This window comes from Netta rufina (assembly GCF_964035555.1).
Source record: "Netta rufina genome assembly, chromosome: 20".
NCBI classification, from domain to species: domain Eukaryota; kingdom Metazoa; phylum Chordata; class Aves; order Anseriformes; family Anatidae; genus Netta; species Netta rufina.
In genome coordinates, this window is record NC_140144.1 from 8,741,596 (window position 1) to 8,808,947 (window position 67,352).

At 59.9% G+C, this 67,352-nt stretch overlaps 4 protein-coding genes across 6 annotated transcripts; 2 read left to right on the top strand and 2 right to left on the bottom strand.

Moving 5' to 3' along the window:
- Positions 1 to 7,730: 7,730 nt before the first annotated feature.
- Positions 7,731 to 12,091, top strand: PTGES (prostaglandin E synthase; the record flags this gene model as incomplete). Its single annotated transcript, XM_084299244.1, has 3 exons — positions 7,731 to 7,873; positions 9,692 to 9,774; positions 11,842 to 12,091. Exons 1-3 carry the CDS (start codon positions 7,766 to 7,768, stop codon positions 12,089 to 12,091), a joined length of 441 nt encoding a protein of 146 aa, XP_084155370.1. The 5' UTR covers positions 7,731 to 7,765.
- Positions 12,092 to 21,249: 9,158 nt separating this feature from the next.
- Positions 21,250 to 38,765, bottom strand: PRRX2 (paired related homeobox 2; the record flags this gene model as incomplete). Its single annotated transcript, XM_084298781.1, has 4 exons — positions 21,250 to 21,385; positions 21,897 to 22,075; positions 22,209 to 22,393; positions 38,522 to 38,765. 4 exons carry the CDS (start codon positions 38,763 to 38,765, stop codon positions 21,250 to 21,252), a joined length of 744 nt encoding a protein of 247 aa, XP_084154907.1.
- A 5,340-nt stretch (positions 38,766 to 44,105) lies between these two features.
- On the top strand, positions 44,106 to 48,712 carry ASB6 (ankyrin repeat and SOCS box containing 6). The gene is made up of 7 exons (XM_084298987.1): positions 44,106 to 44,122; positions 44,523 to 44,738; positions 45,004 to 45,185; positions 45,266 to 45,372; positions 45,671 to 45,779; positions 45,891 to 45,977; positions 46,486 to 48,712. The coding sequence occupies exons 2-7, from the start codon at positions 44,626 to 44,628 to the stop codon at positions 47,163 to 47,165; spliced, it is 1,278 nt and encodes a 425-aa protein (XP_084155113.1). The 5' UTR covers positions 44,106 to 44,122; positions 44,523 to 44,625; the 3' UTR covers positions 47,166 to 48,712.
- Positions 48,713 to 49,122: 410 nt separating this feature from the next.
- Positions 49,123 to 52,045, bottom strand: NTMT1 (N-terminal Xaa-Pro-Lys N-methyltransferase 1). Of its 3 annotated transcripts, none has more exons than XM_084298939.1 (5): positions 52,010 to 52,045; positions 51,289 to 51,336; positions 50,349 to 50,531; positions 49,977 to 50,229; positions 49,124 to 49,649 (listed from the first exon to the last, which is right to left on the bottom strand). In XM_084298939.1, the coding sequence occupies exons 3-5, from the start codon at positions 50,508 to 50,510 to the stop codon at positions 49,393 to 49,395; spliced, it is 672 nt and encodes a 223-aa protein (XP_084155065.1). In that variant the 5' UTR covers positions 50,511 to 50,531; positions 51,289 to 51,336; positions 52,010 to 52,045; the 3' UTR covers positions 49,124 to 49,392. The 3 variants fall into 3 exon arrangements, with proteins under 3 accessions (XP_084155066.1, XP_084155065.1, XP_084155064.1); XM_084298938.1 differs by having other exon boundaries at positions 51,989 to 52,027; XM_084298940.1 differs by lacking the exon at positions 52,010 to 52,045 and having other exon boundaries at positions 49,123 to 49,649; positions 50,349 to 50,536.
- Positions 52,046 to 67,352: the final 15,307 nt, after the last annotated feature.

Consider the following 67,352-nt stretch of genomic DNA (forward strand, 5'->3'; position numbering starts at 1 on the left):
TGCTGGTTAGTCTCTGTTTTGACTCGTAAGCTCCCGGTGCAGACATCACATCATCTGTGGTTCAGTGACCAGGTCTGGGGACTGCACTGCCACCCCAAGGGTCTGGCCACGGAGGTGTCACCCCGTGCAGAAGTCACCTTAGCTGCTCGGTGAGCTCCTCATCGGTGGGGTGGCGAAGCTGTGAGGCTGGGTTTTGCCCGTCTCACTCCCATATTTATTTTTTTTTTCAATTGAGATCAGAATCTGAAACTGGAGACTCTTGTGGGGTTCCAGTCTGGAGCTGGGACCTGCTTTCTGGTTTTGTTCTCCAGGCTGGCTTGGAAGCAGCTGGAGCGGAGTGGTTCTCGTCCGAGCCCGTTTGTGTAGCAATAGTTCTCACCGAGAGAGCAAGAAATAATAGGGAAACTCTACCCTGTGTTTCCTTCTCTCTTAAAACTTGATTTCTATTGCAAAAAATAATAACTTGGGGATGAAAACTGTGTGAAAGGATGAAACCTGAACCTGACTAAGTAAGAAAACACTGCACTCAATGTGGCGGGGGAGGATTGCTACGGGAAGAGGATTATAGGGCGTAAGTAACCAGTGCCCTCCGGTCATGGGCTCTCTGATGTGGCGAGTGGCTTGTATCTCATCCAATGTACATAAGGTGGTGGAGCTATTAACCAGGAATCATCGTCCAGCACTCCGGGACCCTTAGGTGAAAGAGGGTTTGAAAGTGTTCAGGAGGCTTTGGGCTGGACTTGAATCACAGGCTGCGTTTGCCTCGGGGTTTGCAAAGCTAAACACCCTGCTCCTTCGCCCATCTCCTGTGGAAGAGCAGTAAGTACAGGCCACCAAATTTAGTCCTGCCAAGCAGCTATTCCAACTGGCGCCTCTCTTTTTCCTGCTCCTCTGGTTCATGCTTGGGTAAAGACCTCTGCCTCGTTTTAACCTGGCTTTGAGGGACACGTAGATCCACCAGGAGGTAGCCATGTGCTGCTGTAATTGTTCCCCAATTTGTTCTGACAGGCAGAGCCTGGCTGCCCTTGGAGGTTTCCGAGCTGGGCTGGTGCTTGCTGGCTGCTCACAAGGCACGAGGAGGCTGGTTGCCAGCATCAGGGAGGGATCTGAAAAGGTTCGGTTCTCTTTCCAGGAGAAATGTGGTCTAACAGGGAGGAGAACGGACTCTGCTATGAATAGCCGATGGCACGCAGGGCTTCGGTTTCCAGCTATTGTTAAAATGCGTGTGAGAGCTGGGAACCCTGTGGCTGGCAGTGAGCTGGAGCGAGATGAAAACAGCACGGACACGCTCGACAAAGAACAGTGTTTGGGCTATGCTAGCAGCAGAGGAGATTGTGCTGGGGGATACAGAAACACCCTGGAAAAACAGAGATGAGAAGGCAGATCTGCTGCCGGATGGCTGCGGGGTGAGTGTCCCGGGCTTGTCTCCTGCCAGAACATAGCTGGAATTCCTTCAGTTTGGAAGTAGCCCCTCCAGAGAACTAAACAACTTGGTGCGGAGTCATCCTAGCCCCCCTCAGTGAGGACTGGTGGCATTTAAAAGACAAACGAGCTCTTAGGAGGCCGGAGGACGGTCGGAGCGTAGTGAGCTGGGAGTCATGTGCTGGTCATCTGCTTGCTTCAGCGTTGGAGGGAAATAAGAAAGTATGACTGGGATAATCAAAAGCACGGAGGAATCTCCTTTGAAGAGAGATGAAAGTGAACGGGACTGTGATAAAGCTGAGTAAGAGGTGGTTTCACAGATATGTATCAAAGGAGGAGTACGCTAGACAAAGCTGAGCAAGAACTGCCGTTCTTCCTAACCCCCGGCGTGCCTCTGTGACACGAACAAGAGGGGAGGCAGATCCTATAAAAAGATTATTATCATCATCTTAACATAAACTGTGTTTTATTACAGAACTCACTGTCTGTAGCGAGTTCACTGTCCATTGTCAGCCAGGCAATTTAATTTTAGCAGTTTGGGAAAGTGACTCGAGACGTGTAATTATCAAGCATTACCGTCAGCTATGACAACAACAACTTGGGAAAGAGAATTAAACCTCATGATTCAGAGCTTAAATTAATCCCCAACCTTTGAAGGTCAGCAGGGTGTGTACGGGGCCAGCGAGCCCTAGTCCTTTGCTTTTTTACCCCCGGTAGGTGATGGAAATGGTGGTGGACCTGAGGCATGGCTGGGCAGCTCCCTGCTCCCTTCCACCAGCAAGCGTCCCACAAAACCCTTTTAATCACCCGAGTCCCCTTTTGGGGCAGCTCCAGCCCTGATAACGTGGCCTTGGCATCCTGCAGCCCCCATCTCTTCCCACCTGGTCCAGCTTCTCCCTTGTTAATGGGTGAGCTTGTTCAGTTTTGGCCAAGCCGGTGGCACTGTCCACAGAAACGTGCCGTGCTAGGCAGATGCCTTCTGCAGCGGTGTAAATATTTGTACATGAGAACCTCTCTCCTCGTGGAGGGCTGTGTAAAGCAGTCGTGGTTGCATAAACACAGCGTGGAGCAGATTTCTGGAGCGCACGTCATGGACACGGGAATACGGCCGGCGAGTCAGGAGAGCCATCGAGGCACCGGGCCCGTCAGGTTGCTGGAGGCCTGCTGGTGGGTCGCTCATTGAAGCTGTAGGACGGTTTATCTCCGTTTATGATGCGGCCCATGATGTCACTTGGACATTCCCTCTGGGAGGTTAGCTGGTCCTACAACCCCTTCTTCGTTGTGGGTTTAGAAAACCCGCTAAGGAGCCACCAAAGCAGCCTGATTTCACCTCAGGCGAGGTAACCGAGCTCCTGGGTGGGGGGAGGAGAGGAGGGCAGGGAGAGGAAGTGCAGTTTTTTGGTTGATTTAAGCTCTTCACGGTGGCTGCCACATCATTCTCGGTGACTAAGCTCGGAAAGCATGGCTGAGGTGAGGTGAGGAGCTCGGGGCGGTTCGCGGAGGCCTGCTGGGGAAGGAGGACAAGTGCCTCGCCCCGAGCAGTGCGAGCCTCCAGGAGATCGGCGTGTGTGATAAAGGGGTTTAGAAAACATGACCTATGAGGAGGGGAGGGAGGAATTAGCCCTGTTTAGTCTAGGGGCGACGGAGGGGACGGAGAGGACTCGGGGGTTTTGAAAAGAAGCGCCGTGTTTTGGAAAGGTTTGCGGTGGGTGAAGCTCTGTGGCAGGCTGTGGAGGGAGGCTCTCCGTGGAGCTGCTCTCGCCAGGACGGTGTCACTGATCGCTGGTTTTGGGAGAAGTGAGGACATGCTGCCCCTTCCCTTCCCCTTGTGCTACCTTTGTGTCGCTGCAGCAGCCTGAAAACGCCTTTTTAAGACCCATTTTCAACAGAAAGCTTCAAAATGGGTGAGTTCTGCTGTTCATCCCAGGTCTCAAGGCAGGGTCAGTGAGGAGCTGAGAGGTTCCCACCTGCCCCAAATAGGTCCCTGCCATTGAGGTGGGCACCCCACTGTGTTCCTGAGGGCGATCAGAGCCCTGTGGGGCAGCCCAGCAGGTCACAGTGTGCTCAGTCCCTGGAGAAAAGCCTCCTTCAGTTGTTTTCTCCTTCAAGCTCCTCTTCAACGTCAGGCCTCTGCACGGCTGAAACGTGGCCCCACATCTGCGCTCTGTCCCGGCCGTGTTAGGCAGAGCTCTCACAGCTGTAAAACGTGCCCCGAAACACGGCGTGTGAGGGCAGGACCGTGCAGCATCACCTACCTTCACTCTTGCTCAAGAGCATCCCAGCAGGGCATCTGTAATTGTTTTGTACGTTTGCAAATGCTTGCTTCAAGTCTCAGAAACGCTTCCTGATTTTGGAATTTTTGGCAGCGGGATTTATTTCTCTTCTCTCCCCAGCCTGGCTGGGAAACCCCCTCGTTTTGGCCAATAACTTAAGTGTTTTTTTTTTTTTTTTTTTTTTGCATGCTGTTTACAGCTGGTAGGATCTGGTTCTGGGGAAAAGAAACACATCGTGAGTTGATGCAGTGTGAAGCAAGAGAAGCTGGCTTCATGTGCCCCGTCCCCCGTCGCCCACCCTCACCCCATGGCAGCAGTGGCAGGTGCAGCTCTGCAAGGAGCCAGCCTTTGGGCCAGCTGGGTAAAAAGGAGAAAAAAAAAAGCAGGGGAGAGGAGAGGAGCTTCCCTCCCAGCTGGGCCGCATCCTTGTGTGCGCTGCAGCCCAGCCAAGGAATTCTTTCCTCTAAGAGAAAGCTCAGGCGTGAATCCATGGGAAGCTCAGACCAAGAAAAAATAATCTGCCTCCCACATGCTCGCAGCCTGATGGCCTCACCTCCTTGGGGCTACAGCGGGGCTGGGAGCAGGGCAGCAGCCCCGTGGGGTTTGGGAGCAGATGGAGCCCTGAGGGAGAAGCGGGGAGGACGTGCCACTGCCTCGTGCACTTGGCCTTGGTGAGGAGGAACAGCAGCTGCCTCCGCTCCTCTGCCGTGCTAGGGACCCTGAGCCACTGCACCCCTTCCCCAGGCCCCTCTGCTGCTGCCAGCATCTGGTCTTCCCCAGCACGAAGCACAATTTGGGAGAGTCCCATCGCACATTCCTTGTGCCTGAGGCCTCCGAGGCAGCTCCTGCCAGTACAGCTGCGGGGAAGAGTGCTTTACAAAGCGACAGACAAAATCTCCGAGAGTTTGCAGGAAGGCTGAAGCAGCTTCGGGAGATGCTCACGCTGCTGGTTTCACTGCTGAGTTACTTTGCGGTGTCTCCTCCTGTCCCGCAGACCCCCAGGGGACAGGGAGCTGCGCGTGGGGCAAGGGCATTTCACTGCCAGCTGGGGCAGGGCCCAACTGCGTCACCCTGGCTTCATGCAGGCTGAGCAGGGAGCGCAGGTGGAGCGCATTTCTGGTTGATAAATAGCTGAAACGACTCATGCCTTTACTTGAAAACGTGGCTGTGTTTGAGCTGGAGCAGCGCTGCCTGCTCTGGGTCGCTGGGTTCCCCAGGGCTGGCACCCGTCTGCCTGCTCCCAGGCTTGGTGCTGGGAGAAGTGGGGCAGGAGGCACCTGCGCTGGCAGCAGCCTCGGATCAAGTTGGGAATGTGGCTGAAAATCCCAGCTGTGCTCGGGGAAGGGCTCTGCACCCTGGCCAGCAGCAGGCAGGAGCACCCTGGGGCCATGCAGCAAAACCCTCTTCCTTTCCCCACAGCTCCTGGGGTCACTCTCACCCAGCGACTAAGCCTTCAACCCTTTCAGAGCCTGGCCCTGATTCTTACTAATTGTTTCTCCAAAGAATGCTGTGTTTTTTGCTAGCAGGGTTGGTTTAGGGTGGTTTTTTTTTTTTTTTTTCCTGAGCTGAGACCTTGTGCCCTAAAGGCTTTAGGGCAGGGCTTGTGTTGTGAAGCCATACTGCCCTTAGGACACGGTTTATGTTCAAGCAGTGGCTCTGTCCCAGCAGGATGCGATCCGTGTAGGAGGATCAGCACGCTGACAGTAACAGCCTGCTTCCTCCTGACCCCGTGGGGGGGCTGAACTTGCTCCTGGCAGCCGGCATTGCCCCGTGCCAGGAAGGTGCCGCCCTGCAGAGGCCGTGTCCTGCAGTGTGAGGACCCCAAAAGGTGAGGCTGGGATCCCAGGGGCATCCCCTCTGCCTTCAAAGGTGGCTTCTGCCCCTCGTCCCCATCCACAGGGGTGCTGTGCCCTCAGCACCAGGATTCAGCCCCGTGGGAAAGGGGCTGAAATGCAGAAACCCACAGCAGAAGGCCCTTTCTGTGCCTGCTGCAGGTTTAAACACCCTGGATCCCACCCCACACATCCAGCGTGTGTGTCTGGGTCTGCTCCAGGGGCTTGCACCTAAAACTGTGTTTCCTGATCACTTCGTGTAATTGATATTGATGTAATTGGCCAGGACATCCTGCCAGTGCTTGAATAACACCGCAGAGGAAGTCTGTCCGTCCGTCCATCCGTCTCCAGCTGCCAGGAGAAGTCCTGGCTTGCCTGCAGGAGGTACCGAGCTCGTGCCATCCTGCTGCTCAGCGGGGCGTGCTGCACAAGACGAAGGCACTGCGGGATGCCTGTGGGCTCGGCTGGCAAACCCAGAGCAGGGTGTGAGGGGTCGGAGAGGGGCCCGGCTGCCTGCCCCGGCTCCAGGCTCCCAGAGGAACCCTCGCTCCTGTGGCAGGGCTGGTCTGTGCCTCGCATCACCCAGCCCTTGGGCACCGAGGTCCTTCTTGCCAAGAGCATCCCTCGCCCATCAAAGCGCTCATTTTCCTGCTCACAACATCGTGGGGCTGAGCCGGTGCACAGCGGGGGGCTGGCACAGCACCTTGGGGTCCATGGCATCACCGCAGAGGAGATCATCACGGCGAGGGAGATCCAGAGGTGGATGCAAAGAGGTGGCAGAGCTCTGCGCCAGGAGAGGGGGGCTCCTGCTCTCCGTCCTGCCCCGAGCCCCCCCAGAGAGGGGGCTGCGAGCTGCTGGGGTTAAATCTGTCCTCGTGGAGCAGGGAGGGGCTGTGGCTGGCACCTGAGCTTGGTCCTGGCTCCTCTTGGAGCAAAGCTTGCTCAGTGGGTAGTTAAAAGGTTAAAAAGCACAAAAGAGCAGGAGCAGACCCAGAAGCAGCAGTGCTTCGGGAGATTCTTTCGACAGATACCGCCCATCCTACCCTGCTCATTGGTTTTCTGGGCTTTTTTTCTGTGGCTGGAAACAACTTTTTCTAGTCTAAAACAACAGCTAATGAAAAAACCGCTGACATCCTCAAGGCACTCATTTTCCGCTCGATCTCTGGGAGTTTCCATGTGCCCGACACACGTCTTGGTGTGCGTTTAAAGGAACCCAGCCCCAGATCCAGGCTGGGGGAGCCCCTCTGTGCCCCTCGCTGCGGGCTGGGGAAGGAGGAGTTAAAGGCTCACAGCAGAGCTGCGACCCCTCCATGCAGGCTTAAATCCTGCTCTTTTTTTTCTTTTCTTTTTTTTTTTTTTTAGCTGGCTGAGGAAAGGCAGCTCCAAATTTAGGTGCCGCTTTTCCAGACCTGGAATCACGTCGTACCTGGCTCCCCTGCTTCACCTTGCTGGAGAAATCCCAAGCCTCGCTGTCCCCGGGACGGGAGACTCGGTGAGTTTTCCTTCTGCTGCTTGGGGCTTTGGGGTTTTGTTGGTGCTTGGGGGCTTCGGGAGCACCCCTGTGCCCTTTTGGGACAAGAGAGGGCTCTGCTGTCCCCTGTCCCTTGGCAGGTGGCAGCGGAGGGGAGAGCTGCCTGCCTCTGCTCAGCCCATGCTGGGCGGGACTGGGAGCACTGGGAGCTCTGCCACGGTGGGGGTGGCTGTGGGATCGGAGGGGTGGCTGCGGGATCCAGGACAGAGGGAGCACAGCAGCACGGGCTGGGTGCAGCCGAGGTAGGTGCCCTCCTTCTCCCCACCTCCTCCTCCCTCCCACCCATCACTGATGGGTGAGGGATGCTCTTGGCAGCTCCAGACACAACCGGGAGCAGAGCTGGGTCTGGGGGGCTGTGGCGGGGGGTTTTAGGGCTGGGTGGTACTTGCTGCGCCCCCAAAGCAGCCGAGGGAGCCGTGTCCCAGCTTGGGACATCCCGGGGAGGGGTACGAGAAGCACGGCGCAGGGCGAGCGGCTCGCTCTGCTGCCCACCCTTGGTTTTCACTCGTTGTTTGCTTCTGCCCAGCTCCGAGAGGCTGTGGGCTTGCACCGAGAGAGCAACCGTGCCGAAACACCCCTGCTCCTGCCTGCAGCCCCGCTGACACGCCGCTGTCCCTGCCCCTGCAGAGCCCTCGCAGCCCAGGCAGGAGCTCCGGGGGCTGGAAGCGCTGCAGACGGCCCCGGGTGGCTCTGAGCCTCCCCCCAAGATGATGGAGAACAAAGTGTTCCTGTCGTTTGCGTTCTACAGCACGGTCCTGATTGTGAAAATGTACGTCGTCGCCATCATTACGGGGCAAGTGAGACTCAGAAACAAGGTACGCTCCGTTTTCCTTTCCCTTCCTCACCCATTTCTGCTTTTTCGCCTGGGTTTCTGTTTGGGTTTTCTGCGAGCCCTTTCTTCTTTTAATCCTGGAAAGGCCGCCACAAAGTTTTGCAGAAGCAAGGCGGGTTTCCTTTGACTTGAGTTGAAAGCAAAACATGTTTTATAGCTGTGGCAGATAAATATCTCGCTTCTCTTTGGCTCTTTTTGTTTGTTTCTACCATCTGTAGCTTGATGTTTATCGTTTCTGAATCCTAATCTAAATAGCAATTTCAGATTTAAAATGCCATGCAGGTGAGCTGCTTCTGGAAGGAGGCTCTGTTTACAGTTAATTTGCTGTGTCTGGAAGAACAGGAGAAAAAAATAAAAAGAAAGGTTTGAGCACAGATCGTTGAAATGCCAGAAGAAACGATTGGGATGGAGCAGAAAGCTCTCGTGTGCTTTCAGAGGCCGAATCGCTTCGTGGGCGCTCCAGGAGAGCGAAAAGTCGTGGCGAACAAAAACAATAGCGGGAGGAAATGGGTCTTGGACACAGAGAGAAAAGGAGCAGGAGCTTGACTGCCTGCAGCCCAGTGGGAGCTGGTGGCAAAACTCCGCTGTCTGTAAAAATAACTTGAAAACCATTCGAGACATTTCCTGCGGCATCAGGGGAGTGCGAGGGAGAAATTTCTGTTCTCAGGCAAAATGCAAAGATGGACACTCCTGTGCTGCGGCATCATCGTAGCTAACAATTTGGCTTCTTCCTCAGTTTGTGAGAGATGCTGCAGCCCTGGCACAGCCTGGGCTTGTAACACGACTGAAGGAAGTGCCAGGGTCCCTTGCAGGCTGCAGAGCGAAGCTGTCGCGTGTAAACAGGTCCCTGCCGAGCAGCTTCTGAGCATAGGTGGGGAGCTTGCATTAATCATTTCAATTTGTGAGCCTATTGATGACGAATCCAACTCCCCTGGGGCCTGTTTCAGTCCCAGAGCATCGGTGCCCAAAAGCCAGCCAGGGAATTTTCTGTGTCGGTAGGGCAAACCGATCTGTCATTCCCTGTTATCTTTTGGATGCTTCTTTCACCGTCTGCAAGCGCCGTGCCAGGAGTGATCTCATTCGGGGGTTGGCAAAGGCTCTTCCAAAAGGGTTTCACGGAGAGAAGTGGGCTGGGGCCAGGCCAGCACGGGACCCCCGGGAGCTTGGAGCCCAAATTTCTGATCTGCTTGGGGGGCAGTGGGGTTTTCAGGGGAAACCCATTGGGACGAGCAGGGCTTAACCTCCAGGGTGGTGCATGTGGAGGTGCGTTTGCCCTTGTGTTCGTGAAGGGTGGTGAGAAACGGGCTCAGAGAGCTCCTTGGTCTCGAGGGCCAGGGGCAAAAAGCCCACCTGTAGAGTTCCAGGAAGCGTTGTAAGCTCTCCGAAAAGGGATGGGGACATTGGGGTGGAAACTCCCAGCTCCGGCTGGGACCTCCTGCAATAAATGTGGCAGATCAACCACATCTCCTTGGTGTCCAGGCAAGATGTTGACCCTTCTTCAGCCCTGCCTGCTGCCCAGGGTGGGCTGGGGGTCCTGTTGTGAGCTGAGGATGGGAGCCTGGCAGGGATCTGCACCACCAAGAGCACCCAAATGATCTCCAGCACGCCCCGAGGTGCAGCACAAGAGGCCCTGAGCGAGCACTGACTGTGCTCCTCCCATCCGGCTGAGCGGATTTAACGATTTTTTTTAACCTCCCCATTTAAGATTTGCACGGAAATCCACACAAAACCCCTAAATGAAGCTCCCACATTGGAGACGTGTCCCCTGACAGCCCCCCCTTGGGGGATTTTTCTCTTGCAGGCCTTCGCCAACCCCGAGGACGCGCTGCGCAACGGGGGGCTGCAGTACTACCGCCAGGACCCCGACGTGGAGCGCTGCCGCAGGCGAGTACCGGGGCCACCGTGGAAAGCTAAAAGGGTCATTAATTAAGTAATTACCCAGATGGGTGGAATGCCTGCAGGTCCGAGGCAGGCCCCTGTACACCAGGGCAGCCTAATGTTTAACGGGAGCCTGGTGTGTGCTAGAGCGAGGAGAAGTGGAAGGACGCGGGTTTGGGGCCAGCAGACACCACAAAACCCCGATGCTCAGAGCCCTGCTGGTCCTTGGGGGCTTGTCCCATGACACGACCCCAATTTCAGCGTGGCTGCTCCCAGCGCTGGGTGGGCTTTGCAAAACCTCCCGTATCACCCAGTCCCCGGGCTGCCAGGGGTTAGGAGGAGGAGGCAGTGAGCTGTTCGCTTGCTAGGGGAAAGAAAATAATAGAAGCAATGTTAATCATAACCCTTTTGTTGGTTACTCAGAAGAAAAACAGGCTGCCATAAAAAATTAATAACCGGAGCTGGAGGAGCAGCCTGGGGAAGTCTGGGGCTTGAACTGTGCGGTGAGCACAGGCCAGGTCTGACCTTACAAATCCTTTTGCAGCCCTGGGGGAGCCAAATTAAACCCGAGGCCTCTGTCCCCATTAGGGTGCAGCAGGGTGCTCGGCCCTGGTGCTGTGCTGGGGGCTGTGGAGGCTGCGTGGAGCAAGTGAGGTTTCCCCCTCGCCTTGCCTGGAGGCCCCTGGCTGAGCGTCAGCCCTGGAAGGACAATTAGCTTTTTTTTTAACAAAACAAAACAAAACAAAACAAAACAAAACAAAACAAAACAAAACACTTTTCTCCTCCCTGTTTTTCACTGGTCCTTCCAGCCCCACCACAGCTCTGCCGGGCTGGGTTGCTGGGTTGCTGGGGACTGGTTTGGATGTGGCAGGGACGAGCAGCCACGAGCTGAAACCCGTGCACAGCACCCACAGCAGCACGGTGGGGCTGAGGGACTCATTTCAGTGCCTCCTCCAGGCCAGTTCCTCCCTCCTGTCCCAAAACCACGCAGAGAGCTGCTGCAATGGGCTGTCCAGCGGGCTCCTTGCCACGTCCATCCCTCCTCGCTGGGGGACAGGGCCCTGAGGCCGGGCTCTGCCCCTCCTGGAGGTGGATGTAGTGGGCAGAGCCCTCGTGCTGCTGCTGCCTGCGGGGCTCACGGGGTGCTGGAAGCCCTGGATGAAGCTTTCCTGGGCATCACCCTCACACTGCAGCAAAGCCAGGGCTGGAAGCAACTCAGGTTTTGGCAGACGTTGTCCTGAGGAGCTTGGTGTTTTTAGGGTGCAGCAGCCAGGGCAGACACCAGGACATCTCCCCTGCTATGAGCCGCCTCCAGGGGCAGGAGAGGGGCTTTATAACACAGCCCCTCTTCTGTTTGCAAAGCCAGCCTCCAGCCAGGCTCCTCGCAGCCATGTCTGCACTAATGAGCTGGGACTGAGCAGCCTAAAACCTCACGGCCACTTCTCAGCTTGCACAGAGTAGCAGAAACATCTTGGCTTTTGCTTCAGAGAAGAAATTATCGCAGATTTTCTCTAGGCTTTGTGGACATTTGAACGTGCTGGGGCACAGGAGTTAGGGAGCGGGCAGGGTTTGGCCCCGTGGCCATCCATGGGTCACCCTTTGGGCCACGGCTGTCAGCACAGCCCCAACACACCTCGGTTCCACGGGCAGGGGGCAAGGGGCGAACACGCCACGAGTCCTCCCATCCCAGGGACACATCTGCCTGCAAACCACCCGCTTGTTGAGCAACTCGGCCGCATTTGGGGCCGTGCCGCGCTGGCCCCTCGCCAGCTCGCAGCGTTTCGCAGCTCCGCGCAGGGTCTTTGTTTGGCTTTGTTTGGCTTTGTTTGTTTATAACTCCAGCCCTGGAGCTGTCAGCCACCGCGCCAAAGGCGTCCCAGGCATGGAGGGCAGCTCGCCGCCGGTTTTGGGAGCACAGCATCCCCTCCAGAGGGATGCCAGGTGCAAAATCCCGCTGCGTGCATGCGTAGGGCGGCGGATCGGAGCCCTTTGGGGGCTGCATCCACCCCTTCGGTGGGCTGGGAGACAGCGGGGAACCCCGCTGGGAACGAGCAACCTTCTCTCCCTTTCCAGGGCGCACCGCAACGACATGGAGAACATCTTCCCCTTCCTCTTCCTCGGAGCCATCTACTCCCTGCTGGAGCCCAGCCCCGCGGTGGCCAGGCTCCACTTCTTCGTCTTCTGCGCGGGGCGCGTGGTGCACACCCTGGCTTACCTCCTGCGGCTCAGGGCGCCCACGCGCTCCGTGGCCTACAGCGTGGCGCAGCTGCCCTGCTTCTCCATGGCCCTGCAGATCCTCCTCGCCGCCGCCCCGTATTGGTAACGCCCAACAAGACCGGCCACCCAAAACCCTCCTCGTCCTGCTCTCTGCAGCTGCGTCGGCACCAGGATGGCCCCGGCTGGAGCGGGTTGGGGCGTGGGGGTGCTGCTGGCGCTGCGGGGATTTGTGACGTGGCCGCTGTGAGGTCCCCGTGTCGGCAGTGGAAAATAGGCAGGGGAGACCCCAGGGGGAAGGGAGGGGATGCTGAGCAGGTTTCCCTCGCTCCTGCACGCGTCCTGTCCTCGAGGAAGGGGTTTCACCGAAGGAAAACGGGTTTTCTGGCTAACTGACCCAGCCTGGGGTGGGGAAGATGTGTCCTTTCTCCTCAGTCACTGACACCCCATGCATCAGGGAGAAAAAAGCCAACAGCAGTCCCACGGCCCAACAGAAGCCCTCGTTTGGCAGACGTGGGTGCTGGCAGAGGGACAAAAGCAAATATCCTCCTGGTGCCAGGAGCGCCGCAAAGCCAGCGCAGCGGGGGCGAGCGCAGCCCCCTGCAGCCCCTCTTATGATCAGGGGCAGCTGCTCCAGGCTTTGGGTCTCGGCCCCATCACGGGATGCACCAGGGCCGTGCCCAAAACAGGCGGCAGGAACTGCCTGCCCTGCAGGGAGCTGCGCCCTCGCCCGCATCTGCATCCGCACGCTGATGCTTGGAAAGGCTCCTGGGGCTGCGGGGTAAATCTCTTCTCTTCCACTCGCAGCCTTTCCCTGGCTGCGGGGCAGCCCGTTGCTATTTGGGGAACGTGCCGTGGCTGCTTTGGGGTTGTTTTCTTTCAGCTGTCCCCCTGCTGTCCGCCGCTGCCGCGATCAGCTGGTGCTGGCAGGGAGCTCTGGAAACGAGCGGAGCCGCTTTGAACGCGCGCCCAAAAATGTGCCCCTGCGGGAGGAGGGTGCTGCTGCTGCTCCGTGGTGCTGCGTGAAGGGCTGGTGGTGGAGCAGAGGGGTTGGGACCGGAGCCCTGCAGGAGGACAAGCACTGCAGGAGGACAAGCACTGCAGGACAAGCCCTCTGCTGCCATGCAGCTGTCCCCCAGCACTGAGCGGCAGCAGGCGATGGGGCGCCCCTTTGAAGGGCAGGGCAGGAGGGAGGAAGCCTCTGCTGCTCAGGGCCTCCTCTGAGGGCAACGCAGGGCTTGCTAAGATCACAGGGAGATGGCAGGATGAGCAGAAAATAGACTCCCTTTCCAGCTGTCCTGAGCACAAAAGCTCTTCCCTTTGCTACACTCTCCTCTTGGGTGCTCTTACCGAGAGCGCACGGGGGGCAAAGGCAGCTCAGGCTCTGAACCCACACCCAATTTGGGGAGCAGCCCCCATCCAGAGCCCCCAGCAGAGACGTGGCCTCAGGCTGAGCAGTTCGGGGAGGGCTCAGCAGATTGTCCCTGGCCTCATCTCGCTGGCACAGCCCCGGCTCAGCAGATGGCCGGGGGGTTCCCCTCGTCACGAGCCTTCGCTGGCTCACGCGGCGCACGAGGTCTCAAGCCCCCTGCGCGCTCCTCTGCTGCCGCACATGCATCCTGGTGGCAGGAAGCAAATATTCCCAATAAAAACAAATCATTATGCTCTGATACATCCTTCCTTCGGGAGCAGCCGATGCAGCTGGCCAGCAGCTGGGCCCAGCCCTAGCAGTGCCCCCGGGGCTCCTGGAGACACGAGGACCCCCTCCTCCAGGCCCACCTGCCCTGGAGAGGAATTTTTTTTTCCAGGTGGGCATCGTTTGTGCTGATCCTTTAAATTTAGCAGAGCTGGGGCTCGCAAAGCAGCTGTGTTTGGCTGTCCTGTCAGAGCAGCAGGCTGCTGTAAGGTTTGGTGTGCCCCCAGCCCCTCTCCATGCCTGTTCCCAAGGGGAGATGCTTTTTCCAAGCAAGTTTTCTCCCTGCACTCCTTCCTCGTGGAGCCAAGCTGGTGCTTAAATCCCAGAGGGCTGGAGATGTGCAGGTAAGCTGTAGTTGTTTTCCATGCTGTCCTTGTGGTTTATGTAGGAGCCACCTGTGTTTTCTGAGCTCAGCAGCCCCCTCCTTTTGCTGGAACTGGCTAGGAAGCAAAGCCCTCACCTCCCCGATTCCCTCCTGTTTCCTTAAGCTGTCGGTGGTCGGGAGGTGCTGCCTGCCCTGTGCCTGCACGAGGTGGCTGGGGTGGACAAAATGGTTCCCCTGGCAGGCGCTCCTTTCCCTCTGCTTTTTGTTTTCAAGCAAGGGAGGCGGTGGCTTTGTGGGATGGCCTCCATCCAGTACACGTTGCTGTGTGTTGGGATGGAGCTGGACTGAGGCTCGGGATGGGAAGGAAGAAGCGGGGCTGCAGGAACCCCAACCCCCAGAGCTGCGAATCCTTCCAGCCTCCTCCCAGCTGCTGGTTTGGTGCCTGGGGCTGGTGCCCTGCTCGGGGAAGCCAAGGTTATGTGCAGAGCTCTGCTTGCTTTTTTTTTGTTGTTTTTTTTTATTAAAAAAATAATAAACCCTGCTGCACTGGCTGTAGGGAAAAAAAGCTTGGGAACGTGAACTCTCCTGGCTCCAAGAAAACAAACAGAGAAAGCCCACAAGGCAGACTTCAGAGAGGCCCAGCCATCACGTTTGTTTTGAAACCCTGGAGGGAGGTGGGTGGGGGACCGGACAGAGCCCGGCTGGGCCCTGCATGGCCGGGACTGGGACCAGCACCGTGTCACTGGGAGCTGCTGGCTGCGCGTGGGGGAGCGGGGAGCCTGGGTGGGCACCCAGCAGGCTTGGTGGGGAGCCAGGGTGTTGCAGGGTGGTTTTTTGGGGGGGAGAGGTGGGTGATGGAGCCAGATATCCTCCCTCTTGCCCTGAGGAGCTCGGGGCTGCTCACCATTAGTGCCAAGGTGCTGTCCCCTGGGGCAGGAGGGTGCAGAGCAGTGAGGAGCTCCCTGCCTGCACCCTGCGGGCAGCACCTTCACCCAGCGCTGCTCCCCGTGCTGAGCCTTTCCACCTCCGTCTGGCTTTGGGCATCTGGCTCAAACGTTATCCTGAAGCTCCAAATTTTCTGCTCTGGCCTCGGTGCAGTGGGAAGGGATCCCCGGTGTCCCCTGCAGCTCCTGGAGGGGCTGTGGCTGCAGCTACCAGTCCCTGGGTTAGTGTGCGTGTGTGCCAAGGGCTTGTTTTCCACACCTGGCTCAGACACGAAGCGCTCACCCTGCACACCCCACCTGGGACCAAACATCTGCAGCATTTGGTGCCGAGGGATTTGAATATGAGTCACTCTGCCAGCACACCCTGAGCCCTGGGACCCTGGAGGTGGGGGAAAAAAGCAAGCGGGGACCCAGCGGGGAGCCCCTTCCCCTGCTGCAGCCAGCTCAGGATCCCTCGCTCCCCCGGGCTCTGTGCTTGCCCCTTCCCACCCCGCTCCGTCCTGACCTTCCCCTGGGCTTTGGGGCATCTCCACGTGTGCCCAGCCTGCTCTGCCCTCACCCCAAATCCCATTTCCTCTAGCAAGCGTGTTTTGTTTGTCCCCTTTGTGGGGTTTTTGCCATGCAAATCCTGTTATTTTCCGTGAGGATTCCGTGTTCCTGTGACTCACAGGGACAGCGGGGAGCCAGCTCTACAGGTACAGGCATCCAGCAGGCTTGGCCTTTAGGGAAATGATGAGTGTTCCCCTCCTGGTCCCTGGCATTTACAGGGCTCAAGGTAGCCTGTGGAAAGCTTTATTTTGGAGGATTTTTGCTATTGAGCCGTGGGATGTGCCCTGGGGACACCCAGGAAGAGGGAGCTGGGCAGGGGTGGGTGCGGAGAGGGCAGAGCGGTGCGGTGGGGGGCTGTGGCTTTTGGGGCAAGTAGGATGAGGCTGGGGGGTCCCCCCGCTTTGTGAGATGAGGGGAGATATTTCCAACCCCTGCTGGAAAAGCCGGTGGGAAGGAGCTGCGGGGCCGGGCTGTGTCCCCAGGGCCACCCGGCGCTGCGCTGCGTGGTGCTGCAGCACCCTCGTGTGGCAGCGGGCCGGGGGGGCACCCCAAAGCCACCCTCAGCCCCGGGGACAAGGAGGGGACCCCCCCCAGGAGTCGGGGTGCTGGGGAGGGCTGAGGGTCCTGGGCAGGACAAGGAGAGGGGGTTGGAGCTGGGGGACCCCCTCCTCTGTGCCCAAAGTCGAGCCCGTCTGTCCCCTGCTGAGGGTTTGGTGACTTTGCTCCTTGGGGTTGTCATCGGGGAGGGTTTGGGGGGGGTCCTGGGGCAGCTGCTTGGGGAAGGGGCGGCACGGGGGGCTCCCAGCAGCAAGCCTGCCGTGTGGCTTTATGACACCGGCTGCAAAGCGGGTCTCGCTTCCCAAATTGTCCCAAATTTAAGGGGCAGCCCCTTAAAGCCCCGCATCCACCTCGGGCTGCGTCCTCTGGGGGCTTGGGGAAGGCGCAGCGAGGAGCAAAGCGCCCGCTGCAGCGCGGGGGGGGTGCTCCCTCTGAACAGCTCGGGTTTGGGGGGGGATTGTCGCATCCCCTGGGCCAGGAGGGGACTCTGTGGGTGCCCTGCGGCGGGGATTTGGTGGCTGGGGGGGGGGGCCCTGCGCCTTCCCCTTGCCACCAGAGGGCTCAGCGCAGCCGGAGGGGAGGGTGCTGTGCCGCTAGGTGCTGGCCGGGGATAACGGGGCTGGACAGGGATAACGGGGCTGGCATCCCTGCGAGCTGGAAAATGTGAGCTCTGTTTTGTCTTGCTGCCGTGGCAGCCGGTGCTGATGACAACACCAAAAAAAAAAAAATTAAAAAATTGCGTTAAAACATCGCCGGGGCAGACTTCAGGTTCCCATCGGGCGGAAAGCCCCGTGCGGGCATCGGGCTGTGGGGTCGGGGACGAGGAGAGGGGTGCGGGATGGTCCTCCCATCATCCGAGACCTCTCGCTTGGGACTCGGCTGGCTGAAAACCAGCTGCTTCAGGGAAGGAAACGGCCCTGAAAACCACGGCCCTGCAACCCTCCCAGCCTCCAGCCCGAGCTAGGGCGTGGGGATGGAGACCAGAAGCTGGTTCTGGTGCTGGATGTGGCCGTGACGGACCGCTGCCGAGGAGGAGAAGCCCCCTGTGCTGGGAGACGAGGAGGCAGCACAGTGCCTTGGAGCTCCCCATCCCTGGCAGATCCCTTCCCCGGTGATGTGTGGACCCTGCCTGGCTCCTGGCTTGCAGCCCACCAGCTCCTGGAGCCAGCGGGACATCGGCTGGGACCTCCTGCTCGAGCTGGGGGCAGCAGAGGCAGGAAATAAGTGACATATTTCCAGCAGCTAACGGGAATGAGTCACTGGAGCAATCTGCCCTGGGATCTGCGAGGTCTTCGCTTCCAAGGGTCTCTTGACTCGGGGCTGGATGCCCTCCAAGGGGATGTTCTGCACTGGCCACATGCTGAGGATGTGAGGATGCTGCCTGGGTGATGTCCTCTGCCTGGGGCCAGGCGGGACAAATGGCCATAAAGCTCTGCGAGTCCCTTCCTGAAGGGGTAAATAAGTGGATATGGAGCAGCAGTGAAGCAGCACGGATCCCATGGGGGGGTCAAGCTGCTGCTGAGTGGGACCATGGCTAGCGGAGGGGTTGGTGTCACTGTCGGTGATGCCAGCTGGCTCAGGGGGACCGAGGCAGGTGGTAGAAAGCAGCAAACAGGAGGTGTCCTCCCCACTGAGCCCTTCTGCTGTGTGCATGGCTCCATCTGGGCCACGTCTCGCTGCCGCAGATCCACCCGCCGTTGGCTTTCTGACCCTCTCCGAATCCACTTCACCCCTTTTCGTCTCCTGCTCCACCCAAGCAGCGCTGGACGGGGCTGCTCGGTGGCACCTCCGCTGTCCTCCTGCGTTTTGGAGCCCTGTGCTGTGAGCTGTGCCTTGTTCCTGCCCTTCTGATCTTCACGTTCGCCAGCTGTGGGTGCTGGGTCTGATGTGCCAGGTCAGTGCCTGCCTTGGTGTGCAGGGTTTGGTGCTGCCTCCTGCTCCTGGTGATGCTCAGCCCCTACCGAGTCGGTGCCCTTGGGATCAGCACGGGGCTGCGATGAGAGCACAGGCGGCCGCCTCCTTAGCTCGGGTTCTTCTCCAGGCAGATCCAGATCTTTCTGCCTGTCCTTTTGGCTCCCAAATTTGTGTGCTTTTCTGGTCTCTGCTGTGCCTGCAGACAAGTGCTCATCCTGGGAGGACAGGCCTTCTGTAGCAGATGCTCTCCCCTGACATCTGTGGAGCATCAATTAGTGGTCGGAGGCTCCCACCCCCATTTGTGATGCTGGATTTGACCTGACAACATAGCAGTGAGGGGCTCTGCTGGCTGCTGCTGGCCTCGTCCCATCTCAGCCCCTTGCCCTGCTGCAGGGGGATGTGTGGGTGCTGCTTTGGGGGGGTCTGCAGGCTGCTGGGGGCAGGTCCCTGTCGTTCTGCTGCTCCCAGCATGGATCTAAAGGGGAAAAGTGAGCTGAGCCCACCTTGTGGGTGCTCCCTTCCCTCTGTAATGAACTGAGATGGAGCTGGCAAGGTGCTGCAGTTTGAGCATCCCCAGCCTGAGGACAGGGCTTGGCTGCGGGACCGAGGTCCCCTGCCCCGTCCTGGCTCCGTGGGGCCCCCCAGCACGCTCCCCCCCTGCCCCTCTTCCAGGGTGCAGGGACCAATTGGGACCCCAGGATGCAATTTGGATCCTAACGGGGGCAGGTGTGAAGGCAGATGGAGTTTCTCCCCATCCTTCAAAACCTCCCAGGGGACCTGCAGCAGCTCCTGGCGTGAGCAGCAACAACCCTGGGCAGAGCAAATCCCTCAGCAGCCCGGGGGGGGCTGCGAGGTGCCGCTTGGCCAGGGCAGGTAGGGGAGCCGACAAGTCTCTACTCAGTAAAATATTTATTCCTCCATTATTTCACAAGAGTTGTTTTTACAGAAACCTTACAAAAAAATTCCAAAAAAACACAGACATGCAAAAAAAAAAAAAAAAAAAATTAAAAATCCACCGTGGATCTTGTTACAAGTAATTGAAATGTACAAATAGAAAGGGAGAGAGCAAGCTCAGGTTACACTAATCCCTCCGTCCTGATACCCCTCCGTGGGTGCAATTTGCGTCTCGTCTCGGTGAGGCTTCGACGCTGACTGACAATCCGTGATAAGCTGCCAAGAGCGTGGCGAAGGAGGGGCCCGAAGATTAGGAACGAATGTTTTCAAATATATATATACATATAGATATTTAGTGAAGAAATATTTATTCCCTGCTTTTTTTAGGTTTACAGAAATGGCATCTGCAAACTATTAGATGGGTTTATTTTCATTAATGCTCGCAAAGAGGCAGCGACATTTATATCCCTGTGGTTTCAGCTCGTACGGCTGGAAAAAGAGCCCCGTGTGCTTTCCATGGGAATGGGACCCCCTCGCCCCCTGCCCCAGCGCTGTTCCTGGGGGGGTTGCTCTGTGGGGAAGCTGCCCCCACCCCGGCAGCTCTTTGAGGTCCCTGCGGTGTCTCACTGTGGCTATCCATGGAGCTGCGTCCTTCCCACCCAGCAAAGAGGGGGAGAAGATAGAGCTGAGGACTCAGGTTGGGCTTTTGGGGTGAGCGCATCCCCCTTGGGGTGCCTGTACCCCTGTGAGGGGTGGGTGGTGTTGGCTGTGCCCCTTCCCTGGCTGCAGAGCATGGGGCAGGGAGGTTGGAGCAGGGTAGGGGCCAGGCTTATCCCAGCTCGGCTGCTGTGGGGGCTCTGGGTGCTGGGTGAAGCCCCCGGGCAGGCACCACCTGGGGTGTCCCCGAGGTCCTGGTGTCACCGCTGGGAGCTGCACAGGGCTATGGCCAGAGCCCTGGGGGGGTGGAGAGGGGCAGGATGCTCTCGGGTGGGCACGCGAGGGGTTTGGGTGCTTTTGGCCTTGGTTTGTGCACCGGTGGGTGCTCATCTTGGTGTTCCCTGCCTTTGTGCTCAGCTCTGCTGCTGCATTTCAATGATCTCTCAAGGTCCCTTGACAATTCTGTGATTTTTCCACTCTGTATTCGCTCCACCAGCCCGTCTGGGTGAAGCCCTTCTGCAGAGGCAGGGCCGGTGCCTTCTCCACCCGTCCAACCTGGCACTGGGCTGCTGCTCCTTGCCTTGGGTGCCGCGGCCTCCCGAGGACGTTTTCCCCGGGCTCCAACCTCCACCACCCCAGCACCAGCTCGTCCCGCGTCGCTGCGATACCAGAGCTGGAGCCCTGGGGCGAGGCCGCCTCCCCCGTGCCCATTTTACAAAAAGGAGCCCCCTGGTTCGGCTGCGTGCTGGGGTGGGGCGAGGGGGAAACCATTTCCTTTGGGCACGAACACAAAAATGCCCCATGGAGCCTCCGGCCGCGGGCTCCGCGGCACATCTGCGGAGCTGCCGCCGGGGAGGCTGTGCCTCCGGAAGACGAAGCCGGCTCTGCCGTTGGCACGAAGCGCCGGGAGCCGCCTACTCAGCTGAAACCAACAGCTTTTTCCAATTTTCTCTTTCCCTGGGACGGTTCAATGACCTGGGGCTCTGCAGGATTGCTGGCAAAGCCCCGGCCAACCGTGGGGCGGCGGTGCCTGGCCGGGGCGCGGTGCTGTCCCCCCCACAGCTCGAGGGCTCCCGGTGAGGGTTTTGGGATGCTCCAAACCCCGCTCAGTCTTCTGGGGAGGGGCAGAGCCCGGTGGGACAGGCGCTGGGAAAGAGCCTTTGGCTTGAAAAAGTCTCTGCCGAGCCCCACGGCTGGCGATGAGCGAGGAGTTGAAGGCACGGGTCGGCTTCGGCCGCACGGGCGAGCACCGTGGGTCGCAGCCCGGCACAAAGTGGGGGGGGCCCTAAAAATGGGCCTCGTGCAGCTTCGTGATCCTCCCGGCGCTGCGTGCCGGCCCTGCGGGAGGAGAAGACCCAATAACTCTTTGGCTCTCTGGGCAAGATACCCAAATTGGTCAAATCCAAAAGTCCAAGATCCTTCCATGTTTGGAAGCAAATTCTTGTTCGCTTGGCAAGTCTGTTTGTCCTCGAAGAGCGTGCGGGGGGTATGTGTGTGTATATATAGCCTTTATTATAAGGGTGTGCGGAAAAGCAAGTTTCTAACCAAGTTTGCTCCATATGTGGCTATAATTATGTGCCACTTCGGACTGGGACTTGACTCTACCTTCGAAAGGGAAGAGGAGAGGAGAGGAGAGGTGCTGAGCCGTCGGGTGGGCAGCGGGGTCGTGCCGGCCGGTGCAGGACCCCGCTCTGCGTCCTGGATGAGGCCACGGGGGGGGTCTCCCCCGGTCAGTTCACGGTCGGCACCTGGTTCTGATGGAGGCTGAACTCTTTGGCTTTGAGGCGCAGGCTGGCGATGCTGTTGGCCATGTTCACCCCTTGGGTGGGCGTCGCGGTCCCGCTGGAGCTGTAGGACGGCACAGTGCTGCGGGGGGAGCGGGGAGGAATGAGGCTCGGCCCAGGAGCCCCCGCGCCCCGCCGGCTTCCCAGCCCTCATCGGCTGCTCCCTCTTAGGGCATCTCCCACAAGAGCAGTCAAGGCTCTTCGGCATTTTTATGTGGCTGGACGCATGTGGGAACCCCTCGAAGTATGTGCCAGGAGGCCCTGCCGCTGGCTTTTGGAGAGCTGGGAACCGAAGGGACCCGCTCCACCTCCTGCACCGAGATGTGGGAAGGGTCAGCACGAGGCCAGGAGGGCCCCTTGTGGGGACCAGCCCCTCCCCGGCCCCAAAACGCATGGAGGCTGCTCTGCAGGGGGCAGAGGATGTGCAGCCAGGGCTGGTGTGGATTCCCCAAAACAAACCCGTGTGCGCTCCTGCCCCTAGCTCCTTTGACCCCCAGGAAGCTCCCCGTGTCCTCAGCAGTGGCACGGGGCTGCTGCGGAGCTGGGGACGGTCCCTGCCCCGGTGCCCTGTCCCTGTCGGTGCCTGCACCCACCTGTACGGGGAGGTGCTGGTCCAGGAGAGGTACTCGGGGCTGAGCGCCGTGGGCCGCGGTGCCATGGGCTGCTCGATGGCGGCTTCTTGGCTGTAGGACTTGAGGAGCGACGCCGACCTGTTGGCCAGCATCGCCCTCTCGTTACGGCGGAATTTGGCCCTCCGGTTCTGAAACCAGACCTGCACGGGGAAGGGGAGGCGTTAGCGGGGTCCCGGGGACCTCCCTGGTGTCCCTCCCATCACCCAGACCCCGGTGGCGTGCGGGGGAGGAAGGCAGAGGGGTCCTTCTTCTGCCTCACAAACCTGCGCTCACCTGGACCCTCGCCTCGCTGAGGTTCACCCTCCTGGCCAGCTCCTCCCGCACAAAGGCGTCGGGGTAGTGCGTCCTCTCGAAGACTCTCTCCAGAGCCTGGAGCTGGCTGCTGTTGAACGTGGTGCGGTTCCTCCGCTGCTTCTTCTTCCTCTTGGCCGCCCCGCGGCTCGGGCTCAGGCTCTCGCCTAGGGGGGAGATCCCAGAAGAGGCCCCGTGAGATCCCACAGACCCCACCAGGCTCGGGACCAGCCCCGCTCCCCTGAGCATGCGTGTTGGCCACACACGCACAACCCTGCAGCATCCACAAGAATCCAAACCTATTTCAGGACCTGCTGGAGTTTGGGGTTAAACCCAGCACCTTTGGTGTCCTCACACCTGGCTAAATCCCTCCGGGATCTGATTTCTGCTGCCAGCCTCCAGAGACTCCCGTGGGGCAACTCTCATCCCAAACCCAGACCTCAGAGGTGCCCTGGGCTCAGCCCTTCCTAAACCTTCCTAACCCAAGGTTCAGCACCGACACCCCTGAGATCTGGGGCTCAGCTCCCACCTCCAGCAGCCTCCGGAGCTCTGTCGGAACAACACCATCCCACAGCCAAAACCCCAATGCTCCCCAAACCCCATCCACGCAGCCAGGGAGAGACACGACCGCGTCCCTTGGGGCTCAGCTCCCCCCGGGTTTGTTTCAGCCTCCGTTGGCTCGTGGCAGCACGGAGCGCAGGGTGTAGCTTCATTTCTCCCTATTGATCCTGGGCTTTCTGCCAGGCTGGGATTAATCTGCTCTTTGTCACTAGATCCTCAGGTTTAGGCAAGTTTGTGAAGAATTTTATTTTTTTTTTTTCTGATACCCGGCCTGCTGCCTGCGAAGGCTTCATGGGAAAGGCATCGCGCTGCTGATCTTCCTCATGGAGGTACTGGGTAATTATTTTTTCCGTTAATAAAGCATCTGGATCCAATCTGTACCTACTGGTGGGAAAGTATTTGGGAATTATTTGAAATGTTAATAGTTTTATGGCATCGCTCTGATTCATAGCAGGGTTATATTCGGGTTTTCTGTTCTGTATCAGTGCAGAGGCCACTATGGCAGGAATTACTGCTCCCTGTCTGTGCTGAAGAAACAAATACTTGCTAATAAGCTATCCTGATACTTATTAAATAGATGTGCAGGGTTCTCAGACGATACGAGAGCAACAAAATCTACTGGAAAAGATCTTAACTCCCCTGCTTCAAGACACCAAGAGATGTCGAGCAGGAGGAAACAACATGTTCCAAGATCTTAAGGCCAAAAAACCCTTCTTGGCCCTTAATTCCGAATAACTCAAGCTGTGAAACCTCTGCCAGCAAGCTCTCCACCAAGCCCCTTGGGTCCCTTTGTGCATCACGCTCCGGGGCAGCCCGCCCCGAAACACGAATGGCTCGGGGGGTGCAGCAAGAGCAGGAGGGGCTGCAGGTCGGTTCTCTCCATCGCTGGCCATGATTTGGAAGGAGCAGGTCAATTTTCCAGGGCTTGGCCACACGAGGACCAGAGGCAGGGTCTGGGAGCTCCGGGTGCCTCCAGCACCGTGACCCACGGGGGGACCGAGCAGGAGGCGCAGGGACGCGGCACCGTCCCCGGTCCCCGGGCGCACGCAGGGATGCTGCAACATTTTGGTCATGATGGGGCCAAGCTGCTGGGACCGTGGGGGAGAAAAACTGTCCTGGGGCTGGAGGGGATGGCCAGGAGGACAAGCAGCTCCATCCAACCCCGTGGCATTGCTTCAGCCACCGTCTCTTATGGTGCTCTGGGTGCCTTTGGACCTTGGTTGGCCGTGCGCTGGGCTGGGAGCTGCCCGTGCTGCTGTAGGTGGGATGTGGGCTTCTCGGTAGGGTGAAGATGTTGTGGTCGGTGTCGTGCTGGTGATACGTGTGGGTTTGGGGCCCTTCTCCTGCCTGGGAGAATGCAGGCTGCCCCTCGCTGCGGTTGGCGTAAAGGCTCACAAATAAAATTCCCCGGATTCCCTCCAAGCCCTTGTTTCTGCCGCTTCAAATGTTCTGCCAGTCTCCGCTTTCCAGTTGCCCCTTTTAGTTAAACTCCTTTTTTGGTCCTGTTTTCCTTCAGCGAGCTAACGAGCCGCTGGATTAAAATACATGGAGGCCGGCCGTGGTTGTCCCTGAGCTTTTTGGGAGCCAGGGACCGAATCGGGGCCACGGGTTGGGAGGGACGTGCGGGACGGAGCGGGTGAGCGGTGCCTGCTCCTGGGCTGTGCTCACTTTGGAGGCTCCTGGAGAAGCGTGGGACCTGGTTTTGGGTCAGAAAGTGCTGTCCCCCACGGCCCCCACCCAGCTGGCTCCGAGCGATGGTTTCAACAGACCCCTATTAAATGTATAAATAAAATGTATGGACCCTGTTTGATTTCCTCCCGGTTAAAATTCTGGCTATAGGACTTGTCCGTAAGCGATGGCTGCTCTCGCCCATCCTGAATTGGAAAAAAAAAATAGGAAAAGAAAAAGGAGGAGAAGAGCTTGCTTAACTTGACTCTCAAAGCACCCAGGGAGCGGGGATGGGGACAGGTTGGGTCCCATCCCCGTGTCACTGCCACCACGGAGCCCAAAGACCTGCTGCCACCTCGCTGCCAGCCGGAGGGAATCAGATTTAACCAAATTCACTGAAACCTTCACGGAAGAATCAGAAAACCTTTCCGCACCCTGATGGCTTTCCAAGAAGAAGAGTTGCAATTGCCCGAAGTCAAAAACAGCTCGATGCTGAATTTCTTTTGCCCCCAAAGCCTCACCTGGGGAGGCTGGGGGGAGGTTTTGGTGAAAGCTGAGCCCCCAAGTTTGTCACTTGTAACCTGGGGGGGCTGCCAGCGGCGTGGCTGGGGCTTTGGTTGATTGTCCAAGCCGGAGGTCAGAGGGGACGTCTGAGCAACCCCCCCTTGCCTCGGCGTATTTACCTTCCACTGATTACAATTTCCTCCAAAGGGAAAAAAAAAAAAAAAAAAAAAAAAGGAAAAAAAAAAAAAAAAGGAAAAAAAGGAAAAAAAAAGAAAAAAAAAGCATGGGGAAGGGGGCAAAACGGGGATACCATTACTGCCCAGCAAAGGATGGCAGTGGGGAGGGCAGAGGGAGCTCAGCATCTCGCACAGCCCCATGGCTCACGGCACGACACGTCCCGATGGGGCCGAGCACCAGGGCTGCCACCACGGGCATCCCCCAAATCACTTCGGGACCCCCAGCCGTGCCCCCAAATTGTGCTGACGAGGGCAGGAGCCCCGCCAGGACCGCGTGCTGCTGGAGAACGGCCCCGCAGCAGGGGCAGGGGCAGGGGGGGAGCGCGCGGTCGTGGCCCATTTGCAGGAGCAGTGGCCCCAGCGCTGCTGGGTCAGAGCCGTGTTGGTTTAGCTGAGCGCGGAGCGAGCCCGCTTTTCCGCCTCTTGCCCTTTTCCTCCCCGTTTTGACTCGTTTTCCGCAGGAACGACGCGCCGGGCTGTCAATTGGTGATCCGTGCTGGATTTCCACCCGGGCTCCGGCTTGGATTTAGGACCGTGGGGCCGTGCCCAGCTCCAGCGCTGGCCTCGTGGGGATGCTCGCGGGATCCTCCCCACCCTCCAGATGGATTTTGGTGCTCCTTCTCCTCCCGTGCTTTCCATTTTCCATCGCAGCGCCGACCCCGAGCCCTGGCCCGGCCGCAGTTGTCTGCCATTAAATTATTTCACACGTTCCATTTATTTGCAAGCCCTTTGCCAAGGCCCTTTTAAGCCTTAAATTCCACCCCCCCCCCCAGCCAGATGATCAAATCTGCTGTACCATTTACTTTCCTGCTCCTCCTGGAACAGCATTTTTTTTTTCTTTCTTTCTTTCTTTCTTCTTCTTGGGTATAATTTAAGGGTTGAAATAGCCTGGAGGGAATTAGCTGTAAATTCTTCCTAAGACAAATAAATTCAGCCCTCTAAGTTTCTACGTTTCTCAAACTGTTGAGAGACGTTTTAGGTTTGTTTTACTTGAAATAATGATCGCGGCATATCTGACCCTCAGGCTGCAGCCGGCTCTAACCAAATAAATAGCTTTTATTAATTAAGGTTTATCCTTAACAAATAAAACCCCAATTTGATCTCGGCCGGCTGAATTAGCAAAAATAAACAACTGGTTCTCCGGGCACTTGATGTGGATTTAACAAATTAACGCTGGGCCTTCATCAGGGAAGCCGCAGGGTGGTGGAGGCCTTTTACAGCCAAGAAATCCTTTGGAAAAACAATGTCTTTCGTTTCTCCCATGGTCTCTCTCTCTCGGTAAACATGTGGACTGCCTTCATCCCGTTATATACTCGGGGGAAGCGAGGAGGCTCCAGCGATGACGTCCGTGCGCGGCCGGTTAACTTGTTCCTCGCGGCCCCGTAATCGGGGAGGAAGCGCTGCCCTCGGGGTCGTGCCGGGCTCCCTGCTCCGGGAATTTCTCCCTCTGGGGGTTTCCCCCCTGCCCTGCTCCGGATCCTTTTTTTTTTTTCCCGTAACTTGCGGCCGAGCTGCCCGAAGCAGCAGCTGGGGGCATTGGGGCTGTGCTCTGGATGGAGCCGGGTGAAGGATGGGGACGTGGAGAGGGGTCTGCTGGGCACAGGGCTGGTGGCAGAAATGATGCTGGGAACCACCCCACCTCTGATCTCCCCAAATCATCTCCGAAAGCCCAGGGAAGGTGAGGAGCAGCTGGAAGCTCCCGCAGAGAAACCCTTGGGGCCACCAGCCCCGGGGTGCCGGCGCCCAGCTTTGCTCAGGATGATGCCGCATCGCCCAAACCCACCCCAGGACCACCCCATGGGCATGGGGACGGGGTGTCCCGGGGCTGCCAGCCCCACTCTGGGCTCTCCTGCTGTCGACACAGGGCTCCAGCCCCTGCCCCATCCCACCACCGCTCCCTGCGCCTCCAGGGCAGCCCCAGCTCCCCCAAAACCCCAGCAAAGCCCCAGCCTCAGCGGGGGGCTGGAGAGACCCTGGGGGGGGGGGGGGTCCAAATGTGCTGAGTCCGAAGGAAACTTTCCCGGCTCAAGTGGCCTACATGAAAAATTTAAGAGAGGGGCAAGTCTCAGCTACCGGAGAAACATTACAGCGAAATGTTTCCGAGGATGTTTCACCTCATTAATTGTGAAAAAACTGAAACGCTGACACGTTTTTACAGGCTGCCAGTTTTGCTGGGGGAAAAGTGTCTCCGTTAAAAAGGAGCAGCGAAAGCCTGTACCAAGAAAGAGGCCAAGGCTGTCCCGGGAGGGTCTTAGCCTCCGCTCACTGACAGGCAGCAGCCGACTGTTTTATGGTTATGGAGCCGCCGCCGCACCAGCCAGCAGCCACCCAGCGCCGTGGACACCCACATTTCGGCAGGGTCCTGCCCTCGGGGAACCCGGGGAAGGTTCTGGGGAAAGGGCAGCAGGACCTCGTCCCGCATCCCCGCGGGGATGTGCCCAGCCTGGGCTCCGAACCCTCCGTCGGCTGCTAAGTGGCACCAAAGCCATGGTCGCCCATCCCTATAGACGGCGCGGTGGGACCGTGGGGGTTTTATGGGGTCTGGGGGCCAGAACGAAGCTGGAAAAGAGCAGCCCGGTCCCATGGGATGCTGCATCTCGTAGGGACGGTCTGAGCCCCGCAGCAGCCACTCTCACAGCCCAGAGCCAGCCCTCCAGAAAAGGCAGTGATTTTTCTGCTGCAAACCCAAGCGCCCCGGAGGAACGAGATCGGGATCTGTCACAGCGAGGAGGGGACAAGGAGCCGGGCAGGGGAGCAGCCAGGAGATGACCGGGATGCTGTGGTTTGGGGAGGACACCCTGGAAGACGAAGCCTGCGCTTTCATCCAGCTCTCCTCCAGCGCAACCCCTGGCTGCTCGTTGGATTGATTCGGGGACAAGGGCCTGGTCCTGCCCTTCCCTTCCCCAGAAAAACCCCAGTGGGGACACAAAACTCCCCGGTGACACTCCGGGTGTGCCTCGCTCGCACAACTCGCCCAAGCTGCTGGCTGCTACCAGGACACAGCACCCGGTGAATAAATGAGCACTCGTCCTGCACCCCGCTTTCCCTGGCGGCACGGGGAGAGCTCAGCAACTCGGGGGGGGGGGATCCAGGCTCCTGGGGGCACACGGAGCCCTAAAAAACTCCCCAGTGCCAGTCCCGCTGTGGGATGCCCCTCGAAAATGCCCCAGATTTGGGCAAAAGGTCGATACGGAGGCTATCAGGACGCGGTGCGTGTGGCGGGGCTGTGCCCGAGGATGCTCGCAGAGCGCACAGCGGACGGGGGGCTCCTCGGGGAGGGGGGGGGGGACGCTCGTGGCCGGAGCTGCACCGCAGCGGGTTGGTGGTGCTGAGCCAGGCCGAGCTCCGAGCGGCACAGAAGCGACGGGGGACCGGGAATTTTTAATTTTCTCCTCCCGAAAAAAAAAAAACTGCCAGCCCCCACGGCGGGGGCCCGCGGGCCAACAAAAGGCGCTGGCTCTGCCCCAGCCGCCGGTGGGGAGCCTCCCCGGCCAGGAGGCATTTTTTTTGGGGGGGGGGGAATTTTGCCTTCATCTGCCGGCCAGGAGAGCTTTAGTGGTGGGAAGAGCTCAGCACAGGGTCTGTGCTGAGCCCCAGGGCTGCTGCATTGCCCTGCCAAGGGGCCCCCAGGCACCCACCCGGGGCGCAGCCTCTCGGTTTCACCAGCACCACCGGTGCCGTGCAGGAAAAGAGCCGAGAGCGGGGCCTGGCAGCGCCCTGATGGCTAACAGATGTGGGAACGGGCTGCTGCGGGGAGCCAGGAATCGGGGAGAGGGGCAGGAGAAAGCTGCAGACATGGAGAGGTTTGGGGCAGCCCCGGGGGACTCCGGGGTCGGTGGCGGGGTGGGGAGAGGGGATGGGAACTGTGGGGTGGGGTGGGGTGGGGTGGGATGGGATGGGATGGGATGGGATGGGATGGGATGGGATGGGATGGGGACGGGGACGAAGATGGGATGGGATGGGGATGGGGATGGGGATGGGGATGGGGATGGGGATGGGGATGGGGATGGGGATGGGATGGGGATGGGGATGGGGATGGGGATGGAGTGATGAATGGTGCTGGGACTGATGATACTGGGACAGACAATACTGGGATGGAAGATAATGGGATGGATGATACTGGGATGGACGATACTGGGACAGACCCCACCATCCTGCACCCAGGCCGATGGGGCCAGATGCTGCTTCCCTCCCACCCCACAGGCACAACCACTTTCAGACCCACTTGGTGCACCCAGAGCCGTGACCCCACAGCTCCCCGGTCACAGCCACGGAGGTGCTAACACCGCTCACCTGCCCTACCAGCAGGGCACTGGGCATGTGCAGCTAATTAACGCTAACGAGACTCGTGCAGCACCCACCTGCGATCGCAAAAAACCTGCTGAAAACTCCTCTCCGACTACAAAGTGGATTTACCCGGGGATGGGGGGTGGGTGCCCTGCGTGGATAGCGCCCGGGGAGTTTTGCAGGGTGCTTCGAAAATCAAAATGCTCGGGGATGGCCGCGCAGCAGGAACGCCGTGTAGGGGGCTGGCCCCCAGCCAGAGCCCCCTGGCATGGCAATCGCAGCCTTCATCTCCACCCCCGGCAAAAAAAAAAAAAAAAAAAAAAAAAGTAAAAAAAAAAAAAAAAAAAAAGTGGTTTCTTGAAATTTAATAAGCAAAAGCCCGTAGCGAGCCAGCCCCAATGGCATCTGGCACTGAAACCCAACACCAGCCCTCCAGGTTAGAGCGCAGCCCTAATTGCATTAGGGTCATTGCCAAGACGGGGGGAAGAGGGCGTGCAGGGACCGGGGGGGACGGCGCAAACCCCGTGGGACCCCCCCTCAGGCCAGCTCTGGGCACCGGGACCAGCCCCTGGCACCCGTCTGCCTTTCTTCTCCTTCCTGAGCCCAGCTGGGGGCTGAGATGCCACCGAGCGCCCGTGTCACCAGCAGGCACTGACACCAGCACCTGCCAAAAACCCACCCTGAAGCCCATGGCCATGGGTCAGAGTGCCAGGACGGGGCCATCGGCAAGTTTGGGTGGGCGAGGGCCGGGCACGAGGTGCCTGCAGGGACCCCGTCCCCCCCCTCCTGCTCCAAGGAGCACCCCGTGGGCGCCTGCACACGCATTCATCCTGGAAACCCTCGCCAGCCAGCAGAATTGCTGTCCTTCGGTCTGGTTTTCATTTGAGGTCGGTGGCCTCTCGCCAAATTTATTGTAAAACATTCATTTTAATAAGTGGCTCGTATCTTTTTTCTTTTTCTTTTTCTTTTTTTTTTTTTTTTCTCAACCCAGCCCATTTAACCGTTTCCAGGTTAAGGCGCAGGGTCCTGGATCGGGATCCCCGGGGGCAGGTGCTGGCTGCGGGAGGATGCTGGGGGGGGGGTGCTCGGAGGTGCTGGGGTTGGGGGGCTGCTTCGGGGTCCTGCTCTGGAAAGGGTGGCAGAGTCAAGAGCCTCGCGTTCATCACACCAGCACCGTCCCCTCTGGTTCCTTGGGGAGACAAGCGCCTTCTTGCCATGCTTGGGACCCCAAAACCCATCCAGGAGCGCAGTGGGGGACACATTGGGGCTGCTTTTTGGGGTTCTGGGGCACCATTCAGCAACCTCTGGGTTCTTTTCTATGAAACTCGTTAAAATGCACGACCTGATGGGTACCCTGGTGGTGCCGGAGCCAACGCACACACCGAGGGGACAGTGCCTGGTAGTTCAGTTCTGACATTTGTTTTAGGTTTCACAAACCCCTAATACTAATAGAAATGCTGCAGTGTCTTTTAATTTAAACGAAAACAGTTATTTTTTTAATTTAGGAATCCCCCGGAGGTATTTACAACCCCCAAATTACAGCCATGTGGCCGGCCGAGGATGAGAAAGTGAAATCGGGGAGGAGGCAGCGTCCCACGGCCACGGCCGTGCGGGGCTCGGGGCGCGATGCGGGGCTCCCCCATCACCGATCCCCCCCGATTTGGGGTGCGGTGGGATCCACCCGCCTCGAAACTCCTCAATCCCACGCACCAAGGGGCTGTGCTGCGATGCTCCTGCCCCTCTTGCAGCGCCTGCACGGCTCGGGGTTCAGTGCCACTCCCCCACGGTGGCCCTGCAACATCCCTGCTGGATTTGGGGTACGGCTTGGGGTGCGCTGCAGCTCCCCACCACCACCACCACTGCAATGCCCTGCGCAGCTCAGGGAGCGAGGGAACCCCCCCCCAAAAAAAAATCTCCTGCAACGGCTCGGGGGGCAGTGCAAGCCGCTCGCAAACTCTGCCATGCTCTGTATGGCTTGGGGTGGTGATGCCACCCCCAAAAAATGCTGTGGTCTGTACAGCTTGAGGAGTGATGCCACCCCCCAAAAAATGCCGTGGTTCTGTATAGCTCAGGGTGCGGTGCCACCCCCCCAAAACCCCCCCGTGCTCTGTAGATCTCCGGGTGCAATGCATCTCCCCAAACAGCCGTGCCCTGAGCACCTCAGGGTGCGACGCCAACCCCCCAAAACCCCCAAGCTCTGCACATCTCCTGGTGCAATTCCCCCCCCCCATAACACCGCCATGCCCTGCACACCTCAGGCTGCCATCCCACCCCCCGGTAGCACCCCGCAGACCCCGGGGAGCAGCCCGCACCTCGTGGAGCCACCACCACGGCCACGCTGCCCCCTCTCCGGGTGCTCCCCCCCCAGGAGGGGGGGACGCCGGGCTCTGCCCCCTCCCCTGCGCTGCCATGTGCTCCCCGGCGCTCCCCCGGCTCCCCTGCCATGTGCACTCCAGTTTCCTTGCGTGTGAAGCCTGCAGCCTCTCAGATTCAGTGGCTGGAAAGGATGGCGCCTCCACACATCTGGTTCAATGCGAGAGCCTGGCGCCTGGCTTAGCCACAGTCTCCATTCAGAGACACACAGACTTTAATAGACTCATACAATTCTTCCTGATCTATCGCTGCAGCCGCAGCTGAAAAGCTGCTTTATTATACCCGCTCCAAAAGGGGGAAGAGGAGGGAAGGAGGAGGGGGCCAGCGGCTGGCGCTGCCGCTCTCTGAAGGCTCCGGAGCCCCCCGGAGGTTTCGCTCCCGCTCCCCCAGCCCGCCCGCTGTCCCCCCAACCCCGGGGGCAAGGAGCAGCACGGCGGCCTCGTTAGGTCCTCTGCTTAATTAGCGCCTGCCCGGGGAGCTGCTGTTTGCAGCCCGGTGCCAGGCACAGCTCGGTTCCCGATGGGGACCCCGCTTGTGCTCCTGGTGTCCCCAGCGGTGTGCCCTGCCCCGAGGTGGGACAATCTCACCAGATCCTCCAGAGCCAGCGGCCCCTTTACCCCCTGCCCCACTCGGGGGCACGCAGGAGGGTCCTGTCCCCGCAGCATCCCCCGTTCCCTGTGCCGAGGGGGGGGTCCCTGGGGCAGGGAGGGATGCTGCTGGTTTCGCTGCGCCGTGGGAAGGTCGCCCGCAGCCACGCGTCCCTTGGGGTTGGGAACGCCTCGAGGGTGAGGGTGTTTTGTTTTTTTTTTTTTTTTAACAAATTCTCAGAAATTTGGGGGTGTCCAGAGAAAATAAAAACAAAACACAAAAAAAATCCTTTTCTGCAGCACGGTGGGAAGCGGGTGATAGATCTCGCCCTGAAAGCCCGAGGCAGCCCCTTCCCAGCAGGAGGGCTGGCTGGCACCATCCTCCCTGGCCACCGCCAGCCCCACGCAGGGGATGGTTCCTCGTGGCCACCGGTGCCCGGAGCTTCTTCCCTCTTCCCCGCTGCTTTTTCCAGCCGGGATAAAACCCAGCCGTGTTGGCCCTGAGCTAAACCCTTCCCCGTTCCCAGCTCAGCCCCCGACCCTGGTGTTTTACAGGATGCTCCGGGCTTCCCCCATGGCACGGGGATGCTGTCCCAGCCTCGCCACCCCCCGCGGGATAAATCCTTCCAGCTGCTGCTCCCGCCGAGCGCGCCGCAGGCAGGGACACGGTGCCAGCCCGGGGGACGCCCAGGCTCTGCCAGCCCCGAGCCGCCGGGGGCTTAAACCGCAGCAAAGCACCCGGGCCCCATCCTGCCTCCAACCCCATCCCTTCGGCTCAATCATTTCACAGCCCCCCCGGGGGGGTAAAAAATTGCCTGTTGCCAGAGGAAAGCAGCCCTGGGAAAGGGGGCGATCGCCCCGCTCCCTGGGAGAGGGGAAGGGTTTCTAACGAGGCAGCCTCAAAGCCCTAAATCATTTCATCAGCCTCCCAGCTACAGACACACGCCCAGGCTCTCTTAAAATGCTGATTCGTTGAAATTCGCCCATCTTGGCCGTGCGGAGCCGAAAATTTCATATTTTTCCTGTGAATCAGCCCCGTTCCCTGAAATAACAGCCCAAAAGGAGAGGGGAAATAGTCTCGCACTGAGCTGTTCCTGGTCATGCTAGACATAACAGCCCGGGGGGGCAGGCAAGGTGTCCCCATGTCCGGGCTCCCCCAGGGCTGGGCACGGTGGCACCGGGCACCCGGAGCTGTTGGGGGGGCTCTTGATGGAGCAGGGCAAAGCCCCATGTCCCCAAGGCACACAGGACCCCTCTGTCCCCTCCGGACCCCACCAAGAAAAGGTTTCCACACCCGTTCCTTGCTGGAAAGGAGGGGGGAAGGAGCATCCCCTGCGGTGCTGCCACAAAAACCCAGCTTGCTGGGGGCGCAGAGGGGAGAAAAATCACAACGATAATGGGGAAAGGGGGATTTCCACGTGCTTGGTTTAGGATTTTTTTGTCTTTTCCCCATGGCAATGGCTTGCTTTACCCCGCCACAGATGCGAGCAGCCCCGCAGAGCCGTGCAAACGCTGCAGGACACGTGCTGGTAGTTCTTTGCTGGGAAGGGCTCTGAGCGCACAGCACCGCTGCCAGGGGCTGCAGGTCCCCGAGCTGCGAGGTGTTCACACCGGGAGGGGGGTCCCGGAGTCCAGGTGGGGGCGTTCGGCCCATTTGTGGGCAAATCCAACCCAAATTGGAGCCCAGGTGCCACCGGTCTGCAAGGGCTTGAAAGCAGCCCGGGGCTGGGAGCATCCTCCCAGGGCATGGAGCAGAGGGCGATGGCACCCTTGGGGGCTGGAGGAGGATGGGGAGCAGTGGTTCTGGGGTGCCCACGCCCGAAACCCCATTTGTAGCTGGGGTATCTCCGTGCCTGGCAGTGGTTTGTGCTGTTTTGGGGTGGTTTGCAGGGTTTGGGGATGCGCAAGACCCGGGGACCTGTCCCACTGCACCTGGGGGACCACCAGGTAGGATGGGGGGTCCTGCAGCAGGAGTGTGGGGTGACCGTGGTGGGGGGGTCCCCATTTGGGGAGGGGGTGTCTGGCCGTAGGGTCTGTGCTGCAGACTGGGGGGTTAGGGCCAAGATGGGTCCCTCCCTGTTATTTTTTTGACTGGGATGCTCTCAGATCCTGCCCGTGAAGCTGGCCAGGGTTAATTAATTGGCAATTAATCAACCTGCACGATGGATGCTGCACCTCTGGGGGAGTGCTGGGCTCCGACACCCAGCCTGGTGGTGCTGTGTCCCCCCCCCCAGCTCCACGGGCAGCACCCCTGTGCGGACACAACCCCTCGCCTTGGGGTTTGCATCCTTCCCTGCAGGGCAGGAGATGTCCCCACACCCTGGGGACAGCGACGGTGGCACGCAGCCCCTGGACACCACGGCCACGTGAGTTCTGCTCCTGTCCCAGCCCCGTGTGCCACCCGTGCTGGCTGTGCTGGCCTTACAAGGACCGAGGCAGCTCGCCTCCCCCGGCCCCCCCAGCAGGGGAGGCACAGGGGAAATTCCTGCAGATTTAGGGCTGCGATGTGCCGGTCCCCACGGGCCTGTACTCCCCTGGGCCAGGCGCAGGGGTTGGCCATGAGTTAACGCTGCTGTCCCTAATTGCAGCCCAGTGCACAAATACCCCAAGGAAGGAGCCCCCAGGGCCTCAAAGGCACAAACCGACTCTTTTCCAGCAGCCGAGGTGTCCCCGAGCTGTGCCCCTGCCCGGTGGGGACACGCAGCATTTGGGAAGGCAGGAAAGGCACGGCACAAATGCGTTTTGTGACCTAGGACCCCGGGAAATTTTGGGACTGCTTGGGACAACCGGCCAGCCCCTGACCCCAAAAGCGAGTCCCTTGCTGTCACCAAGCCCCTGCTTCACCTCTCCTTTTTCCATCTGCCCTTGTTTGTGTAATTAAAAGGGATTTGCTGTAACATCCATCACCTCATCCCCCTCTGCCCCTTTGGGTGCAGCCTCTCGCTTCACCCCAGGACCAAGGGCGATTCGTCCACCCCACATCCTGGCGAGGGGACGGGGAGAGGAAGGGTCTGGACCTGCTGGTGGGGTGCCCGGGGCTTCCACCCAGCCCCATCCCATCGCCCGCTCCCATCTGGGACCAGCCAAAATCTCCCGGTGTGCAGGCGATGGACACTTTCTCCCCCACCCCACCCCATCCCTGGGGATGCTCCCATGGGGTCGCAGCCCTTCCCCGAGCCCACGACAACCTCGGCTCACGCCAAGCTCCCAGCCAGCCCCCAAAGCATCCCCTGGAGCCAGCGCCCGACCCTCTCCCATCGGCAGGCAGCACCAAAAGGCCGCTCATTGTTTGAAAAGCCATCAGTCAGGGCCTGCTGGCTAAAATTACCCTCCTGCTTTATCATCTTGAGAACATTAAGGGCTGTTGTTAACAGATGTTTCGCGTTACACATTATTTGTTAGTCTAATGAAAGGAGGTGAACAAGCTTTCAAGACCTCAGAAGTTGTGCGGAAGGTTTTCGCCGGGAGGCTGCCGCGCCGCTCCGGGGGAGGACGGGGATGGGGACGGGGATGGGGACGAGCCCTCGCTGCCCCCGTGGCATTTCCCATTTCCTCTGCCGCTGTCCTGCCTGGCTTGTGGGGTTTCTGCCTCTTATCTTTGGGGAGAAATGTGTCGCAGAGCTGTTATCCGTGCCCAGCCCTCGGCAAGGATGCGCTGGGTGCCCTCGGGGCTGGGTTGGGGCAGGGGCTGGGCAGCCCAGGACCTCAAATACAGGGCTGTGGGACTTGGGGTGCTGAGGAAGGGCCTGGATCCTCCTCAGGAAAGCATAAAACCCTCCCTTTTCCAGCATGGTGAGCCCTGCACAGAGGATGGGGTGCCTGCAGCAGGTCTGGGGCCACCCTTCCTCAGCCCAGCAGCTCAATGACCCCAATAACCACTGCCCAGCCGGACACCGAGCTGCACCCTGCGGAGAGACATCGGATACAGGGCTCGTTTGCTCTGATAATTAACCTGCTGCCACCAACCCGTGGGGCTCCAGACCTGCACCCGGCAGGAGGAAAAAAAGCGAGGGTGGAGAGGAAGAAGAGAGAAGACGCCAGGAGCCCGTTTTGCTTTAGGGCGACGACAAAAGCTAGCGCTACCAGAAAAAGCTCTTCCGCTGTCATCACGCTGATGCATGGTGAGATCTGAAGGGCAAGGGCAGGGCTTTCGCCTGGTATTTGGTGTTTTCCCCATCCCGACTTCGGAAAGTGCATCCCAGCCCCGGCGGTGCCGGTGGTAGCAGCCCCACAGGTCAGCGTGTTCACGCACTGGGGTTTTCTCGCTCCGTTTCCTTGCTCGTCTTCCTGCTGCTTTCAGCTCCCATCCCTCAGGTATTTCCTTCCCTCTCCAGGTGGGATCGTGGGGAGAAAGGTTTCCATTCCTGCACGCGCTGCTGGCGCATCCCAGGTGCCGATGGTGTCTTCATCCCCGTGCCTTCGCAGAAGCAGGTGCCAACGGGAAGCATCCCCCTCCTCCAGCGGTGCCAGGATCAGCGTGCCAAAACCCACGGGGCTCTGCCCCGAGAAGAAAGGGCTTTCAGGGTAAAAAAATGGGCTGGTGAGGATCAGCCGGCCCCCTCGGCTCTCTCTCTGGTACTTGCAGCACTCCTGGTCCCCGCTGAGCCCCTTTGGGGAGTGCTGGGATTTCAGCAGTGCGGTGATTTCTCTGCCCTTCTGCAAATAGCCCCGCGAGACGAGCTGTAGGATGGGATGGGGGTCCGAAAGCTGTGCCCGCCCCGTGCTGCCTGCAGCCCCCCCTGTATGGTCCCATCCGTGGGCGAAAACTTCCCCCGTGGTCCCAAAGGCAACGTGAGAAACGCAAACAAACCCCAAGAGAAGGGGAAGGAGGATGGAAAACACCACCAAAAGTACCCGAAACCACCCCAGAAAGCAGCCCCCAGCCCTCAGCACCCCGAGGAGGATGGGGGGCTCTCCCTGCGGGGGAAGGAGGTTGTGCAGGGAATAAGTTGGGGGCAAAAAGGGTGCTTCAGCCCCAAGGTGCACACGAGGAGGGGGCACGGGGAGCACCCTGCTCCCATCAGGACCCCTCACTGCAGCTCCGGGGGGGCTGAGCCCCCTGCCCCTGCCCAGGCACGGGTCAGGCCCTGGCCAGGGCATGAAACAAGCCGGGGGTACCCGAGCCCAGCGCGGCAGCAGGTTTGGGGTCTGCACCTCCACCCCGAGCTCCCCAGCCCCTTCTCCCTTCCAGCACCCCGGGGGGGCTTCCAGGTACCCCAGGAGCGGGGCCGTGCAGCGGGGACGGGGCCAATCCTGCTCGCTCCGGAGCCGGGATGTGCCCGGGCGGAGCGGGTTTGTCCCGGTACAAGTGCTCGTCCCGCTCGGACCGGACGAGAACCGGGGTACCGGGACCTTCCCCGGCCCCAGCCCCATCCCCATCCCCAGCCCCCCGGGGCAGGATGAGACCCGCTCCGGGGGCTGCGCTCCGGGGGCTGCACCGGCTCCCACCTCTGGTCCGGGGGGGAGCGCACGGACAAAGGCCGGTCCCGGGGCCGGTCCCCCCGCTCCCCCCGGGGTCGCCTCCGCTCCCGAGGCGCAGAAACCGACCCGGGGAGCCCCGGTATGGGGGGGGGGGGCGCAGCCTCGCAGCCCCGGCACGCACCGGGAGGGAGCTCGGCACCGGCACGCCCGGTGGCGGCGGTGTCCCCAAGCCCCCGGCGCGGTGTCCCCGGCCGGTGCCGTGCCCGTGTCCCCCCTCCTCGACCTCCGGTGCCTCCCCCCCAGGCGCGGTGTCCCCCTGTTCCCGCTGTCCCCCTGTCCCCGGTGTCCCTGTCCCCCTGTCCCAGCTGTCGGGGGCTTTCGGGGCGGCGGCGGCTCCTTTCCCACCGGCATCCCGGAGCCCCCCTCCGGTCGCCCACCTCTCCGACGGCCCCCCCTCAGCCTCCCCCCGCCACATCCTCACCCCCCATCCCGCCTCCCCCCCCATCGGGGTACCCCGAGCCCTTTTGTCCCCCCTGCTCAGCGCTGCCCACGGGCCGTAACCTGGCCGGGGGGGGGGGCAAAGGGGTGCAGGGGGGTCACCCCAACCCCAAGGCTACCGGGACCGGGGGGGGGGACATCCCGGGGCGGCGGCACTCACCGTCCTGGGGCGCTGCTTCGCTGCCGCTGCTGCCTCCCGACGGCTCCGGCATCGCCTTGCCGCCCCCGGCGGGTGGGGGGCCGGCGGGGGGGGTCCCGTTCATGCCGGCCGCCACCTCCTCCAGGTCGAGGAGGTGGCTGACGCTGAAGTTTTTCCTGCCTTGGGGGTTTTCGGGAGGCTCCGGAGCGCGCACGGTGCCGGGGGCGAACGGCTTGTCCATGGCGAAGGCTGGCGCCGAGTCCATGGCTCCCACCCCCAGCCCACCCCGAGGTGCCGGGCCGCTCCCCGGCCCCTTCCCCTTCTCCACCCTCCCCCCCCCCCACACACCCTCCTCCAAGTAAATAATAATAATGATAATAATAAAAAAAATAAAATAATAATAATTAAAAAGGCAAAAATAAATAAAATAAATCCCGGCTGCCCTGCGAGTCCGGCTCCCTCCCCAGCCCCTGTTCCGCCTTGTGCTGACGTCTGGGGAAAAAAACCACGCTCCCAGCCCAAACTTTTTTCCCCTGCTCTTTGCTCTGGAGCTGTTCAAACAAACGCCCCTGCTCCGAGCCGAGCGGGGCGGCCCCTCGCCCCTCGCCCCTCGCCCCTCGCCCCTCGCCCCTCGCCCCCCGGGCCGGCGACCTGCCCCCTGCCAGGGGCCGAGCACCGGCGGCAGCGGAGCCCGGGGGGGGGTTAGGGGGAAGGTTTATGGGGAGGGGGGGGGGCAGAGCCCCGCTATCCCTTCTTTGCCCCCCCCGCGAGCCCCCCCAGCCCTTCTCCAAGTGCTTCTATCAACAAGTGGAAGCGGCCGCGCTCCGCAGGGGGGGGGGGGGCTGCGCCACCCCGACCCCAAATGGGGCTGGAGGGGGAGAGGTGACCCGCGGGTGACAGGGGGACACGGCCCCCCCCCTACCCCCTCTTTTTCCACCTCTACCCCCCTCCTCTAAGCCCCAGCAACCCCGGAGCAAGGTCACCTCTCCTGGGAAAAGCCTGGCTCTCTCGCCTTAATGAGATAATTACGTCCTGCACCACAGTTAAAAACTCATAGGCTGCTTCCCTTGGGGCTGCGAAAGAAACCTCCCTAATGAAAACCAGCCGCCGGGAGAGGAAAAAGGAGTTTTTCCCCCCTTCTTTTAAAATCCAGTCCCGCTAGGGGTATACGTGTGTGTGTGTGTGTAGATGGAGGAGGCGATGGGAGAGAAGGGGGCAGAGCTGGGGGGGGTTTGGGGCTGGGGGGCGATGGGGCTGCGGGCGCACGCGGATGGTGCAGGGTGCACGGGGGTTTCGAGGTGAAGCCGTGCAAGTTTGGGTGCTGGAGCCCGGCTCTGAGCTCCCAAAAAGCCCCGTCCCGGGGAGGCGAGCCCCCGGCTGAGTTATTTTAACATTTGTCGCAAGCTTTTTCCTTGCGCTCCCTCTCCCCTTCAAGTCGGAGGCGTGCGGATTTCGAAGCGAGCCAGCGTTGCCAAATCTGATCTCCCTGACGGGGGAAGCAGCTTCCCAGAGCTCGGCAGATTGGAAGGGGTGTAGCTGAAGGCAAGATTTTGGCTCTCCGAGTCCGCGGGGGGGCTCCCGCAGCGTGCAAAAAAAAAAACAAAACAAAAAAAAAAACGAGCCAGCCCGGCCTCCCAACCCCCCTCCTGCTTTTTTTGGGGGCTGTTTTACTGCCCCTCCTGGCCCGATCTGCTGGCCCCGGGGTTGAATACAGGCCGGAATCAGCTCCAGATCCCCATCCTCCCCTTGCCCGTGTAAACCTGGAGGTGGTGTCACTCCAGTTTTGCCGTGCCACCCAGCATGGCACGGGGCACACGGGTGGCACACGTCGCCGCCAGCCCTCCAGGCAGCTTTGGGGGGCGACGTGCCACGTGCTGGAGCTGTGTGAGGAGCCAGCACATCCCCTCCTTGGCCCAATATCCACATTATTCCACTTTTTTTCCCCGCGGTGGCTTCCAGGACATGCTGTCCCCAGGATGGGGGGGACACCGGGTGCTGCACAAACAGCTCCAGGGACAGCCTGGCCCCTGCGGATGGTGGTGACCCCTTGGAGCTTGGTGTCCTGGTGGCGATGCGCCCAGCTCCGTCGGGGTTTTGGGGGTTATCTGGGGGGCTGGGGGGCTTGGGGGTTGTTGGGGTGGGAGGGGGCAGCCCCGGGCACTGCCCCCCTGCCTCCTCGCTCAGGGCCAGAGCTCGTTCTGGAAGCGTTTGGCTCTTCCAGAGGAGAGGCCTTTCACTCAGCCCTTGGCATTAAATAATTAAACAGGGGGGAATAATCGTCGGCGAAACCCCCTCGGGTTCGCACTTCCTCGGGCCCTGTGATTGCCGATATTTTTTTGGGTGAAATATGACCTTTTTTATGATCAAAGGGGATCGGAGTTCCAAAGGAAAGTGAAAAAAAAAAAAAAAAGAGAGAGAGAGAGAGAGAGAAAAAAAAAAAAAGAGGGCAAGCATTTTCTTTTTCCCAATCCTAGCGGTCTGGTAAAGTTTCTTTAGACATGCAAAGATTTACACACCTTTCTGCAGGGTGCCTTAAATTACCCTCCGACTCTTTACACATTTCCATGAGCAGAGCAAGAACAGTAAGTCATTGAGAAATTAACTGGCCTTTCAGTAATATCCCCTGTCGGCCTTTCAGAAGGAGAATGTCTAATGACTTTTTTGAAGTAGAGGTCAGGGTTTGCTTTTTTTAAATAAAACAATCTGTATTAATGCAATTTCCTTTTTAGCTCTAGGATTTGCCTTTTTTTTTTTTTTAAGCATCATTTTTTTTTTTAACTCCGCCAGCCACACAAGGCATCTGAAGCTAGACCCATTTGTCTGAAACCCGCTCTCCTGTCGTTCCCCAAGCCTCTCGTGTGAGATCTTCTCCTTTTTTTTTTTTTTTTTTCCTGAAAAATGCATTTTAAGCGATCAAAACTGGACCTTCGGAGCTGGCAAGGTGGCTCTCAGCCGTGCTGAGCAAAGCATGTTTGGTGAAAACGCAGCCAAGCACGTTTGCTGTGCCTAAACCCGAGAGGGGCGAGCGCTCCGACACCGCCGAGAGGGGCTGGGGGACCAAAGCTCAGCTCCCTGAGGGTGCCTTAAAAAGAAAAAAAATAAAGGACTATTTGGGTTCATCTCAATTTATATCCTTCTAGGGGATTCCTGGTGTTCCTGAGCCACCTCCCGTGGCTGTGCCGCGCTGGGTGGGAGCGCCGCGGGCACCGGTGCTGCGCGGTGCACTCGGGGCTCCTTTCAGTACCAAAATGCTCGTTCTCCTCGATATTCCCCCAATCTTGCCCTTTATATATTATTCTGCAAAGAAACTGGGTTGGGGTGCCCGCATCCCCAGGGTTTCTGGTTATGTGCCCCGTAACGAGGAGGACGCACGGGATGGAGACGGAGGCTGACGGTGCCTGGCCAGGACACGGAGAGGGTCCCGGGGTGGGTGGCACCACTGTGCCCCGCTCCGTGCCAAGCCCCCTCCCCAAAATTAGGCTGGGACAGCCTCGGGATGGCACCTCTGTGCCACCCCCCAGGGGATGGGGTCAGCCGTCCCCACAGCAGCACCCCAAACCTCGCAGTGCTGGAGGTGCAGAAGGGCCCCGTTGACCCACGAGGATGGGGCAGCTCGGGGCCAGCTGTGCCACCGGGGGGGGGCATCGGGGCAAGCACCGTGCTCGGTTTGGCCCCCAAAATATGGGCACCCCCCCCGGCACCACAGGGGTTTCAGCATCCACGAGTGGCTCCCAGCCCTGCCAGCACCCAAGGGTGCCTCGTGCCCCACCTTGTGCCCCATGCCTCATCCTTGCACCCCCCCCCCCAGCTCCTTGTCCCTGGTGGCATCGTGCCCCCCCCCAGCCCGTGGTAAAGGTTTTTCTCCCCCATTCCCCGTTCCCCCCGGTTCTGTCTCTTTCTTTTCGCTCATTCTTTCTCTCGCTCTCTTTCTTTCCCTGCCAGGAATCCCAGTCCCAGATGAACCAATACTCCGTGGCTCTGCTATTTCCCTTTTATTCCCCCCCCCCCTACAACCTCCCCCCCCAACCCCCTTCAACGGCGAGATGGGAAAAGAGTGAACTAAAAAAAAAAAAAAAAAAAAAGAAAGAAAAAAAAAAAAAAAAGAAAAGAAAGAAAGAAAGAAAAAAAATCAAAGCTGCACATATTGGATCCAGATGTGCTCACAGCCCTTTCCAGCAATTTAATTAAATTCCCCCAGACAGCCAGGAGGATTTCTTAATGATCAAATTTCCCTGGCTTTCCTCCTAAAATGCCCCTCTTTCTTCGGCTCGCCGCTGCTCTGTCTCCCTGATGGATCGCCAGCTCGCATTCTTCCCCGGCCGCCCCGCCAAGGCGCTGGGGAGGCCGGGGCTGATCCCGGCCGGGCACCGGCACGACGCCCGCCGTGACCCCAGGGGGGGTCTTTGGGGTCGGGGTCCCCCTCGTGTCCTGCTCACCAGCGTCAGTTTTTTTGTCCCAGCCCCCTTTTGGGGTGAATTCCCTCCAAATGGGGAAATTTCCTCCGGGGGAGGTTGGGTCTAGGAGGTCTCCAGTGGTGCTGTGCGCACGGGGATGGTGGCGATGCCCGGTCCACCAAGGGGCTGGGGATCCACGGAGGATTTTTGGGGGGGTCCTTGGAGGGTTTGGGGGATCCATGAAGGGTTTTGGGGCCATGGAGTGTTTTTGGGGGATCCACGGAGGGTTTTGGGGATGGGGGCAGGAGAAAAGCGCCCAGGCAGGGCGGCCTCCTCGCCCCCTCTGCCTCACGCCGCGAGCTGGAAGCGCCCTGCCAGAATGAAAGAAATCCCCCGAATAAAATAAAATAAAATAAAATAAAATAAAATAAAATAAAATAAAATAAAATAAAATAAAATAAAATAAAATAAAAAATAAAAGTAAATAGGAAACTTGAGGCGGCTTCGGTTAGGGCCGGCTCCCCGGAGCTCCATGCAGCTGGAAATTCCACCGGAATAACAATAATAGTAAAAATAATTAATAATAATAATAACAAAAACAATAATAATAATAATAACAATAATAATAATAACAACAATAATAATAATAATAACAATAACGGCAGGGAGGGGGGCACCCGCACCCTTGGGTGCTTCCTGGGGGATGGAGGAGGTCGGGGCATGGGGTGGGGGTGTGTGCATGGCTGGGTGTGCACGGGGTGAGCGTGCACTGCGTGTGCGCGTGCACGGACGGCTGTGAGCGTGCACTGCGTGTGCACGGAGCAGTGTGCAAGGCAGGAGTGCGCGTGCACCTTGTACGTGCACGCGCCCGGCTGAGCACGCCCCCCCCCCCCCCGTGCGCGCCCCCGCCGCCGCTCCCCCCCCCCCCCCGCCGTTCCCCACCTGCCGCGCGGCCTCTGCTGCCCCCTGGCGGGCGCGCGCACCAGGCCACGCCCCCCATTTAGACCACGCCCACTCAAACCACGCCCCCTTAACCCCACACCCCCATTGATCCCCTAGACCACGCCCCCTTAGACCACGCCCAATCTGCCTCCCACCCAAACCACGCCCCATATATGAGGCCACGCCCCCCTTATAGGCCACGCCCCCTGTTTGACCACGCCCCCTCCGGGCTTAGCCGCCGGCTTCCGCTTCCGCTCCGGGCAGTGGCGGTGGCGGCGGCGGGCAGGTGGGGGCGGCGGAGGGGGGGCTGCGGCACTGGGACCCCCCCAGGGGCCTTGTGGGACCCTCGGGAGCCTCAGGGGGCGGCTGGGAGGCCCCGGGACCGTGCTCCGGGCTCTGTCCCGGGTTTGGGAGGGTTTTGGGGGGGTTTTGGGGGGTTTTGGGGCTCGCCCCCCCCAGTGAAGGGCCTGCAGGGCCCCGGGGCCCGGCCCTGTGTGTGGGGCCTGGGCCTGTGCGGGTGGGGCCGGCCCCGGGCCCGGCTCTGCCCTGTGCTGCCCGCAGGAGATAAGGGCGAGGGGTGTGGGGGGGCTGTGCTGCCCTTTGTGGCCTTTTACAAAGCTACAAGGGGGCTGGGGGGTGTTTTTGAACTGTTAAATCACTCAAAACCCACGTTTGTTTGAAAACAGGGGGAATCCCGTGGAATTCAGGCCCTGCTGGCGTCTGCCCGCCACAGTCCTGCGTGGGGCAAGGCGCCACTGCCATGCAGGGGCCCCCCCGGGCGGCAGCAGCATGCCCTTCCTGCACGGCTTCCGCAGGATCATCTTCGAGTACCAGCCCCTGGTGGACGAGATCCTGGGGCTGCTGGCGCTGCAGGACGCGGCGAGGCGGAGCGAGCTGGAGAGGTAACGGGATGGGGCTGGAAACGGAGCTGTCCCGGGGGGCTGCCGGTCCCAGGGACCTTTGGGAGCGTGGGGTTGGAGCAGCGCAAGCACGGGGCTGTGTGTGCTCCCCAGGAGCCTGCCTACGTTGATAAAACCGCACCAGGTTGTGGGACAAGAGGAGAGAGCAGGGCTTTTTCTTTCTCTTTGGTGCTGCTTTGATCTCTGCAAACCCATCTGAGACGTGTGATGCTCAGGTGAGTGACCGTCTCTCTCTCTGCATCCCCAGCCCGGCCTGCCTGGGCAGCGACAGGAGCCAGCTCTCGGCTGTGAGGCGAGTTTTGGAGAGGGAGACCCACTCCCCCTTCTACCAGGAAGGCGTGAGCTATGCCCTGCTGAAGGTCACCGAGCTGGGGCTCGTCACCGCCGCGGAAATCCTCCTGGAGTTCGGCGCCGACCTCAGCTTCGAAGGTACGGCCGCTGGGAAGGGGGGTGGGGGGCGTGCGGGGCTGCTTCCTTCTCCAAAAACCACGGCATGTTTTTGCCCCCAGACCCCGTCACCTACTACACCCCGCTGCACATCGCGGTGCTCCGCAACCAGCCCGACGTGGTGGAGCTGCTGGTGCGCCACGGGGCGGACATCAACCGCAGAGACCGGGTATGGACCTGGCTGCCTGGGGACAGCTCCCCCCTCGGGTGTCACCTGCTGTTGGTGGCCTCCTGAGACGCTGCCTTTGGCCAAACAAACCCGTCCCTGCTGCGGTGGGTGGGAGGAGGTTGGGTTAACCCAGCTGTGGTCACTGGGACACTGTGGAGGGGCTGTCGCTCTTGATTTTAGGGGGATGGGGTGAAATAAATGCTCTGATGTTGGCCGTGATGAAGCCCTAGCAGGGGTTTTATAGAGGAGCTCACAAAGAGGTGTTAATGCTTGTGTTTCTCCCCCTCGATCTCTGCAGATCCATGAGAGCAGTCCCCTTGATCTGGCCAGCGAGGAGCCCGAGCGGCTGTCGTGCCTCCAGAGGCTGCTTCAGCTGGGGGCTGACGTCAACGCAGCCGACAAAAACGGTGGGTGTGCCCCCCCCGGTGCTCCTGCAGAGAGCAGGGAGCTGCTTCTGGGGTGAGCGTTTCTAGGTGGAGCTCTTTTTTTTTATTTTTATCTGTCTTCTCCCGCTGCAGGAAAGACAGCCTTGCTGCACGCCCTGGCCAGCAGCGACGGCGTCCAGATCCACAACACCGAGAGCATCCGTCTGCTGCTGGAAGGAGGTGAGGAGAAGCTCCCCTCTGCACACAAAAAGCCCCTCTAGGCTGATTCTTTGTACAGCAGCGGGTGCTGCCCTCCCAGCTCTTTTACGTTCCTGATTGAGCAAGAGTAAAGCCCGGCAGAGGCAGGGTTAGGGCTGTCCTGGTGTCTCTGGCTGTGTTTTTTCCAAAGGATGCTTCCCAGATAAACATATCAAATGCAGAAATCGTGCTCTCTGCTTCTTGCTTCTGGCAGGAGGTAGAATAGGATAAAGAGAGAAGCGTCTTTCTCAGAAATCACGGCCTGCAGCGTGGCTCCTCGTGGAGCACGTGTTGGGCTCCTCATAACAGGGAGACAACGATCTTGTCCTGGTGTTTAAATTCTGCCTGGGGCAGGCAGCGGGGAGGCCCTGGGAATTCTGTGGTCTCCTGGGCCCGTCCCTGGAAGGAGAAGGGAGCAGAGGAGGGTTTGGTGCTGGGTGCCCTCTGTTTCTCTGCGTTCCCAGTTCCGTTCTCTGTGTCTCCCCCCCAGGTGCAGACGTCAGGGCCACCACCAAGGACGGCGACACCGTCTTCACCTCCCTCATCTTCCTGCTGGGCGAGGGGGTGTGCAGCAGCAGCACGGAGGAGGCGCGGGTGACAAATGGCTTCTGCTTCCGCGTCGCCCAGCTGCTGCTGGCCCACGGGGCCAACCCCAGCGAGTGCCCGGCCCCCGAATCCCTCACCCATCTCTGCCTCAGCAACTTCAAGCACCACTTCGCGCTCCTGCGCTTCCTCCTCGAGTCGGGCGCTGCCTACAACTGCTGCCTCCACGGCCCTGCCTGCTGGTCGGGCTTCCAGCTCGTCTTCGAGTGCCTCTGCTCTCACCTCAGTGTCTCCGAAGAGGACAGCTTCTATGCGGACCTCCTGCAGAAGGGTCAGACTCTGCTGGAGCTCATGATGGCCAGCTCGCAAGCCATCCGGCTGCCCAGCAACTTTGAGGTCAACACCAGCAGCTGTAGGTACCACGGGGACAAGGTCAGGACTCTCTTCTGCTCCCTGAAGCAGCTGGAGCACACCCCCCAGGCACTGAAACATCTCTGCAGGGTGTTTATCCGGCAGCGCCTTAAGCCTTGGCCTGTAGATGTTAAAATCAAAGCTCTACCTCTTCCGGACAGGCTGAAGTGGTACCTGCTCATCGACCACGCTGCTGTTGGGCACGAGGACCTCTGAGCCTGGCTGGTGCCTCTCCACCTCCCCTCTCCACGCTCGTGGTGCCCGTGGCCAGCCAGCAGCTCGCTGCTCTGCACCGGGTCTCCCTGCAGCGAGGGGTGCTCACGGGGCCTCTCTGCTGTGTTTCAGGGCCGTGCTTCTCCGTGCACGGTGCTGCACGCGCGTCCGTGGAGGCTCTGAGATGAACACCTGCTTATTTTGATTTAATTTTACACCAGAAGGAGCCCAGGGGTACTCCTGGGGCACCTCGTGGGGAGGTGGCCCTCTGCGGGTGAAGAGGGCTGCTGGAAATCAGGGAGACACTGGGGAGAAAGGTTTGTGTGGGTGTTGGGTGAAGGGCCAGCGGGGCAGTGTGGCTGCACAGCTCCCCTCCTTCCAGCCCTGCTGGTTCTGCGGTGGGCAAAGCAGTGCCTTGGACGAGGGGCAGAGCTGTGAGACACCTCTGGGTGCTGAGAGAAGAGGTGTTGCCTGTCCCGGGGGGGCTGAGCAGCAGCACGGAGAGGTGCCAAGTGCAGCCAGACCCCCAGGGGAGCGTTGGCATCCAGTTCTGTGCCTCCTGCTCTGCTGTGACAGGGGCAGGCCCTGCCTCTGCGCCCCGATGTGGTGCTTTCAGCAGCCTGGCTGCTGAGCGCCCTCAGAGCTTTTGCCAAGAGCACTCGATCCTCTCGGCACAGGGGATGCGTCTTGGAGGCGCTGGGCTCCGAGACAAGTGGCTGTTTTTCGGTGTTGTGCGTGCAGGGAGGAGGATCGGGCAGCTCTACCTGCTCCGTGCCTTGCTCCTCCCTGTCCCTGGGCCTTTTACACGCTCCTCTTTCACGAGCTCCAGCGCCTCCTGCCCAGGAAGAAAAAATTGCAGCAGAGCTCGGGGTTTTCTCGCCAGGCGGCTACAGAAAGCCCCGACCTTTGGAACTGGGCATGAACGTGCCGTGTCCCAGCCTGCTGCAGCCGTCTGGCAGCTCCTGGGCATCCCTGTGAAGTCCAAAAGATGCCGTGGAGCTGAGCCTTGCCCTCAGAACGGATGCAGAAGAGGAAGGAAATCATCTCCTGTGGGCAGGTATTCACAGCAAGCAGAGCTGGGATCTGCAGGGGCATCTCCCCACGCTGCCTTCCTGGCAGCTCCTGTGCTTCACCTTCTCCCACCCTGTGGAGTCCGTGCTGTGCATCCCGAGGAACTGATGTTCAAAAACAAAACAAAAAAAAATGTGAAATCCCTTGGAAAAGAGCGATTAAACAAGGCCTTTTGTAACAGCAGCCAGGGGCTCGTTTCTTCTGCAGGGGGGCTGGGGTGGTGATGAGGGCTCTGCGTGGGACCTGCCCGCTCGTTTCACCTCTGTGCTGGCTGGGAGGAATTGCACGGGGTGAGGCTTGGCAGAAATGCTCTGGATGTGGCAGGGGAAGAGCTGGGAGCGTTCAAAGCCGGGGGAGCAGTGCCAGGGTGTGGGGGGGCAGCTCAGAGCAGGTGCCCTGCTAACACCGAGTGCTCACTGGATCCCTTCTCAGGGTCACCAGGGCTGGTAAAAGTGCTCCAGGAGGCAGGGCAGGGCTTTGTCTGCGCTACCACATCTCTGGAGAACACAAGAGAGCCAGGATTACAGCTCCCTTCTCTTTTGCTGTGCACGTGGGAGGCCTCCTGATGGGTTTAAAACCCACCTCAGAGCCCCAGAAGCTGAAGCCCACTGCAAGGAAACACCGGGGGGGTTCTCCCATTTGCTTTACCCAGCTTGTTGCTGAGTTAAACCCTCATTTCTGTGAGCAGCAGCGAGCTCGGGAGTGGGAAAAGGGGCAAACTCCCACGCGAGGAGGGGCGTCCAGCCCGTCACAGCCACACCAAGCCCCTGTGCAAGCAGGGAGCACCCATGGGTGCCCAAGGAGCGAGCAGTGTTGGGCAGAGCCCCCGAGCGTGGCCTCAAACCACGGCGCTGCGCCTGACAAAGCCCACGTGCAGGAGTGCGACAGCAGGAGCGTGTATTTGGCAAACACCTCTTTTTTTTTTTTTCTTTTTTTTTTTTTTTCCACAACCAGCAGCAACTTTGGAAGACAAAGCCCCGTCCTCGCCACCAGCCCCGGAGGAGAGGGAGTCGCGACGCCCTCGCCGCTGGCCACCCCCCGGCGGTGAAGGCACGGTCCTCGCCCCCTCCCGGCCCCGGCAGGACCTTCTGTCCTTGCCCTTGTTGCTCCGAGCTGGCCTTGGAGAGAGACCCCCCCCCTCTCCGGCCGCCGGGCAGCCTCATCTCATGGCGAAGGTGTAGACGTGGTAGATCTCGTCGGGGAAGTTCTCCTGGCGTTCCTCGGCCAGGAGGTGCAGCCCGGCGCGGCGGATGATCTTGCGGACCACGTCCAGGTCCCTGCAGACGCTGCTGTCCACATCGTCCATGATCACTCCCTCCTGAGCCATGTTGTCCTTGATGACCACGATGCCGTTGGGCCGCAGCCCGGCGCGGCAGCGCTTCAGGAAATCGGAGAGGTGGTTGTCCGTGAGGTGTCCTGGGGGGGAGCAGAGCAGAGAGGGGGTTAGCGGGTGTGAGACCACCCCCCTGGGTAGTGTGATGGAGAAGGGGAGGCTGTTAGGATCCCTCCTGCTCCAAGCAGTCAAAATATTTGAGCTATTTTCAAGGGAGAGCTTGGGGGAGGGTCCAACTTGCGTCCCATGGGCTCAATCCAGCTCTGTCCCACCCACGCCCTGGGCCTTGAGGGTTTGGGGGAAAAAGACTCTACAGTGTGACACCCTCCACGGGGCAGATCCCAATCCCAGCCCTCCCTGGTGCCCGTGGGGCTGGACGGGGAGAGGACAGGCCACGGAGCGCCCCTCACCGATGACCCACTGGATCCAGATGACATCGTAGGAGTTGGGCTCGGGGCTGAAATCCTGGAGGCCGCAGCAGAAGTAGTTGCGCACCCGCCTGCCCTCCTCGCCCAGGTAGCTCTTGGCCTTGGTGAGGAAATCCTCCGTCACGTCCACCATGTCCACCGTCTTGAAGAGGGGCAGCAGCAGCCGCTTGGTGATGCGGCCGATGCCCGCCCCGCAGTCCAGAGCGCGGCTCGTCCCCGTCCTGTTGGGGCCATCCTGGGAACGAAAACCACGAGGGGCTGAGCTCCCCGGAGAGGCAACCGAGCAGGAAGAGCCCAGCTCCACGCCAGGAGAAGGATCGGGGCTTTGGGAGCACCTCGTCCCGTGTTACCTACCCGCAGGAAGCGCTGCAGGAATTTCCTGGAGCTGTTGATGTCGATGCTGGAGATGTGGCCGTAGCCCCCCAGCATGCCGTCCACCGTGGCGGGCACGTCCTTCCAGTACTTCTCCGCCTTGGAGTAGAACTCAAACTCGTCCTCCACCACCTCGCTCGACATGCTGGCCCAGTGGGGGACTCGCTGCTCTTCCAGGAGGGGAAAAAACACGGGTTGGGAACAAAGAAGCCCCCCATCGTGAAGCCCCCCCAACCCAGGTAGGGCTCCCAGTGAGCCCCACAGTGGGACAGCACCACCACCATCCCCAGCTCGGTGTCGTGGCTGTGGGATCAGCTCTCTGAGCGTCCCAATATGTGCCTGACACCCCTTTCCCTCCCGCCAGGGCTACTTCAAACCCTAAAAGCTTCCAGGAACAACAAGCAGGAACAAGGACCTCAATGCTGGAGAGTTTTGGAGACCCTCCTGGGCAAGGAGGGTCTCCAAAATATCCAACATACCCTAAAATCCCCAATTTTTTTTTTTTTTTGAAGGCTGACCCACCCATTTCACCTCTTCTGCCTCCTCTCTTCCCATTTTAAGAGCATTACCAGATCAAAACCCCCCAGGTCCAGGGGGAGTTGCTGGAAGTCCCCCCAAGCACCTCCCCGAGGGCCGTAAATCCCGGCCGTGCCCATGAGCTAAGATATTTGTGATATAACAAAACCAGGCTCTAAATCAGCCCTACGAGCCATAAATCCCCCAGGACACCCCATAACTCACCCCCCCTGGGTCTGATTAACGCCGGGGGGGATTAGCAGCAGGATTTGAAGTGGCCCAAGGCTAAATTCAGCCCCTTCCAACACCTCCACAGACAGAAATACGAGGGGTTCGTGGTGTCAGCGCACCCCAAAACCTTCCCCGGGGGGGCTCGGGGTGGGTTTGGATACCCCAAGGACCTCACCTCACTCCTGGGGGGCCAGCTTGGCGCGGAGCCGCTCTGCGCTAGGCTCTAGGGGGAGAAAAAAAAACAGGTTTTTAGCCCCAAAATACCGCAGTACTGCAGGTGGGGGGGGGGAACCCACCGCGGCCCCGAGGAGGTGGAGGTGAGACCCCCCCCCCTCCCCCCGACCCCATGGGGACCCTGTGGGCACCCCCTGGCCCCACAGCCCCGTTTTGGGGGGGAATCCCCAAATCTGGGGAGGCTGCAGGCCGGGGAGGGGGCCTGGTTTTAGGCCTGGGGACACCCCCCCCGTTCCCTACACCCCCACTTCGGGGGTCTATGGGGGGGGGGGGGGTCCCGGTAACCGGTGCTGGGGGTGCCCCCCCCCACCCACCCACTTGAGGGGTGCTGCGGGGGGGTCCCTATGCTAGGGGAGGGGGCACAAACTAGAGGGGTTGGGGGGGGAGCTGGTGAGAGGCAGCGAGGCCTAAACGGACCCCCCCACCCCCCCCCGGCTCGGTGTGGCCCCGGTGTGTGCGGGGGGGGTCCCGGTGGCAACGGGGGGGGGTCCTAATTTGAGAGAGGGGGGTTCCGGTGTGGGGCTCCCGGTGCTTCCCCTTCTCCCCCCCCACCCCCCAACCCCGTACCCGCTCCCCCCGGTGCTCCCCCCCCCCCTTTTCCCCCAAAATCCCCTCTTTTTCTCCCCCCCCCCCCCCCTCACCGGGCGGCCACGGGCACCCACCGGGCGGCGGCGCTCCCCGTGACGTCACCGCGACGGGGGGGGGGGCGGGGCCTCCCTCCGTTACCGGCGGGGGGGGGTGGGGGGGGAGCACCGGGAAACGGGGGGAGCGGGGGGGGGATTAAGGGTGGGGGGGCTGCGAACGGGGATTTATGGAAGGGGGGGGTCCGGTGGGGGTGGGGGGGGCACCGTGGGCCCGGTGCTGTCCTGTCCCCGGGAGCCGTGCCCCCCCCCGGCCGCGCGGTGCCGCTGTTGCCCCGCTGGAGGAGGAGCGGGGGGCGCCGGCGGGCAGCGGCTGCTGCTGGGGGGCGGCACGGGAATGGGGGGTGTCCACACACGGAGGGTGTGCGGGTGGCACTGCAAGGCTTAAAAGACCCCCGCCTGTCACCCCTCAGTCTGTCACCCCCTGGTCTGTCACCCCCGGTCTGTCACCCATCAGCCTGTCACCCCTCAGTTTGTCACCCCCCAGCCCGTCACCCCCCATCCTGTCACTCCTCAGCCCGTCACCCCCTGGTCTGTCACCCCCCGTCCTGTCACCCCTTGGCCTGTCACCCCCTGGTCTGTCACCCCTCAGCCTGTCACCCCTTGGCCTGTCACCCCCCAGTCTGTCACCCCCCAGCCTGTCACCCCTTGTTCTGTCACCCCTCAGCCTGTCACCCCTCAGCCTGTCACCCCCTGGCCTGTCACCCCCCAGCCCGTCACCCCTCATTCTGTCACCCCTCATTCTGTCACCCTTCACTCTGTCACCCCTCATCCCGTCAACCCCCTTCCTGTCCCCCCTCATCCTCTCGCCCCTCATCCCGTCACCTCTCCCCACAAAGCCCACCTTCTCCCCCCATCATGCCCCAAACCCCCCCATTTTTGCCTCTACTCACCCCATCCCGCCGCTGCCCCCCTGCTGCCTCTGCACCCATCCCACCCCTGACACCCCTCTTTGCTCCCACAGCCTTAACACGGAGGCCGGTTTTGGAGCCTGGCCCAAAATTATGACAAAAACAAACAAACAAACAAAAAACCAACAACAACAACAACAAGAACAAAACAGAAATAGAAATGGGCCGAACACCCCTAAGCACCCATGGACACCTGGACCAGGACAAGGCCCCAGAGACACCACAGGGCCCCAGCACCCAGTCTGGACCATGGGAAATTGCCCCAAAATTGCTGCCCCTAAAACCCCGAGGGCTGTGGAGACCCCCGAGGACAGGAGGGGCGGTGGGGGCTTCGCCTCTCTGAATGTGGAAGGTTCCAGAAGGCAGCAGCTTGCTCTCCTCACCCAGCGCTGGCTGTGCCAGGCCAATGGCCCTCGCGATTTTACCCAACAGAAAGAAAAAGCTATGCATAGAGTTGTGTTTCTTTTTTTTTTTTTTGATGAAAATCCCCCATTTCACAGCAAACCCAAAATATCCCCTCCCCAGCCCAAGGCCCTGGCCCTGTGGCCCGTTTTGCCCCGCTCCTGGCTGGGTTGTACAAAACCCAGTGAACCCCCCCCACACACACTCCAGGTGCTTAATCACCCTTATTGCCCTTTTCTGATGAATTAATTCTAATTCATTTTGCACCAGCATTTGGAGGAGAGGTGACCAGGGCAGTGTGAGCTGCTCCAGGTGATGGGCAAGGCGCATCCCTCCGCGTGCCCTGCTCATGATCTGAATAACTCGGGGGGCTCAGGGCTCACCCCCTGCAAGCCCCCAACTCCATCAGCCAAGGCCCGGTCTGGGCAGTCGTGATGAATGAGCTCAGGCTTCTCCCCACACTGGTGGCGATGTGGGTGCCCCAGCACCGGCCCCAGCAGCTCCAAGCCCCCCCAGCCCCAGTGCCAGTGTCTGCCCGGTGCAGCTGGGGTTTTGTCCCCACGTCCCCAAGAGCCGAAACGTGGCTGGTTTGGGTGACCCTTCCCTCACCGTGTGCATGCCTAGGGGCAGAGGTCATCGTCCCTTTGCTGTTTGTCTGCTGCCCGGCAGTTCTGAGTATATAAAATCGATTTATTACATGAGAAGTGTAGTCTATGCTATGTGCTATATGCTATATGCTATGTGCTGTGTGCTATATGTTATATGTTATATGTTATATACTATACACTATACACTATACACTATATATATAGTATATAGTATATATATATATAGGTATATATATACTATATACTATATTTTACTTTATACTGCCTTATACTATAAGCTATATACTATTTACTCTATACTATATGCTATACATTTTATATTATAAGCTATATATGAGATACTTTGTACTATACGTTGTATACCATTTATACGTTATATACTAGATACTGGATAATAGATAACATAATGTATATATATATAAATTATCTCCATAGACCGTGTGTATAACATTATGAGTACAATACCATGTATATCTGTGCATGTATATACATACCCATAGAGCAATTGGACTATGTATATACATACAAATGCTTATGGATACATGCATATACATGTATGTAGATGTACTGTATACACCATGCCTACATACAGCTATTTTTATACACCAGATAGTCAGATATACATGTAAGTATATGGGTACCTGTATACACATGCATATATATACACAGAAACTATGTATACATATATAAAACTTTTTAATATGTATGTCTGGTGTGGTGGGGAGGGAGAGAGAAAGAGCAAGCGAGCAATAGAGTGCGCGTAGGGTGCAGCATCGTGTCTGATCAGCAGAGCCGTGGTGAGCACTACGTGCATCCCTCGTGTCCCAGCTCGGTGACGGTGACACGGCCCCGGTGCGCGGTGCGGGGCAGAGGGGAGGGAGAGGCGGCGGCACAGAGGGAGAGAGGCGGGTGAAGGCAAACTGCTCCGAGTTACAACGCTCCCTGTTTGATTAATTGTACTTTCTGTTTGATAAATGTTACTCGTGAGTATAAAATATGCAAGGCACTTAGCAAGTTCACACTGTTTAAAGAACTCAACTAACCAAATTAAAATTCTATGCTAGGAGCCGAGCCGCTGCAGAGCAGCGTGGGGAGGTGACGCTCGGGGAGCTGACCCCTGCCCGTGCCAGGGCCACCCTGCAGCCCACAGGAAGGTGCCTCAATCCCCTGGGGCTTTGGTGAGGCCGCAGGCAAGGGCTTCTCATGCAGCCCCTGTGCTGTATGTGACGAAGCTGACCACTGCCAGCACGCTGGGGCAGGGGCACGCTGCTGGCTTGGGTGCAGGACTCAATACTTTGCCCTAATTTCCAATCATTTCGAGTGGCAGCAGCCAAGTGCTCAGAATCTCCCCAAAATATGTGTGGCTCTGATGGGGCACCCAAACCCCCAAAACAGGGGTTTTCCTCCACTTCTGAGCCCTGATGCAGCACATTTCCCCCATAACACCTCCACTGAGCCATGGCATCGTGGTACCCTGGCAATGTGACACCTCCCTGCGTGCTCACACTGCTCTGTCCCCTTCCGAAACAGCAAAAACAGCACCCTGGGATGAGCAGGAGCCCCCAGCTGCCCCAGAGAGGGAAAGAGAGCAGCAGCCTCAGGCTTTGGCACTGGCTTTGCTTGTGCCCCCCATGGGATGGAGTTTCCCTGTAGGTCCTGATGACTTTCTGGTCGCTCTTGCAGCTCTCCATGGGTAAAACCTTCTGCAAGGCGTGACCCACACAGTGCAGCCCCACCTGGGACAGACCAAAGTGAAACACATTTTGCAAAGCCTCCCACCACTTTTGGGTGCTGCACGGAGGAGCCAGAGCATGGCCCCCCGCACCTTGTCAGCCTGTCCCTGCAGTCTGAGCAATGCTTTAGCACCCATTAACTCATGCGGCCGTAAATCCTTGCTCAGGCAAGCCCCAAATACTCGTTTCGGGCGCTGCAGTTTGTGTCGTTTCAGCATTAGCATGCACACTCTTATTAATTAATACTTGCTAAACCGGGACTAAAAATAAAGCGCTCGGCGTCTCCTTTCGGCAAACGCCTCCTGCCCTTGCGGAGCAGCGTGCCTGGGCTTCGACGGGCTCAGCACACGGGGCTTTATCCCTTCCACAGCCAGAAAAAAAAAAAGAAAAAAAAGGGCTTCACGGAGCCAGGAATGCCGATAAAGCAAAACCTTTTCCTTCCATCCAGGCAAAAGCGCCCGTGGCAGCTATTGCTTCAGCACGCCACAGCGTGAGGCTCACGCTCACCTCCGCGCCTGCCTGGGATGAGCTTTGGGGTCAGAGGGCTGCCGCATCCGGGGCAGGGAGTTAACGTTCCTTTTCCATCCCAACTTAACTTTTTTTTTTTTTTTTTTCTTTGCTGCTTTTTCCTTCCTGGGCTGGGCTGCTTTGGTTGCACTTCCCACTCAGAGCTGATCGCTGGATTGCCACCGAGGGAAGGGTTTAAGGGTGCTGCGGGTGGGTTTGTGCACGCACGGCTGCTGGTTTTGATTAAACCGAAGGCCAGCGGTTGTTGCAAAAGTCCCTTTTCCCTGCGAGGGGCTGCTGCTACCCACCAGCACCCCCCTGATTGCAAAGCTGCTGCATCCTTCACCCCGTCCCAGCTGGGAGCAGCTTGGGCTGTGCACAACACGTGGATCTGGGGGCACAGCTCCGAGATGCTGAGCTGGGACAAGGGAGGACCACAGGGATCAGGGGGACGCGATGGAGCCCCCGGGGTCAGCACCGTGGAGGGGACACGGGGAAGGGGCAGGTGGCATCTCGGGGCCGGAGCTGGAGGGCATCGCCGCGGGCTGGGGTTGTGCGGGTGTTGCAGAAATCGTGTGAGTTATTGCAAGGGGCAGCAGTATTGAGATAATTATAGTAGTGGTAATAATAATGGTAATAAGGAATTAATTCATCTTTATTAATCTTTATTAAAGAAAAAAAAAAAAAAGAAAAAAAAAGAAGCCCACAACTTTATGCAAGGCCGGGACAGCCCAGGGCCACCAACCTGCATCACATAAAAGTCCAACTCCTGCAAGATTTAGAGCTGCTCTTTCCCCCCAGCTCAGATCCCATCCCTGGAGCACTTTGGCTGTCATTTGGCCAAAACCCCCAAGTTTCCAGCCAGCCCAGAGGCTGCAGAGCAAAGCCTGAAGCCAGGATCCCCCTGGGCACGGCCAGGGCTGAGCACCGCTAGGAGCACCCTGCTCCCCTCCCCGCTGTGCCCTTCGTTTTCCTAAAAGACCAGGGTGACAAAAATAAAGCAGCCCCCTCCAGGGGTGAAGATGGGGCCAGGCGAGGGTGCCTGGAGGGGTCAGGGCTGGTTCCCCTGTCCCTCACCCCCCCGGCCAACGCCAGGCCCCGCAGCGAGGGCTGCGCTTGGTGCTGCAGCGTGGCTGGCTCGCGCCAGGAGTGAATGTTAATGGTGCCGAGCTCCTCGGAGAAACGCTCAGATTCTCCCTCTAAACCAGGGAGGAAAAGAAGGAGAAGGGGGGAGGAGGGGAAACCAGCTCCGCAGATTAATTCTGCTGATGAAAATTAAAATCGGGCATCTCCAAAGCGAGCCCAGAAGGAGCTGCCTCAGCGCTGCAGCCCCTGCGAAAACCCAGCTTGGCTCTGGTCTCCTCCAGGGTCGGGTCGTGTGAGCAGGCATTTGTCCTGGCTTTGCTCACGCTTGGCCCACCAAAAACGTGCTGAGGCAGCTGCTCCCCGTGCACGTAAACGTGCTGCAGGTGGTGGGGCAGGATCGGGCCCCCAGGATGCTCCGAGCTGGCTGTGGGCATGGGGAGGGCGCACGCCTCCTTTGGGAGGGCAAGTCGGCCTCCCGAAATCGTGAGGTTAGTTGCAATGCCAAGGGTTTAAAAAACAAGCTGTGGAGGGCTTTTTTTATAATCGTCATTAACTTTCTGGGCTTTGGGGCTCTGCGGTGTACTTTTTTGTCCCTGTGCTGGACGGTGAGGACAGCTCCAAAGATCCCCCAGGGTTGGGATGAAGGCAGAGAGCGCGGGACTCCGGGAGCTGCTGCTTTATAAATGAAACCATCCGGGCAAGGTAAGCGCTGGGAGCTGCTGCAGGATCCGACCCTCCTGGCCAGCACCTCCCTCCTGCTCTGCTCCCACAGAGCTGGGAAACCTCGCGGGGTGTCCCTGTGGCACGGACACAGCTCCGGGAGGGCGGTTACAGGGTGGCTCTGGGGACAGGAGGGGACTTTCCTCTGCTCGGACAGCTTTGGGCACATGGGAGGGCACCGGGCACTGCGGAGAGGGACCTCGAGGTGTTGGGGTTGGGCACCCAAGGGTGGGACCCCTGCTGTGCACCCCGCTGCGCCCCACCTTGTGGCTCCCCCGGCAGTGTCCCCGCTCCCTGGCGGCGAGCTGGGTTTTATCTCCGGCTGCTTCCCTCCTCCCTCCCTCCGCCCGCTCCCTTCTCCTCCTCGCTGCCAAGTCCGCAGGTTTCCTGCTGTGACCTTGAGCTCGTTCCTGGAGCTGGTTGTGGGCTTCTTAAAGGAGCCGTGTGGGCAGCGGGGCCCCCAAAAGTCCCCTCCTGATGTCCCCACCCTCACCGGGAGCCCCCAGGGCTGGGGGGCACCGGGACAAGAGAGCACGGTGGCCCCTGAGCGCACCCAAACTGGGAGAGGGTGCAGGTGGCCAATTTGGCATCCCCAGGGCCATCGTAGTGGTGCTCCCCCAGTGCTGTGCAAGGGGTTTTGCCACCAAAATGCACATGCTGGGGGTCCCAGCAGTGCCAAGACCCCCAGGGGTGGCGGTGGCATCAAGAGGCTGGGGGTGCGCCCACCGCCCCGCACCAACACAGACGGGTGGCCCTCGATGGCACCGTGGTGGCCCTAGGTGGCAGCTCGGTGGCCCTCAATGGCAGCACTGCTTCTGACAGTGGTAAAGAAAGTTTGAAAGCTGTGCCCTCTGCTCCCAGCTCTGCTCGGGACCCCTCGTGCATCCCCTGGGGGCTGTCGGTGCCGCTCAGGAGCAGCACCCGGAGCCGCAGCGAGGCAGAAAGCGCCCCGGCTGCCCTCACCCCCCGTGCCAAGCACACAGCTCGGACTCACCTTCCAGGAAAATCCTTCTCCGTGGGAGACCCCACCTGGGGAGCTGGCCTGGGCTCAGATTTAGGAGCCAAAAACCCAAGGGGAAGCACAGCCAGCTGGGGCAGGACGTGTGTTGGAGAGCCACTGCTGGGAGAAGCAGCATCCCGTGCCACTGAGGTCTGAAGCTTGGTAAGCTGGGTGGGCTGAGGTTCCAGCCTTGCTCAGGACACGCTAAAAGCTCCATCGGCTGGAGAGGACCCCGATCAATAAGTGCCTTGGAGGCACGTAATAAAACTTTGAAATTATGCAGGCGTCGCCTGGCGCTGCGCAGGGAAGGCGGTGGTCAATTCACGGGGGTGCCCCTGGGGAGCCAGGGCTGAAATTAGGGAGCTAGGACGAGGGCCCCAGTGCTGGTTTTCTGTGGGTTTTGCCACATCAAGGACTACGTTAGCCATAGCCGTGGAATTACGTGCTGATAGCCATCCTTCCTGCTATCAGGCAGCAACCTCGGTGACTTGTAGCTGCTGGCCAGGTGGTGCCAGGGCGAGATCTGCAAGCCTGACACAGCCAGGGCATGATGCGAATTAAAAAATCAGCACCTAGAAAGAGGGTTAAGGGAAATAGGAATTGTAGGAGTCACCAGAAAGGCATGAACCTGCCCGGGGGGGGGATTGTGCACCCCTGTGGCACTGTCCCCAGGCTGGAGCGAAGCACACGGGGGGTGCTGCATGCCATCGCTCCCTGGGTGCATGGATTTGGGGACCGTGGAGATCAGCGTGGGGATCCCAAGCCCTTTGAGCTGGGAACCAGCCCCAGCTCCAGCCCCAGGCCCAGCCCCATCTGGCTCAGGGTGTTCTCAGCACCAGCTCTTACAGCTACGTGTGGGGAAACTGAGGCACGGTGCAGTTACAGGTGGAGAAGGACTAAACAACAGGGGAGAACCTCAGCAGGGCTCATGCCCTAGAGCAAACCAACCCCGCAGAGGATGATATCTTACAGCTTTCCCTGTGTCACTGAACATACAAGGGCCATGACGTAAAGGCTCTAACGGGCCACTAAATTCCCAGCCCGCTAGCCGGGACACCCGACGGGAGCTCATCATCTCCCCGAAGGAGAGGTGAAACCACCCCTCTGCGATCCTCAGGCGGGGTGCTGAGCCCCACGCTCAGTGCTGGCCCACGGGAGATGGGCCCAAACCTCCAGGGCTGTGGGATGGCACGGGATGAGCAGCCCAGGGCTGCCACCAAGCACGGGGACGGCTCTACAAAACCCCATCCCGCACCCCGCTGGGACTCAACCTCCACCCTTCCCAAGCCCTTCTGGCAGCACCAAGCCGGGGTTAGGCGGGAGGGAGCCGGAGGAGGCTGGCGAGAGGGAAGAAAAAGAGAAAAATGAGTTTTCCTGCTGCCCCAGCGGTGTGGCGATTGATCGGGTGCAGGTTAGTGTGGAGCGGTGCTGAGAGCCTCATTCCCAACCGCCGGCTCACAATTATTGGAAAAAAACCCGCGCTGCTGCTGCAGCGAAATTAGTTATTGATCTCTTGTCTGGGTGACGAGCGCGGCGCTGGGGCTGCGGGGCTGCTCTCCCCCGGGGGGCTGCAGCCTCCCCGCTGTGTTCGGATGGGGTTGGAGGGCTGGGTGCTGGGGTGCTGGGTGCTGGGGTGCTGGGTGCTGGGGTGCCCAAGGTGCTGGGGTGCTCGGTGCAGCTCCAGCGCAGCTCCCTGGGGGCACCCAGCTGCAAACTCAGGGGATAAAAAGGCTCCGAGCACCCCCAGCTGCCCCGTGCCAGCCCCCAGCAGAGCTTTGCCGGGGGTCCCAGCCCTTAGGGAGCCGTGTCCCAGGGCATCTTCTGCCTCCTGGTGATGGGGAATCACAGAGGTGGGGGGGATCCGGGAGGTTTTGTGGCCCCAGAGGCTCCTCGCCCCCCCAGCCCCGGGCTGGTTGGAGAGGCTGGAGCAGCGTCAGCGCCCCCAGCACCAAGGGGATGGGGATGGGAAGGGGGAGCTGAGGTGGGACAAAACCTTTCCACCCATCCCGGGGCCGCTTTCACAGCTTCGATACACACACACAAAACCAAACTAACAGAGGTTTATTTTCTGTGATTCCAGCTGCAGAGCAGGAGCAGGCAGCATCCGAGGTGCTCCCATCCAGGGGCTGCCCTCCGGACGGTTCGTTTCGGGTCTCACCTTTTGCTTTTGGTTAATTCTGGAGGGTTTTTGTTTTTGTTTTTGCACAGCACAACAGCATCACGGGCAGGGGAGGTGGCTGGAGGTTTCCATGGGCATATCTGGGTTGTTTCACCCTCCGAAGGTTTTATTCCCCCCAGCTTTTTGCCCCAGAAGGAGGCTGCCTGAAGCGACGCCTGCCCAGGGCGTTCGTGCCTTGGCTTTTGGGATGCGAAATAAGAAGTGACCCGAGGGGCTCCTGGTGGGCAGGGGTCTCTGCAGCACCCCCAGGCTTTGATTTGGGCTTTTTCCATCGGGACGCAGCCAGTGCCCCCCTCCTCTGAGGTCTCATGGGTGCAGGGACCCCCTCACATTACCGTCTGGGGGTGCCCGGGGGGGTACCCACGTAAAGACCCGAAGGCTGGTGGCGATGTGACACCAGGAGGGGACACAGCAGGGACAGGACGAGCAGCAGCTCCCTTCTCCTGCCTCTGGGGACAGGCAAAAAGGGCCGGGGGGGGGCTCCTGCCTCAGGCTCAGCACCCCGGGCAGCTCAGGACCCCATCCGCATGGGGGTCCCTGGGGGAAGCCGGGGGGGTCCCGGCCCCTTCCCCAAACAAAAGCCTGGGAACAAAAGGCTGCTCGAGGCGGGGAGGCATCCCCAGGCCGGGGGGGGGGTATTTGTTTAACCCACGGGGGAGGTGGAAGGGGGAGAGGAAACTGCATTTCAAAGCCTCTCGCCCTTTGTCAGCCCCTGGCAGCCCCCCCTCGGCGCAGGCATTCCTGGCGCAGGGCCGCGCAGGGGGGTCCGGTTACACAGCGGCCCCCTCCCCACGGCCCCTGCCAGGGGGTCCTGGCCCCTTCCCACAGACCTCCTCTGGGGGTGGGGGGCACAAGGGGAGAAGGAAAAATGCAGCTGGGAATGGGGCAGAGCGGCCCCAGAGCACGTTCCCCTGGCTCAGCCCCGTTTTGGGGCGCTGAAGGTGGGGGTCCCGGCTGTGCCACTGGCCTGGGGGCCCCGTGCACAGCCACACGATGAGGTTTCCTGGTTTTTGGGGGGGGTTGGGTGGACTAAAAACATCCCTTTGCCCCCTCCCCAAGGCTCCTGGTCCAGGCGGGGAGGCTGAACACAACTCCCCCTTGGTGCCTCCTTGGAGAGGCAGCTCCCCAGTTTGGCACCGGGCACCTTGCTGGGGAGAGCCGAGCTCGTCTCACCCAGCCCTGGCACCGCACGAGCACAGCCCCAAAACCCCCAAAACCCCACCACCGGGATCCTAAAACCTCCTGACAGCCTCCTTGGAATTAATAATGAACAAGGGGCCCCGAAACAACCCACTGCATCGTGCCCCTGGCACCCGGGGTTTGCCGGGCCAGGCCAGGCTGCTTACACCCCCAAATGCTTTCCACCCCACATTTGTCCACCCTAAAGGCTGCCCTGGCCGTCACGGCTCCGTGTCACACAACCAAACGCAGGGACAAACACAGAACGACAGGGACAAACACCACCCCGACCCCGTCCCCATCCTGCCCCGCTCGTCGGAGCTGGCTGAAGCCGAGCCGGGGCCGAAAGCAGAGGCTGGGCAGATGGGAAGACCAAATGATGGCTTTGCAGGGGGGCTCGGATTTGTTTGAGCCGTCGCTGTCTCGGTGAGCGCCTTCGAAGAAGGGACACACTTGAGAAAATCGCCATCTGCTCCCGGACCATTGGCAACCGGAGGAAAAGGTGAAAGAAATTCAGAGGCTGCGGCACCCGCCCGGCCCCGACGCCGGCACTGGGGTTGTGCTTTGTGCCGTGTCCTGAAAGGAATTGGGGAATGAGAGGATGGTTTTGGGGCGAGCAAAGCCCAGAAATTAGGAAAGGGTGGACGAGGAGAGGAGCTGGGCTCGAGCGCCAGCAGCGAGGCTCTCCAAGCACCCCGGTTTTGGTGAATTTGGCAGCAAGATGAAATCTTGCCAGATTGATTTTTTTTTTTTTTTTCTTTCCTTCCATCTCTGGGTTTCTAGTGCCTCCTGCTTCCAGCTGGGCTGGAAATACCACAAAAACAGATGCTACAATGCAGCACTTCAGTGCTTCGAAGCCGGCAAGAAAACGACATGAAAAATAAAGGCAGGCAGGGGGCAAGAGCCCAGGGCACCGGGAGGTGATCGCAGGGCTCCTGCCCCTTTTTTTTTTTGGTCTGTGCTGGGCACCCCCAGGGCACGAGCCTGGGGAAACTCCACCCAAGGTGACACTGCTGGCTGTCACCCCAGCCACCTCCCCCAGCCTAAAAGCTCCCCGCGGGGCCCACAGCTCCAGTTTTGGGTTTTCCAGCTGGCTGGAGGTGGGCAAGAGGCTTCCCAAAACGCTGCTGGTTTGTTCCCAAAGCGCAAAACGCTGCCGTGCTGCTGAGCTGTGCCTGCTGGGGAGCTCTGGGCTGGCTGTTCCTGCTGGGAGACCCCATCCCAGGGCCTGGGGGGGCTGAGGAATGGGGGCTCTGCCCCACGGTCAGCCCCCCCTGGAGTCACACAGGGGTTTCCATCAGAGTCCTGGGCATGGTGGTGCCGGGTGGCGATGGGTTTGATGCCCTGGTGTGCGTTTTGGGTTGGTGTGGGTGCAAGCATTGCTTGTGGAGGGTGCTGTGGCCAAAGGGGATGGCAAACAGAGCCCCCCAAGGACCCCCCCAGCCCCTGGGCACACCAAACCCTGTGCCGAGGGCAGCTCTCACCCCGCACAGCACACGGCAAGGAGCAAGGAGCCCGGAGCAGGGAGCAAACCCAGCCGGACACCCGGTGAGGAAGAGGCTGAGGCTGAAGAAAAGGAGGCAGAAAGGCAGGAGGAAAAGCTCAGCCGAGCCGCAGCGAGCAGGAGAGGCTCAGGCACGGCCGGGCGAGGGAGAGGGAGCCGAAATCTGCCGGGCAGGCTGCGCCTCGCTGTCAGCCGGCTCTGATTAACGGGCTGCCTTCCAGCTCCGCGCCGGCTGCGTTCCTGGCAGCAGCCGCGGCCCCACGGCTTCCTGCCGTAGGAGCGGCTTGCTGAAAGGTTACATTTGCACAATGTGCCGCTGGAAAAAGCGGTGCCAGAGGTTGCAGGCGGGGGAGCCGGGCGCGCGAGGCAGCTCCGCGCTCGCTCTGCCTGTGTCATGGAAAAAACCCTCGGGGTGGGGGGGGGGGACGCGCAGGAAAAGAGCGCAAGGCGGCTGCGGAGCGGGGCCAGCCGCCCTGCCAGGGGATGGGGGGCACGGGGAGAGGGGTAGGGGGCTGCCAGAGTGCCCCCCTGTAAGCTGGATGCTGCTCGGTGCCAGCCCAAACGGGGGGAAAATCGGGGCGGTTTGGGTTCTGCCCACCCGGCCCGTCGCCGCTCGCCGAAACGCCGCTTCGTGTCGCCTGGCACGTGCCGTGATGGAGATCTGGGGGGTGCTGCCCCTCGGTGGGGAAATTTGGGGTTGTTCAGGGGGAATTCACAAACCTGGCCGCGATTATTGCCTTCGGTGGAGCCTCTGAGCCGGAGCGCTGCGATTTCTGGTGCTGGGCACGGCCGTGGCTGCGCCCGCCCGCACGCGCTGCCCATCCCGAGCTGTCCCCAGGATTTTTGGACCGGCTCCTCGTGGGCTCGCTGAGCCCACCCCAGCTGCTCTCTGCTCCACAGCTTCCCCTAAAAACCTCCGCTCACCTCCTCCACCGCACCTCCTGCACCAAAAGTCTCCTCCAAGTGGCCCAGGCTGCGGCCGAAGCCACCTTGGCACGCGGGATTTTCCTCGTGGAGCCATCCCGACCTGCCAAACGCTCCCCATCCCTCCTTCAAGGCAAAGGACTCCGTCTTCAGCCACTTGCCCCCCCCGTATCGCCCTTCCTTTCACCTTCTCCCCCTTCTCCTGCCCCCCTCACCTTTGTGCCCCAGCACGGCAGCACCCAGCCTCACCCCGGGGTGCCGTGGCCGGCTTGCTGCGCCTCGCAGGAGCCGACGTTTTCCTTTTTGTCTCCCTCGTTTCCTTGGTTTCAAGGTTTTTCTTCCTCACTGAGCCCCTAATTAACGAAAAACAACAAGGAGGATTCCCAGATTCAGGGTGCTGCTGGGCTGGGAAGGGGGATCACAGGTGCCCCAGCCTGGTTCTCCCTCCCTGACCCAATGGTTTTGCCCCAGTTCCTTGGTTTTGCCCCAGATTTTTTATAATCTCCTTCCCCCTGTGCTGTATCTCTCTACCAGAGCTGCCCGGACCCCAAACCAAGCCACATCCACCCCACACAGCATCACCCAGCCCCATTGCGCTTGGGTGCAAGTCCCCTCCCCTGCAACGTCCCCAGCTTCCCTCTGTGTCTGTTTCCATCAGGATTTGGAGATAAGCTCCAAAATCAAGGCGGTGTTTTTGCCCCTCTGCCTTATCAGCCAGCATCCCCCAGCGTTCCCAACGGGGTGGCATGGGAAGGGGAACAGAGACCCCAAATCTCTTGGACTCCCCTCCCCACGTGCAGAGCAGCCCCACAGCCCGCGGCGGGGCTCCAGAAGGCACTGGAGATTTTGGGAATCTAGCTGTGCACCGAGCAGCCCCTGCCTGAGGACCCGTGTGGCACCCATGGGTGTGGGCAGAGCCCAGGGACCTCGGCACACCTGGGTTTCATTTCTGGTTCTGCTGCTGGCCCAGGGATGCCCTTGGGCGAGTTGTTTCCCTTCCTGTGCTTCCTCTCCTGTTTTATCTCGCACTATCACAGCCTTTTTGTTTTTATTTTTAACCACTGGCTCTGCCCGTTGAGGTCTCACCAGCCCGTGGCTGCCTCTGTCTGTCGGGGCATCACTGGCGGGCAGCATCTGGCCAAGTGAGTGTGCCATGAAGACAGCAGCATTTGGGCCACTTAAAAAAAATAATATATAATATATATATATTAAAAAAAAAAAAAAAAGACCAAAAAAATCAACAAAAACCATGGCCCAGGCGAAACAGCTGCTCCCTGCGGAGCTGCATCCTGGCCACCACCACCACGGGGAGATTTTGCATCAAGCCCCCAAAATTTGTGCAAACGAGCCCTGAGCATCCCCAGGGGACAGCAGGAGCAGCCCCTGAGTGCACGGTGAAGCCCCCCCTGCTTTGAGCCCCCTGCCCACGAGGCGCTGGTTGTCCCGTGCTGGGTTTTATGGCACAGAGCACCCAGGATCCAGCCCAGCTGCGGGAGGCTCCCGTCCCCCTGCTGCTCCAGGGAAAGCAGCTCCTGCATGAGCCTCCCCACGGGGGCTTCCCCTGGTTCAGGACTGGGAGATGTCCCCAAAAAAATCCTTGGGGGCCTTGCAGGAGGGCAGAGGTGCAAGTGGGACCTGGGACGAGGGGCAGCGGGGGCGATTTTAGCCCCCGAAGTGCCTCCGGTGTGGACCAGATGTTGAGAAGAGCTCGGCTCCCGGCCACCCCCGCTGCAAGCCCCGTTGCCAGATCATGCGAAGAATCCCGGCCCCGAAGCAGAGCCAAGACACCCAGCTCCTGGGGGAGCCAGACCTGGCCAGCTAGAGGCAGGCAGCGGTGGTTTTGGGGACAAACGTGTCACCCTACAGCTGCTGGCTCCTCTCGCCTCCTCCCCGCACCCTGGAGGCAGAGCCCGTTCCCAGGACGAGGCTTTTTCCCCCTCGCCCCTTTCCCCAAACGACGTCTCCGGCCGTGGCAAAACGCACCGAGCCCGCCGAGCGCTCGCCTGTGGACGGCGGAGATCTGGCTGCTCGCACGGGCTTGGCTTTCCTCCTCGTTTCCAGCTGCTAAATTGCATTATAGGCCGTTAAAAACACGGCGCATACTTTCCTAATGTGGCTTTTCCGCGGTAAGCGAGCAAGCGCGGCCGCCACCGAGATGCTGGGCCATGGCGAGCGGGGTGGGGGGAGTCACGGGGAGAGCTGAGCCCCAAATTGGACCCCAAAAGAAGAGAATTGTGTGGTCCCGTGGGGGCAGCGGGCTGCCCTGCCCCGTGCCTCAGTTTCCCCAGCGGTGGGAGCTTTGGTGCTCCTGCCTCTGCGATGAGATCTGGCAGCAAGCAGGACGCGTGTGCAGCACCTCGGTGTTCTTTAGGGGGGAGCTTTACAGGAAAAGGGGCTTTTGCTCAGAAATTAGGGCTTGATAGAAGTCCAGAACCGAGCTAGAAGCGCTCTGTTAACGGTGTAATGGCACAAAAACCTGATTTCTGGGCACGACTGGAAGTGCCACACGGCTCCCCAAATGGAGACCGCGTCCGGTCCGAGGCAGCAGCAGTGCCGCGAGCTCAGAGCCATCTCCCCGCAGCACCGATGTCCCCGTGGGCCTGTGGCTACA

Coding starts and splice junctions, on each gene's coding strand:
- ASB6 (XM_084298987.1), top strand. CDS start 44,626: ATGCCCTTCCTGCACGGCTTCCGCAGGATCATCTTCGAGTACCAGCCC. Junction 45,373..45,670: donor ACATCAACCGCAGAGACCGG/GTATGGACCTGG, acceptor CGATCTCTGCAG/ATCCATGAGAGCAGTCCCCT. Junction 45,780..45,890: donor CAACGCAGCCGACAAAAACG/GTGGGTGTGCCC, acceptor CTCCCGCTGCAG/GAAAGACAGCCTTGCTGCAC.
- NTMT1 (XM_084298940.1), bottom strand. CDS start 50,510: ATGTCGAGCGAGGTGGTGGAGGACGAGTTTGAGTTCTACTCCAAGGCG. Junction 50,230..50,348: donor TCCTGCAGCGCTTCCTGCGG/GTAGGTAACACG, acceptor TTTCGTTCCCAG/GATGGCCCCAACAGGACGGG. Junction 49,650..49,976: donor CTGGATCCAGTGGGTCATCG/GTGAGGGGCGCT, acceptor GCTCCCCCCCAG/GACACCTCACGGACAACCAC.